The sequence below is a fragment of the Aphelocoma coerulescens genome, chromosome 3, assembly GCF_041296385.1.
Source record: "Aphelocoma coerulescens isolate FSJ_1873_10779 chromosome 3, UR_Acoe_1.0, whole genome shotgun sequence".
In the NCBI taxonomy this organism is placed as follows: domain Eukaryota; kingdom Metazoa; phylum Chordata; class Aves; order Passeriformes; family Corvidae; genus Aphelocoma; species Aphelocoma coerulescens.
In genome coordinates, this window is record NC_091016.1 from 89336369 (window position 1) to 89397486 (window position 61118).

The 61118-nt window shown below is 42.0% G+C and overlaps 1 long non-coding RNA gene across 1 annotated transcript; it reads right to left on the bottom strand.

Moving 5' to 3' along the window:
- Positions 1-29910: 29910 nt before the first annotated feature.
- On the bottom strand, positions 29911-60431 carry LOC138107347 (uncharacterized). The gene is made up of 3 exons (XR_011149428.1): positions 60279-60431; positions 32129-32447; positions 29911-30159 (listed from the first exon to the last, which is right to left on the bottom strand). It is a non-coding gene; the product is annotated as an uncharacterized lncRNA (long non-coding RNA).
- Positions 60432-61118: the final 687 nt, after the last annotated feature.

Genomic DNA, 61118 nt, shown 5'->3' on the forward strand with positions numbered 1-61118 from the left:
GCAGTACTCACAGCCCCTGTGCCTTATGCACCCCTGCTCCCACTCTGGGTGCTGCCCTTGAGGCTGGCAGCACTGGGGTGTGAGTGCACAACTTCTGCAGCCTCCCTCCCAGTGGCTGCAGGGAGAGACAGGGTACAGCCACAACCTGTGGGGCCTCTATGGACACCATGGTATGGGACCAGTCCCAGCAATGGTAGTGGCACCACAGTCTCTGTGAGACGAGAGACAAGTTGGAGATGAAGCATGAAGCATCAGCACTGAGAAGACCCCAAATTATGTGTGTCTCCTAAAGGACAAGATTGGCATGCAGATACAGCGTTTTGTCCATGGGCAGGCTCATCCTCTGGCCTCAGCAGCTGCTGACACTGGCCAGCCTGCCCTTGTCCTCGGGGCTGCAGCATCCTACTGGAGTAAACAGCTGGACTGATGGATGGATAGGGACAGTGCTTTGGTAGGGCCATGCTGTTTGCTTCACTTCAGCTCAGGTAAAACACAGCTCATCCCAAGTCATGATGTGGGTTTGGTGTGGTGCCATTAGGTGAAAGTGTCAGGCTGGCTGGGCAGAAAGAGAGGGAAGGGTCACCCTACTGCTGTTTCTCCCTGCAGCTGATATCTCCTGCAACAGGGGCTGTTTGCAGTTGGGATTTGTGATAGCTGAAGTAATCTGGTAATTCTGAATTTCCAAAGAGAAAGTGTTCAGCTATTTCTGTGTAGTAAGGATTTTACACTAATAAAATGGCATTAGGCAATATGACACAAGTGAAATTATTTTCCCTGTTTCATGTGCTCAGCCCAATTTTAAAACCATAATCAACCAAACAGAAAGACACAGAGGGAAAAAAATGAATTAAAAAATTAATTCAGAGGGAGCACTTACACCCGGATTAGTAATTTAATTCAATGCACGAATTACTGTAGGCATGCATAATTCAGAGTCAACTTTGTACTTCTCCAACTCAGAAAGGAAAAAAAATTCTGATGCTTGCAGTCTGACAAATGGCAAGTGGGATGTTCTTAACTTTTGCACTCAAGTATCAGCATTACTTGGATTTCTTATAAGACTGGGAGCCAAATGAAGGGCAGGATCTGTTATGCTCAAGATTTCAGACGACCTCGCTAGCCACCAGAGTTATGCACCTGGTTTTCATCAGTGACTTCCATAGGTGCAGTGAGTAGCTCACAGAGAGAGCTGGGAATGACATCAGCAGTGCTTTCAATGTGGGCAGCAAGGACTTTGTGTGGTTGTCTGGGAAAGACATTACAGGCTGGCAGCAGTCCACAGCCTCAGCTACTTTAGAAACCACTGATGTAATTTGTGACATAAATAGTGTTTTCCTGCAGCCTTGAAACCTTTCAGAAAATAAGTAACACCTCATTCTATGGATATACCTTACAAGTCTTTCTATCAAGCACATGTATTTGGGTTATACAAGAGAAGGCAGTAATAGCCCTTAAGGGAATCATCACAACATTAAGTGACTTTTGGCACCAAGCAAAGCTTTTATGCCAAAAATAGTAAGTAAATATTCATATTCACACATATTAACACATACATTGATTTTTAACCTATGATATTTACTAGTAGCTGCTAAGAGAGTACCAGCCTAGCTATTATAAGAGAGTACCTAGCCTAGCAACACATACATTGATCTTTAACCTATGATATTTACTAGTAGCTGCTAAGAGAGTACCAGCCTAGCTGTTAGACACAGTGGAGTAAGTGTACGTCAGGGAGGGATGGAAAGTTTTTCTCTAATTACAGTAATCCTTTTTTCCCTGTACTCAGAAGATTCAGTCTTTGGAGAGTTTTGGTACTGAAGTTACCATCAGTCCCAAATGTGACGCTGCTATGTCAGCACTAGAGTTTTAATCCACAGTGCCAGGCTCCCTCTGATTTTGAATCTAGAAATTTTCTTTTCTGTCTGCCCCTGAAACACAAACATAGGGAGAGAATTTTTTAATATCAATTACAAATGAAAATATCATTGTTTAACAGCTTGCCTGAAAATCCTTTGCAAATGCCAAAAGATCTCACAAGATCAGGAGAATTTTTATGTTGTTCAGAATTTTATGTAGAATAAAGTAAAAAGAGGCTCTGAAGGGAAATGCTGCTGATCCACTTAGAACTGCACAGTTTTACTAAATGCAGGACCTTTGGTATTTTCTTCCTCTCTTTCTGTTTAGTTATTGATTTAATTTTTAAAAACTGTGAAAGCAGAGGCTGTAGGAAATGTGAAAACATTTTCTTTCTAAAATAAAAGAAATCAGCTGTTAATATCTAGCTCTGGTGAAGAACTTCAGAGGCACAGACTTAAATTTCATTGCTTCGTTCCCAGAGGAGTCTTACATCCCTCCTTTTTTTGGTTCTCTGACTCTAGTAAGTACAAGGCTGCTCAGTCTTCTTATGGAGCACAGTTAAGGAGAATAACAGTAATGTCCTGGAACCTTACCTGGGAAGTGAGATCACAGTAGTGGTTCAAACACCTATTTCTGCCTACCAAGAAAATGCCCTCAGCACAAGAGACTGGGTGAACACAGGATCTCCTGGACAAGGGCTGTGGGAGTTATGAGCATGTAGGCAAGGACACTCAATGGAGAACCCAGGGCTTTTCATCAATTTCATTTTATGCTATCCTTGAATATAAAAATAGAAGTATTTCAGGATACGAAATTCCACACTTCGGTGCTCCCAAAACTGAATACAACTTGTTGGCAATTTGGTTTTGATCAGTCTTTCTCCTATTTGGCGAACTCCATTTCTCTTACATCCAGTGTCACAGTTTGAAGTAGAGCAGTGACTTTAACTAAAGAAATAGTTATGGTCATGAACCTTCTACCGTTTCTTCACCTGGCCCACAGTGGCAGATGTGATAAAGCCAGGTCAGCTCCATTAACAGCCCCAGAAACACCACCTTGATGAGACGTGGCTGCATTCCTTCTAGCTCAAAATGCTCCTTAGAGGCCAAGGAGCAAGGAGCATGCATGAAGTCCAAGGTGCTCTCCTTGGTCCTCATCCAGCCTCAGGTCTGATGGGGAACTTAATTTCAAGAGGAACCTTTGCACGGCAGAAAAATGTCTCCAGAGTAAAAAGTAACAGCACTTACTTCCACAAATATAAATCCATCAAAACATAGACTGCAAGCTGTTGCTCTAAAATGCAAATACATTTTCCAGGACTTGAAAGCACAAATTCACCTGCTCTTCTTGTCTGTGCTAAATTCTTTGTGGGAAATCTCATGTGAGTCCTTGGATTCTCTCCACATGACACCACACCGGATGTGGGAATACACCCGGCAAACATAAGCCCTAAGGCTTTAGATAACATGCAGGTGCAGTTGGTATTGGTTATATGCTTTGGTGAATCAGGTTTTATGGGTGATTTTCTTGGAAGATGTTGGGAGCCAAATGCCCCCGAGGATGTTTTGACTCACAGTAATCACAATAGGTTTTATTCGGTGAACAAAATCTCTGGGCTGGCTGGTGCAGGTGCTGTTTATGTCCTCTGTAACAAAATTCGTAAGGAAGTCCTTGAGACTTACTTTCATGTCACTTATAGAAATATCATCCTGTAATTGTCCTTTTGGCCTTTCGCCTGGAAAATGGGATTTCTCCTGTTTCTCTTCTCCAAGTCATTGCCTCAAAGGTTTGCCAGTTCCTAGGTTTGTAGGAAGAAAAGCTGCTGAGAAGTGGTCAGGCTGAGGATGAGGTTTCATGCAGAAAGGGAACCCCCAGTCACCACCACAGCAGTAAGGTTTGTGGCCGAGTGAGGGGTATATCCCCTCCTTTTAGTTTTCTCTTGTCAAATGACTTCTCACAAGTAGAAGAGCTATAAATGGCTACTCTGGAATTTTTCAAAAAGGAATTCATAAAAAGGAATATGCAAACCTCAACTTATTTTTAATGCCTTTTTTAATAAGTACTGAAGGTTCTCAGCACTCCATAGGAAGCAGAAGGAGTGGTATATGCAGCCTATTTTTAGACTCTCAAATGTTACTTCCAGTGCATCCAGTAATGTATTGCTGATTTCTGGATAGTAGAACAGCCATCGAACTAATTTAATTTCTCAAAGCCTGTCCAAAATTCATTAAGTGTCTTCAGCCATCTGAATTTTCACCACCCATCATTAGTCTGGCTGTGCTGAACCTTCCCATCACTTGAGCCAACGTGCCACTACCACACCATGCAAATGCCTTGCAACCCACAACGTATAAGGCTCTGATGTGGTGGCAGCTGGGTAAATCATCCTCATTTCCTGGATCCATCATGGAGATAGTAACTGCTCCTCTCACATTCAACCTTTCTGTTTCATAGGAGGAGATTAAAAGGTTACAGGCAATGTTTTCAGAACTGGATTTCAAATGTATGAGTACTGGCAGGTACACATTGTGAAATACGGTCCAGTTGATATTCAGCACAAAATTTCCCATCGTCAGTTCTAAAAGAAATTGGGCTGCCATGAGTAGAAGGGAAGCTCTTTGTCAGGCTAATAGCAAGAAGCCAGAGATTAGCTATTAAAAACCAGGTTTCTGGCAGAGTGCGTGAGGTTCTACACCAGGAACCATTCAATGCATTCTGTATGTACCTACACCGGTCATTTTTGTATGAAAGCGACACAGTTCAGTGTGATGATGGAAAAGGAGTGGCAATGTGTGCTACATGGCCCAAAGAGAATACAAAATAAATCAAAACAGTCTAATCTAAAGCTGTCTGCAAAAATTGTCACCAGAACACTAAATAAGTGGGCAATAAGCTTGCAGGTGAAATTGAGTGCAAATAAAAGCACAGTCAAACTCAAGGAGAAAATTATCTTGACTGCAACATCCCCATCCACTGCCTCTGAAATACCCCTTATGAGCCAGAGAAGAGCTCTTGATATCAATGTAACTAGTTGTCTGGAAATGTCACTCAGTGCTCAGAGAAAGACAAGTAAACTATGAGACGTGGTCAGCAGTATGACTGCTGCAGCAGAGTACAAAATGTTGGTATATTTGGATGTAATACATTTTATTACTCTAGGTAGTGTAAGTAGAAGCAGTAGATGAGTGTTCTGGATGCAGTGTTCAGCCTTTTCTGCATCTCAGAGAGAGAGAAGAAAATGGGAAACACGATTATACCACCTTATAAAAGCATATAAATGCACCTCCAATATTGCTTGCAGTGCCAGTTAAAAATATGACAAATTTGAAAACTACAGAGATAAGGTGTATGGGAAAGCTTATTTTGAGAGCAGAAAAATGTTGTAATGCTAGATTTAGTTTAGCAAGCTGCAGCTTTCCCTGAGAGCTCAGCAGAGCTACTGGGGGCAGTGTGACCATTTTTGCCCTCCTGTAGTCCATTTCGGACGGCTCTGTGGTTTTTGCTCCGGTAGCTATCAGCTCTATAACACAGCAATGGTGAAGGAGGTGAGAAGAGTCTCCCCATGAGGGTTTAAGAAGACTTTTAATCACATCTTGTCCCGGTGACCCTCAGTGGCAGAGAAACCTCGTGATCTGGGTGCAGGGGGGTTTTCTCAGGGGCTATGGGGCGGTACATGGGGGGAGTTGGGGTACAGGAACCCATAGGGAGAGCCCGAGGGAGTGGCCAGGGCTAAGGGCAAGGAACTGGGGCGGGGGAACAGTGTGGGATAGGAAAAGCAATGGGTAAACAGATCACCACAGAAAAATATAGTTTTTGATTCTTCAGCGTTTAGAAAAGAGATTAGACATGGAACTCTGCATAGACAAAAACTGGTGCTACAGTGATAAGGAAAAGTAATAGGGAAAAACAATTGATTTTCCTCACAATATAAGGACTGTGAATATCTAACGTAATTACTGGGCAGTAGGTTTTAAACAAACAAATGAAAGTGCTTTTTTATGCAATATTTAACTGAATTTTGAAACTCTTTGGAACAGTTTAGCACTATTATGTAGGAGAGGGAATCCAGAACACATGAAATTGTACGGATATGGGAAGATCAGAAATGTAGGCGTCACATTTAAAAGTCAGTGGCTAGAAGAGGGAAGAAATGTCAAAATGCCCTTGTGTGCACAGGATATTTAGCAAACTGGTGAAAAAATTTATCCTGTGAAAGCTTGTGGTGAAGACAAAGAAAGGATGTTCTTTCAATTATCTGCATGTCTGCAAAGAGTTAAAACTTGCTCTGATATGATATAGAGCTTAGCAAATCTTCCAAATAAGTTATGCCCTATTTTAAAATCCTGGATTTGCTACATTTTTAAGCTCTTTGCTCTGTGGCAAGCCTGTCAGGAATTGCTAGTTTTACACACAAAACTCCATTATCCGTGGACTAATCATAAACAAGCACACATCCCCAGACACCTTTTGCCTTGTTCCTCTCACTGCTGCAGTTGCATTTCTGCCTCTTCTGATCCATACAGCTTAACAGCCACTGACTTAGCCACAGAATAAGTTATTCCTTGTGATGCTGGCTCTTCATTGGCTCCAGCTCAGGCTTCATTTGCAGAGTTGTGTCTTGCACAAGTTTGTTTTTTCCAACTCTTTTTGCCAGGTGACTAGCAGGTAAGAGTTTGTGACAGACCAAGCACGGTGGCTCAAGGACACCTCAAATACACATTTAAAGAGTTTTGCCCTCAGAATTATGTCAGCCTAAGGATTAAAGAAATTGCACATTCAGCTGACAGAGACATGCCAGGAGATGCCCTTGGAGAGACACAGAAATCTTCTTCATGGCAGTTTGCCAGGAGAGCTTTTGTCATTCCTCTAAACACTATGAACTCCACTGGGAAAACAACTTGCTCACCAGCATGAAATGTGCAAAAGGGCATTTGCCCCTCGAATTTAGTCATTGGGCGGAGGTCTCTTCTGGCTACAGCTCAAGGCAAAGGCTGTATGTGGCAGAGACGAGAGGCCATGGGAGCTAAATAGAGCTCAGCAGGGGCAGAGATCAAAGAGTGGCTGTTACCCAAGCTGATCTGCAAGAGCTGATGCAGAGTGAACGGGTCCTTGGCAGCTCCTCTCCTCCCCAGCAACTTTGGAGCAGCTTTTAACTAAACACAGCACTGGGCAGAGCAGAGCTTGTGCATGGGAGCTCAGCTTGATGCAGTTTTGAAGGGAAATATTGCACTTCACTTCCACTCCTTCACCCCAGCTGCTCTTGCGCTTGATAGTGACAGGCTATTTGTCCAACCTGCAGAGATGCTGTTTCATGCAATACTTGGCAAATTCTTCATTATGACATCCCAGAGAAATTTCCTTTTTCCACATAATTCAAGTCACAGCAGTCCTGGGAGCATCTTTTTCTCAGATCAAAGCTCCAGAGCTCTACAAGGACGACCTTTCAGAGCTGTGCCTGCACCGGCTGCTGGTTGCTCACCCAGGAGGGGCATAAGCTGTTGCAGCACCCCTGAGGTTCCTGGCAGCTGCCTGTCCCCATGTCCCCTGTGCTCCTTGGCAGCCCAGACAGGGGTGGTTGGGTATTTTGCAAATGTCTCAGGAGTTGAGCCATGGAGGGGAAAGCTATACCCTTGCTATACCTTGTTTTCATAAAGGCTGCCTTTGGCCTTAACTTGCCAGTTTCCTCCCCTTCCCAGCACAGCATCACGTATGTCCCCTCCTGCAGGAGCTGTGAGCCGTGAGGCACTGGGTGTTTGGGCTGCTCCTAACACAGGAGGCCCAGATGGAGCAGTAGTTAGTCGGTGGCCATAATTACAGAGCCCTCTAATAGCACCACAGAGGGGTGAGCTTGAGAGCTACTTCGCCATGTAGTTGTTTGTGCCCCCAGGTCCGCAGGCTGACATCCCCTACGGTTCACATTGCAGCTCATGAAACTGTACATCCAGCTTCTCACTGCCTGGGAACATGCATCAGATCCATATCCAAACAGCTGAATTGCTCTTTCAGAAATAGCCTATGGGAGCAAACAAGGAGGCTCCTCTTTATTTTGTATTTTATGACAGTGGCAAGCAGAGGATAACAGAGCTCCACCTGGCTTCCCCATCCAACTCCTGTGTTTCGTTTTACTGTCTCCCTTTACTTTTGCCTTGCTGTCAATGCACTCCCACCTGCTTTATCATGCATCCTTAAATCCTCCTTCTGCCTCCACCTAGCTGCCTGCACCAGCCCCTCCACATGGAGATGTCCCTTGCTGCCAAGGGCAAGGTAGCTGCGAGGGGTGAACACATGGGGAGTTAAGGGGCATGTTGGTGTCTGAAGATCAGAGAAGCATCAGTTCAAATATCTGCCTTTAATTCCTCTAAACAAAGGGCCCCAAACTTCACTACAAAGCAACACTGTCATACTACAGTTTTTCTGTGGCTTTTTTTAACTGCCCACAGGAGGAGTGTGAATCATTCCCAGAACAGGCTGTCTATAAAAATTATTTTTTGTAATGGCTTTTCCTTCCCATGCAGTCTGGATGGAATTTTGAGTATGTTGCACTCAACTTGCAAGTCTGAGGTAAAAGACTAGAAGAAAACCAAAAGGATATGTTGCCTACTAGGACACAAATTCATGGGATTTTAAACATTTTTATCAAAGAATGCACAAGACTAATTCATAGCATTTACCTTTTCCCCACTATAATAGACTTACAGGACAGCAAACACCAAGGAATCCCATGGGGTTTTTCCTGATTGAAACAGTTTGTGAAGAGAAAATATGTGCAAAGGTGAGAGAAGGTTTTCCAGCTTGTAAGTTGGGAATAGAAATATTAAGAGACAAGGGGTCAAAATAAAGTCTGAAAAATAAAGAGGAGGAAAGGAAGAAGGTGTGCCACATCTCTTAGAAACATCAATGCAATGACAGCCAGGAAAAAAGTGAGGACAGGAGAAACAAAAATTATGCTGAGAACTAAGAAAGGCAGCCTCAAATGTAGATAATATGCAGGAGATCCTCATTAGAGTCCACAGTTAAGAGAGAAAAGATATCTGTCCACTGGAAAAAGTTTGATGAGGACATAGCTACAAAATTAAATTGCTTCAGCTGCACCCTATTTGGTTTACTCTTTCACTGGTGGAAATTGTTCCCCATTAAGCCTAGTGCTGGAAACTCCTTTTCTAGAAGGTTAGCTTGAACTCTCCTAGACCTGGGGAGCAGAGATTAAAGAAATCCTTCTGAAAATGAGTTTAATTTGTCTCTTTGCTGTTTTGGACAGACAGGTAAGCTTTTGGAGGAATTTTAAGCTCTTATTCACATCTTAATATCTTCCCTACAGCAATTAATTAAAGGTGGACAGAACTGGCACAGCAGCATCCTCAGGAAACTGGTGGGTCTGGATATAAATGCTGGCATGTGCATGCATGTGAGAGGGTGAGGAGGTGGAAACAATGTGCAGAAGTTAATGGTCCTTAAGACTTCTGACCTCACCTTGGATCCATTAGATAAATTACCTATAGAAAGGGGGATGCTGTGAGATGTTTCCAACACCCTAGAGTACCCTCTATTGTAGCAGGAGTGGATGCCAGGGCAGCATGCGACCAGGCTGCTCTTCAAACCCTTTTGAAGCAAATGGCCTCATCACTGCAAGTAGTGATGGGTTTGATGGTATTTCACTTGGCTTGTGTTGAGAGCTCAATTTTGAGAGCAGAGATTCACACCAGTGATTTATAAAAATAAGGGATAAACCTCAGCAATACAGGTTTAAAAGGAGAAATAGAGACATCAGAGAAGTCACTCAGCAGATGCCCCTGAAGAGGAAGTACAGCTACTTTCTCCACCAAGCTTCACACCCCAGCAGACAGGGGAGAGGCGGCTGCATGACAAAATGCTCTGTTCATAAAATCTTTGCTGTCTGGGAGAGCAGGTAAATAAAACAAAGCATAGTCAAACCTCAGGTCAAATTTATGTGTTTTTGTTATTCAAGGTCATGTTCTGTAGGGCAGAGGTTTTCTAAACATTATAACTCCTTTAAACATGGAATAGAATAAAATAGAATAGAATAGGTTAGTGAAAGGAATCTGCAACAAATCTTCCTCTAATCCAACTTCCTGGCCACTTCAGAGCTGACCAAAAGTTAAAGCATGTTACTAATGGCATTACGCAAATGCATCTTAAACACTGATGGGGTTGGGGCATCAACCACCACACTAAGACACCTGTTCCAGTGTTTGACCACACTCTTGGTAAAGAAATGCTTCCCAGTGTCAAGTCTGAGCATCTGTGATGAAGGTTTGAGCCCACACTCGCCCCTCAAGAGAGTAAATAGCACCTCCCGGTATGGTAATCATCAACGATGTGCTGATGGAGCAGTCAGCCCCTGCATCCAGATCATTGATAAATACATTGAACAGAACTGGCCCTAAAGTTGAGCCCTGAGGAACAGCACTGGTGAGTGTCACCAGTCAGATGAAGCCCCATTCACTACAAGCATTTGAGCCCTGCACTCCACCCAGCTCACTGTGAATCCGCTCATCCCACATCTGGACAACTTGTCCAAAAGGATGCTGTGAGGGACACTATCAAAAGCCTTACTAAAAATCCAGAAAAACTACATCCACTGCCTTCCCTTCATCTGCTAGGTGGGTGACCTTATTGCAGTTATCAAATCAGTAAGACAACTTTCCCTTTGTGAAACCATGGTGACTGTGCCTGATCATTGCATTGTTCTTTCAGTACCTTTCAGCAGCACCCAGTATGACCTTCTCCATATTTTTTCCTGGAACTGAGGTTAGACTAATGGGTCTGCAGTTGCCTAGGTCTTCTCTCCCACTTTTCTTGTAAATTGGAATAACACTGGCTAAGTTCCAGGCAGCAGGGACCTTCCCAGACTCCCAAGACCTTTGGTAGATGGTTGAGAGAAGTCCTGACATAATATTCGTTAAGTCTTTCAGTATCTGGATGAATTCCATCAGGCTGGCTGGACTTGTGAACACTCAGCTGCAACTTATATTTATATACACATACTGAAATTGTAAATATAGATGTGTATATATAAAAATACACATACAAGAAATTGTGGGAGCTAGGGTCCAAGACTAATCCTCATGCCTGTATTACTTAAAGAAAGAATAGTTGAAGCCATTAAAAATTTAAATCCAGAGGTACACAGGTAGGCAGAATGAGCTTCTACCAAGGAGAGCTGTTTCATGAAAGTAAGAATTTGGGATGACCTCTAGCTACATGCCATCCTAATGATGCTGAGGCTGTATATGTGTTATTAATGAAAAGTACCTGCTGTGAAAACTCTGGAGTGAGAGCTTGAGTGTTAAATTATGCAAGTGGAAAGGACCTGGTTAACAATTTTTCTGGCCGAGGAACAGATCCTGATAATGAGGAGAATTTCAGGTAGAAAACTATAGAATCTACCTTGTGACTTACCTTCTCATCTTCTCCAACTGTGTAAGTGAACATGGAAACAGCCTGAGGCTGCAGACAGGTTAAACACAGAAATGAGACCTGAGCAGGTCCAAAGGGGCAGTCTTCTGACCAAGCATGCATGCCTGCAACTGGAATTCTTGTATTTGCTGACTCAAATGTCAGCAGTGAGAAATGGAAATTGGTTTGTTCCAGGCCAATATGCTCCATAGAGCAATGAGTCACCCATATATGCTTCAGTTTCCCCCCATCAGCTGCAAAGGAGGGAGAAAATCAGAGCAGGAATACTAGCTCAGACTTATGTGTCTAGAGGGGAGAGCTTCCAAAAAAGTATCTGTTAAGCACACTTGAGTGTTAACAGAGTGAGTAATTTCCAATGAAACACCTTTCACTAATCTGCTACAATTATGGAGCTCCCTGAGATGTGGGATAAAACACAGAGTTTCAGAGGCACAATTTCTACAGGGAAAATCCCTACGTGGAGTGAATGCTCCATACCAGTCACACACTGTCTTCACACTTGTGTTCACCTGAAGGTACAGGGGTCAAAACTGAAGGAAAAAGTTATAGTCAGCTCCAGATGGAAGATTAGGCATATTCACTTATCCCGCTGGCTTGTAGGATCCCATCACTTGATCTCTGCCCTCTTTCAGGTTTATTTTTAAGCTCTGTTCCCTTTGAATCCCTTTCAGGTTGATTCTCATGGGTAAGCATGGCTAGTTATTTATCCCCAGAAGTACATGGAGACCTGACTGGAGCACCCACCAGCACAAACCCATGGGGTGATCACACCATACTTCCCCACTTCACACATAATTCACTGCAGCCTGCTGCAAATCTGTGCCTCCCTGTTGCTCAGTAGGTGACTTTGGATGCTGAAAAATTCATCTGTTTAGGTTTTAGCTGCTGTGATCACACTTGACAGCTTAGGATCTCTCTGTTTGAGCTTTTGTTCTCAACTAATGACAGCAGTACAAAAGGGATTATGTTAGTGAGGCTGATTTCTGTACATTTACCCCACTGACATCAGTGGAGCTCTATGGATACAGCACGTGTTCAGAGCTCCCACTGAATGTGAAACAGCTCAGGAATACAAGAGTAAATATACTCCCCAACAACCTCCCCAGGCATCTGAGCAAGGAGGGCCAGCAGCAGCAAGTGATGAAAGGCCCCCTCGTGCTGTTCTCAGCCTCTGCATTTTGCTCTGCAGTGCTGCAGCAGCTGTTAAGCTCACAAGCCATATATTTTTTCTTTCCCATATAAACTGGAGAATAATGAACATGAAATATATATGTATTCAACAGGAGTTTCTTCCTTCTAAGGGCTCTCTCTAGATCAGGTTAGTGGAGCTTTTAGCATTACAGCGGCTTTAATTTCTTTCCCTGAAAATTCCCTGAGGTGGGATTTGAAGATTATAGACCTGGCTTGGGTGCACACTTCAACTGATGCAGACAGCTGTTAAAAATCAGCACATATAAGCATATTCTAAGCATGCAAATGAGAAAAGAAAACTTTGATTTCCCCACTCTTTCTTCCTTGATTACAGCTAAAAGTTCATCAGTCTCCATAGTTACCTATTTACTATGGATAGAGCAGACTCATGGGAATATGGCATTGCTCTTGGACACAACCTGAGATTTATTACTGTGACTTTCACACTTCAGGTAAGAGGTGTCGATAGGGTGTTTGTTCACCTGCAATGGATAGTAAAGTAAGTTCATCTTAGACCTGTTGAAACATTTCAAATTCCCATTTCTAGAAGTGTTTTTTTCAGCTTCACCCTGGCAGATTTCTTGCAAGGATATTCTAAAAGAGAAAGAGTTTATGAATGGACGATGAAAAGCACAGCCAAAGCATTTGTTTTATGGGGACAGAAAAGATTATCTTTCCCAACCAATTTGAGTGATAGACACTGCTGAAGACTCTTTAAATCTACTGTGCTAGAGCCATAACATCATTAATTATTCTGCAAATACCAGATCGCGTTTCAAATAAGTAGCAGAAATTATTAACTCTAAAACTTATCATGTCTAATTCACCTCTTCAAAAGCCACCTGCAGGAGTCTCAAATATCAAATGTGGTAAATGCAAAGTCTTCATAGACAGAAGCAATTTTTCCACTAATCTGTCACTACAGAAGCCGGTAGCACAACCTTTTCTGTTTAAATACACCTTGACTCCTGTTCTTGTCTTTCTTACCACAATTCTTTCGATAAATTGTCAAAGAATTACTACTGACTATGTTCATAACTAATAAGGTACCAAGCAGTGGCCAAATACTGCTTATGCGACTCCAGTTGCTGAGGCCACATAAGTGTGAGAGGGGGTGTAAATCAGCCTTTCGCATCTACAGGGGCTGATGGTGTTGCTTTTTTCAGTATAACTGTGCCTTTTCTCATGGCTGTGTGAGAAAAGTCATGAATTTGATTTAGCACTTGCTTCACTTGCAGCTTTGCCATGCTGTGAATGTGCAGGAGAACTTTCAAAGGAATGTTTGTGTTGGGAACAATAAAACGAATCCATTTTTTCTGTGCGTGTTGCAAGGCTCCCACTACCTCCCTGCTGAAGGAAGATCAGTCCTTAGTTATCCATGCCAGAAAGGTGTTTAAAGGGCAGTATTCCTGTCCCCATCAGCTTCAGGGTGCCCTGGCCAGGGTATCCCACACTGTGTCAAGTCCCATCAAGAACGAGATAGTTCTTTGTGGATTCAGTTTCTGTAATATTAAAACATAACTCTCAGCCAGTTTAAGCTGATTATACTCTGGAAGAAGAAGTCAGGATATCAGGCTAAGAATAAGCTGGTGAAAGAGGCCAGGAGCAGCTCTCATTCATCTGTGTGGTAGGTGCCAAAGGGTTACTGACACAGCAGGGCCAAAGTATTTTAAAGCTCAAGCCCATTGACTGTAAGGCTTGTCTTCCTTCACACGTACTGTAATAGATATCACCACTCTCCCACTGGTTAAGAACTCGTATCACTTATTGTCCATCCATGTTTTAATTTGTTCATACTGTTGTATCCATGGCAAGTGTGCTTCTGCAGTCCAGCCATTTATAACATCCCGTTTTCACTGCAGAGGGATCTTCTTCCCTTGCTCAGGCACAGGCAGATGCCTGCATACTCTATTCCATGACTCTCAAGTGCCTCCCACCCGACTGGCTTCTGAAACTGCTTGGTTATGGCTGAGCCTGTCTTTCAAGACTGAGTAGCCACTATTTTTCCTTGGCTTCTCACTGCCTCCCCATCACAGGACAACTGAATGAGAGCTACTCCAAGTGGGTGATGCACCAACTGCAAATGGCTGGGATGCACAGAATGGTGGCCACATTCTTCTCTCCTGAAAATGTGAGCTGCCAGGGAACTGGAAACACTTCATCTTGCCACTGAGGCAACCACCTCCAGTGTTGACTCCCTTCCTGTGTGCTCCCCACTTGCCAACGGAGGTAGAAAGTGACTGGCCAAATAGGCAACTGCTCTAAAGGCATCAGTAGCAGGCAAAGAGGATGTTGTGGGATTTCATGCCAGGATGCTACATCAGACAAGTGCACATAAAAAAAGGCAAGGTGACATGCATAGAAATTATCCCCCATGCTTTATGCTGCACACACTGCTGTCAGTGGGAACTCTTCCATGCTCTGCATGGGGCCAGAAGTGCTGGTGAAAAGAAGGGTCTGTGCCCTTCTTGTCATTTCAATGGGGGCTTCCAAAGAGTAGCTTAGGGAGGCTGCAGGTATCCTTTGCTTCAGTTTGTTGCTCCAGTGCTGTCACACCTCCAGAGTGGTCTCTGCTAACGTGTATGATCTAAAGAATCTCAGCCTGCAGTAAAATAAGATTTGAAAGAGAAAGATTAGACTGATAAGGGAAATGCCTACATACTGATGTATAAGCAAAACAAATTTTCTGGGGAGATGCAGTATACTTACTAAACAGGCTGTGGAAACAGGGAAAAGAATAGGCAAGGTTTCTGAAGTTAGAATTCATGGATGGGCATGAATTCGGGCTAGATCAGATGGGCCTGGAATAACCCATGTTTTATGAATAAAGCAAGGAAGTAAATTCTGAGCTAGAGGATTACCAGGCACAGAGAAAGATCCCCACAGCATGGAAATATTTCTGTTTCCCCCTATGGGATGTGAGATATTCCTTCCTTGAACTCTCATCGTAACCTGGGCTCCCTGTCTTTTACAGCATATAAAGATTTGTGTCTGAGTAACTTGAATTTCACAGAACCAGGGGGACAAATGACCCTGCACTTGGATGAGAGCTGTTTTCCTCAGCTGCCTGTCAAATGCAGAAGGCAGCAAACAGAAGAGGAGATGTGCTGGTTGCTGCAAAGCACAACCCAGCCTCTCTGTGAGCAGTTTCAGTGAGTTCATCTCTCTGGAGTCGTTCCTGTTGAGTTTCATGTTTTGCAGACATTTTCTTTATGGAAGTTCCTGTATTGCCATCCCATCTCCATTCTAGTTTGATGGGACTCATCCACCTTGCTTCATTGAGGCCCTTAGAAAACTGTACTTGCCAGTAACTTCCCACAAAAGCACTGACACTTGAACCAATCTCCCTTGGGGACACACAAGATCCAAAGCCACAGAGGGTTTTAAGTGCCAGACACTCAGTGTCTGCCTGGACCAGTGGTACCTTCTATATATTACTAGGGTCTTTAGTTTCTCTTCTAACTTTGTATGTTCAAGGCACTTGTTACTGGACAAAACTCACAGACTTATAAGATATTCAAACATTTAAACAGATCTATAGTCTCTGGAGTTAAGTCCTACTTCTGTTTTCACCCAGCAGAGCTGCTGAGAGCACACCAAAGCGTGAATGCAAATGAAGACACCATCTGACTCACAACAATTTGTGTGTCTTGACAGGCAAGGACCAAACACATCACAGACATTGCCCCAGATAGTTCCTAGTCTACAAAGGCAAATAAACAAAACCAGCCAGAAACGGCTGGTGGGAGGGAAATGAAAGTTTTGCCATGCATTTTAGAAAAGGTCAAGGCCAGTGAAATTGCCTGCATATCAGCTTAAGCCAACTGTTTCAGTAATGGATCATTCCTGCTCTTATTTGGGATTTTGTTCCCAAAATGTGACAGCTAAGATGAACTTTGAAATCCCAAATGGAAAAACAATACTTTCCTATCTGAAGACCACTCACTGTGAGTCCAAAATGTGCAGTCTGTGGGTCTACCAGCTCCAGATTCCACCTGCCAAGCAGATCCAGCTCCTTCTGCATCTGTTCACAGGCAGCAGTGGTTTGGGCCAGGATCACAAGGTTTCAGTCATGCCAACACAACAGATAGAAGGAAAATGGCTCAGACAACTGGTTTGATCCTCCTTTCATCCAGACAAAGTTTTCCCATGGAAATATTTCTGAAAAGTCAACTGTGACACAAACAGCAACTGCAGATACTAGAGCTACTGAAAACTAATACCCAGAAAAGGTTTCCCACATAAAGATCACTGTTGAATTCAGGCTCTGTATATAAATGAAACACATCTGTTGGCTATGTATATTATGAAAAATGCTGGATTGAAACCCTCTGAAGAATGTTACTGAACTAATCACACAGACTTTCTTCATAGACATTTTAGAGGGGACTGCAAGACCAGACTAAGCAGAGAAAAACGAATAGAAACACGTAAGATAAAGGCAGATCTGTGTGTACGTATGAAATAAAGATGTCACCCTTATAATCAGCTCTGTAGCCAGATGATGCCGCAGGGCAGTCAGAGGAGTCAGTCAGCGTTTCGGACTCAGAGGGTCTCCTTTGCAAGGAAGACCTGGGGAGGCATTTGTTTGCTATAATACTGTTGAATTATGAAGAACAGACATAAAAGCCCCCTATTCCTGCATACCTGGCAGCTCCCATCACCCACTTTTTTTATAAGAGGTACCAAGAGAACTGCTGTGCTGCAGGGAGTGGGTTACTGGAGCAGGAGGAGAAGGCAAAGGCAGCACCAACCCTTCCCAGGGCAATCCAGTGCTGCCTGGGTGCATGACAGGGCCTCTGCATCCCTCCTTCACATTGCTGCAGCCACATCTGGACCTGAAACAGATCCACACACCTCTTTTGGATCTCCAAATGATCCATGTTTGGGGCAGAGGTTCCCATCACTTTGGCTGTCTGTCACTTCCTGCATTTCTGACAGGCGAGGGGCAGCTGGTGTGCAAGGCAGCAGAAGAATGATGGTCAGGCTGAACAATCCATGCAATAGGAACACAGCAAAAATAGGACAATAGCAAGAAATCTAGGGGTTATACCATCAATAAAAATGTCCAGAATAGAAAATTTGGCAATCAAGATGGCAGAACAACCAGCTGAGGTCATGGGCAACATTCCCAGAAGGCACCATCCCAGAAGCCTGAAGGGTCCATGGCTCTCAGTGGATGGGAACTGCCATAGCTCTGCTCAGGCCAAACTGGAGGCTTGCCCACTTGCTTGTTAAATCCTGAACACTTCACACTGATGTTCACCAGACAGCATTTTTAAAACTGAAATCCCAATCTTCTCCATGTCTTTTAGAGAGGAATTGTCAGGCTTCATACCAGTTTGTTAAAAAAGACCAAGCAAAGCTTAAAACCTTACACTTTAAGCTTTAACTTAGTCTGCAGGGTAGGTTTAGATTGGATATTGGGAAAATTTTCTTCACTGAAAGGGTTGCCAAGCACTGGAACAGGCTGCCCAGGGAGATGGTTGAGTCCCCACCCCTGGAGGTATTCAAAGACATGTAGATGTGTCACTTAGGGACATGGTTTAGTGTGGAACTGGCAGTGCTGGGTTAATGGTTGGACTCAATGGTCTTAAACCAAAACAATTCTATAAGCATTGATACAGAAAGGAAATATGAGTTGTTCAAAGGACACTTGTCTTTTTATAGATCAAGTGAATATTTCCATGGTCTTGGTCCTTCATTTTGAACTGTGTTGCTTTCACCCCTTGTAATTTTCTTGAAAGGGAGATAAGAGATTTTAGGTATTGTCTGCAGTTCTCTTCTTCATGCAAATGCTTTTGGTGTTTATTTTCTATTTACTGAAGCAGGATATAATTGCAGTTATTGTTTGTTTAAACAGAATAAATGTATACAATGTACAATTATATGTATGTATATATATTACATATTATTATTATGTATACTATACAATGCAAATTTTTTATTTCCCTAGAAAACACAGGCTTTGTACCTTAACTTCAGTGCCAGGGACTGGTTTCTAGCAGCTTGCTATAACTGTGTAGAGTGAGTGTTCAGCAGGGGGAAGGACCCTGTAAAGGTGGTACTATCCCACTTGTAATCATGGCTCTTATGAGCTGGTGGAGGTTTGACTGATTGAGGTAACTCTGAAGAACTTTAGTGGTTGTGGGACCACTGAAAAGGCATCGCCTTTTCACAAAGACCAGATCTTACCACATATTTGTATTTACAATGCATTAGGTATCACCAAGAGTGCCAACAAACGTAATTCTCACTCCTTCATGCATTTCAAAAAGGAGATAATCTGCACCTTCTTCCTTGAGTCTCAGTGTTGTTTGGGAAGGAGCCATACAATTTAGGAAGAAGCCATAAAAAGTGATGCAAAGCAACACCCACAGCAACTCTGTATGCTGATTCCTATGATGTTATGCAGGTCTAACTATCATTTGTCTTTTAACCTGGCCAAATCCTCTTTGAAAAAGTGAATCCTATCCACAAAGAAATATTGTTGTTGTAGTTATATTGTTATACATGTCAAGAGATAGATCACATTTATTATTGTTTAGGCTTATACATTACTTACTCCATTTCGTGAATAGCTGTGACAGTGTACTCAGGAACAAAAATAAATCCTAATGAACACTATAATGGCAGAAAGCAGTTGTACTAAACTGTGGGACATTGCCCAAGCAATGAAGAATGACAGAGGGAAACCAGGCACAATGGGCAAACGCTTACTAACAGTCCCAGAAATATTCTGTGTGTGGGTGTGGGAAAACCCACCACCACTAGAAATACACTAAAGGAAGGAATTTCAGGGCTCCTTCATGCTCCAGAAGAGCCACATTGGCACTTTGGACTTAGACTGGGACAAACTTACAGTGATTTGTAAGGTCTTGCACTCAGTCAGGGTTGCTCACTAATAAGCAGAAGACACAACAGGGTGCAATTCCCTGCCTCTGTAACACCCAGCATTTCACCACAGGCTCCCCAGAGACAGAATATAGTTTTACATTTAAGAATCCAGTTCAGTAAAACACTTAAGTAGATACTCAATAGCAGACAGGAAAATCAAGCACACGTGGCTCTATAGGAAAGCTAAATCAGCTCCAGACCATGGCACAGGGCATCCTCTTCTCAGCAGCACAAAGCCAACTGTTGAGCCGCTGACTGTCAGTTCTTTCTTCCCCATCCCCAGGTTTCACAAGATATAATGTGGAGTCCAGTGCTAAAGCATGAGCATGAAAGGAATCCCTTTGCAGATGATCCAACCCCCGTCCTTGTCATGCCAGTGATTGCTCCTTCTGGTGTAACTCCATTGTCTTAAAATAGACCATCTCTGAAAGAACAGTCATTAGAGTCAGCAGTTTATTTTGAACAGAGAGGAGTACCAGGCATTTCAGGAGCCTGACAGCTTCTTCTTTTCAGCCCCATGATCAAGACAAATCTCCTGAGCAGGTTTCTGAGCTGAACAACTTTCTGGCTGAAATTATGTTCCCATCATTTTCCTTTCATGTTTCCAGTTAGATGAAAGAATTTTGCATCGGATTTCCTGTGATGACATTTATTGTCATATCTTTATACTTGGGCACATACCTATAAGCTGTGTGTCAGTGACATGAGAGCAAAACTGAGCCTCAATATTACAGGCTCAGATAATTGATGTAGTATGGCAGAGGCTTCCCTCAGAAGTCTTTCCATCTCCTATACACTGTGCCAGGGAGTTTTGTCCACTGTGTCATAATCTTGCTTTTCATGGTGCTTCCCACAGTAAGAAATAGGTGTCCTAAAAATTGATAGGAGTCTTAAGGAGATGAAGTCATTAGTGCCTTTGTTAAGTGAACACAGTATTATTCACACACATAGAGTTATCATGTCCTTAAATGCTTTTAACAAGTGCAGCTGAAGGATAGAGACATCTCACTCAAAAACATCCTGCAATAATTAGAGGTGAAACAACTGCATGCCCCTTCTAGGGCACTGAAATGAATGTGACCTGCTGTCTCATGCCAGTTTTATATGCATATATATGATTTCAGTTCCTGATGTCCACATGTCCTTTTGCAAGGCTCGCATTCACTCCTCAGATTCTTTTGCAATCACTGCTGACGTATTTTGAGAAAAAACAAAGTAAGGCACATTTGCTGAGGCAGAGCATCTTCCCATCCCTAAGATGATTTCCGTTTTTTTCTGTCTACAATTCATACCACTGTATCTCATTTCAAACCAACATTTTGAAAGAAACTCTTCTTGAAAAGCTAACTTTTAAATGCTTTTCTTTTTTAAGGCTGTTTCTTCTCAGGTAATTTTCCTTGCTGCTATGGTGTTGACTCAGAGCAGTACAGGACAGAAGGAGGGAGGGAAGCAAGGATGCCAGGTCAGTACCAGGACTTCTCTGTTATCCAGAGACAAGCCTCTTATATCTTCAAGCAATTTATATCTTCTCTGGGGGAAAGACAGTAAAAGATATAATAATGAAATGTTTCCTTTCAGTTGTGAATATAAAATATCTTTAGCCAAGTGGAATGTTTTTAGGCATCTGTATTACAACAGAGCTGTAAATACAAGCAGAAACGCTTCCACACCTCCAGATGACTTTGCCCACAGTTCAGATCCTCTAAGCAACACAGGAACATAGAGGAGCGATGGTCTCTTTGCTGCGACTCTTTCTGCATGGCAGCATATGAAGATGCAAAAGGTGAATTCACCTGAAACTTAGAAACTACTTAGAAAAGAAACTTCTTGGGAAAGGTTTGTAGATTTTCTGTCTATTTCCATTACAATTACTTCTGATCCTGAGCATTTGCTCAGAATTTTTCTGGTCTACTAACTCCCCAGTTTCCCCTCAGCTACTGTCAGAAGTTTGTGCCAGTGTCATTTGGCAGGTCTGGGCCTTGGAGGGAACTGTTTCTTCTCCTGATGACAGCTGCCATGGCCTCTTCTGCTGCCAAGGCTTTTCAAGATGTGAAGACAAGACTGGCAGCAGTGTTGGACAAGATTTATTCAACAGTTCATTGTCATAGATCCACAGAGGCTTGAAGGGGCCTCCAGAGGACAGCTGCTGTGACCCCTGCTTAAAGGTGGACTAGTGAGAGCAGGTTGCTCAGCAGAGCTTCAAAACCTCTGAGGATGAAAATTCAACAACATCTCTCATCTATTGCAGTCTACTTCTCTGTTTGATCAATCTCACAATGAATGGTTTTTCCCTTGTATCTGATGATAGTTTCTACAGATCCACCTTGTGTTCATTGTGCCTTGGTGTAGCCCTGTCCACTGCCCTTCCAAGAAGCGTTTGGCACCATGTTCTCTATACCATCTCTTCTGATGGTTGGTTGGTTGGCTCACCCCAGCATGTCCATTCTTTCCTGTACTGGGAATCCTGAAATGGAACCCAGTACTCTGGGTGTGTCTCCCAGTGCTGAGCAGAGGGGATGACACACTTGCCTTGACCTACTGGCGACACCTGCCCAGCCCAGCACACTGCTGGTTCATGTCCCACTTGTCCACCAGGACCCCCAAATCCCTTTTTGCAGAGCTTCTGTCCAGCCAGTCAGCTCCCAGTCTACACTGGTGGACGGGGTTATTCCTCCCTATGTGCTGGACTTTTTCCCAGTATTGAATGCCATGGGATTCCAGCCAAACCATTTCTCTAGGCTGTTCAAGTCCCTCTGCACTGCAGGCTGTTCTTAAGCAAATTGAAACTTCTCTCAGTTTGACATAGTCCTCAAAATTGCTGAGAGTTCACTGTCCAATCATCCACAAAACCAGCAACGACATTAAAGCATTGGCCCCAGTGATAGCCCCTCTCACTAGTCAGAATTTGCAGCACCGGTCATGTCCTTTGAGCCTTCATGTCTAGCCACTTTTCTGCTCACCAATACCTGATTTAGTTCATATCTCACCAGATTTGTTGCAATATTATGGTGGATAGGTATGAAAGTCAAGGTAAACAGCATCCCCATCCCCACCAAGATGGTCATCTCATCATAGAAATCAGTCAGGTCAATCAGGCATGATTTGCCCACTCACCTTCTTGACCTTCACAGGATCATAACAGGATCATAAGCTGTTTCCAGGAGAATTTGCTTAATGGTCTTTCCAGGGGCTGAGATGAGTCTTTAGTAGTAAATGTAAGAGGATTCTCAAAACATTTCAGACAGAGAATAAAATATCAACTCCTGGAAAAGAAGTAATAACCCTGTGTCTAGCTACATATGTGTAAAAGTAGACTAAAATCCTCAGGACTTGTTGTATTGCTTTTACAGGAACTGGAGGCTAATGAAAACACCGTGGAGGCGGTGTAAGGGAGCCTCTTCCACTGAAACTTCTAAAAATGAGCCGTCAGCCAGCATTGCCAGAGCACTCCTACCTGCATCCACCTCTGCTCCACACTGGTCTGTATCCCCTGACAGTGAGGTCTTGGTCAGAGCAAAAGCACCAGGTAGCCGGTGATTAATAAAAACTCATCTACTGTTAATGCTCGTGTTAATTTGCAGATCTTAGTGACATAGGATGTAGGATGAAAGGTACAGTATTCAGGGTTAGTGGTGAATTGTTGGATTTCCTTCAGATTCGAGGAAGCCGTTCATCTGTTTAAAATGTTTCCTTGTGAGTATAGTCTATTTATTTTTTTTTCTTTCACAATCTGTTCCTGCTTATTGTGCTTCTGGTAGCCAAAAAACACCACACCAAAAATACGATTCATCTATGCATAAAGATTACTGATGGTATTGCACCACCTCTAATATTTTATCAGAATGCAATTTAGGTGGATCAAAAAGCTCATACAAATAAAGACACTTTAAAAGTTTGTTCTCTTTTGGAACAAGTACCTTCTGCTAAGAGTTATCTTCTTTCTGGTTCTCAACTTATGACATCATATACAGCAGCAAGGGGTCAGGCATGGGACAGTCCAGCACAGGCAGAGGAGTAAAACAACACCCTGTGGAGCTAGGCAGAGACTGACATTTTGATTATCAATGCTAGAGACAAAGTTCTACTTCCCTTTGTATCTGATATACTGCTGCTTTCAGAATTAATGTTGTCAAATCTCCTGGATTAAAGAAAATTTTTAAAAAATGCATGTGGGAGTAACAGATTCAGTAGGTGGCATTTTCTTCCTGTCTTGGTATTAGGGGAAGATCATATCAGGATGGTTTCTTAGCCCTGGTTTCACAAGGAACATGTTCATGTATATAGTTTTGGTACATGTGCCCCTTCAGCCCAGGCCTTCCTTCTAGTACTATTGAGTGGAAAAGTGGCACACATTACAGTTTAAAACAGTTGCAGAAGTGTTTAGGAGTAAAGGAGCACTTCAAAATTGCATGTGACCGTCCACCCCACTGACATTCATCTGGGCAACGGGTCCCTTTCATGAATGAACAGTGACCCATAAAGCCTGATCCAAAGCTCACTGAAGTCAAGGGGAACTTCTCTTTTGGTTTCACTGGACTTGGACTAGCTGCATGACAGGCTAAAGGGGTTTGCACACATCCAGCAAAAGCAGGGAGATAATTGAAAGCTTATCTGCAAAAATGTAGTCTACAAAATCCTGTTCTATGGGACTGCTGCTTGCCCTCCTGAAATAGTCTGCTGCCTGCGTTCCTGCCTGAGCAATGAAATTAACCTGATGGATTAGCTACTATAAAAAGCATAAATACTCTGCATGAAAAAATAAAGCCTGCCATTCCCTGATGCTTTCTGTTGCTGAATTCTCTAATAATTGAGGCTGGTCTGCTAAGAAAAACTTGCAGGCTCCTTGGCAATTTATTGCAGTGTCTGAAAGGCTACACATTACCCACTGGAACCTTTAACACCAGCTTATGGTGATCTCAGAAATTACACAGGGAACAAGCAGAGTTTGTGTGTGTTCATCCTATTAAAATTATTGCTGCAATAGAAGAATCATCTGCCCATTTAATGGGAGAATCTGCTTTAAAATTACCTATCTCTCTTTGCAGACAAGTATGTGTAGTATTTGTTCTTTTCAAGTAAACAAAGAGAAGGGGTTGGGTTCCCTCCCACACACAGAGACTAAGGAGAGCATTTTCTGACATCATTTTGTCCTGTTTTCCTATGGTTTAGCACTGTTAACATCAGTGGCTTTGCTTGGTTCTAATTTAACCTAGTTCCAGAGACCAGACCTGCTGAGGCTCAGTCTGGAGTACATTTAATGATGACTGCATTGAAACGTCCTGGTCATGCCCTAAGGGTATCCCAGATTGACTCACAACGGCTTACAAGCCCAGCTATAGGAATGTTAACATTGTTCAGGCTAATGGAAGAACAGCTGCAACCATGAGCCCACACTCCTCTCAGAAGATGGAGTTTTGAACTTTTCAATCAAGAAAGATTTGGTGAGGATTTTCTGGTGCAGATCCCCTGGATTTAAGCGCAGCAAGACCACATCTTTATTTAAAAGCAGTACAAGTCAGGATCAAATAAAACTAAGGGCAAGTGGCACTTCAAAGTTTGTATACACCAAAGCAGATACCTCTGCTTCCCTGAATCAAGGTGGCCTCATCCAGGGTGCTGGTGGGGAACCAGTGCTACTTTGCACCCTCGCCAGGGCATGTACCAAACCTCTTCTGGATGTGCATGAGTCTCCAGAAAGCAGCCTTCATTACTAAAAGTCTTCTACTACCAAAAGTGTTCTGCAGAAATTACATAAATACTGGCTATTGTTTACATGAATGTGTAGTCTGGGCAAGTCTTTAGGAATGAAAGCTGCTCTGAAAAATATGAAGGGATGTGCAAGATGTTTTCTGCCTCTGTTTATCTTCATTGTGTGCAGAGGTGCTTATTAACATTTGCATATAACTTTAGTTTGCCAAACTATAATTTGTCTGCTTCCCAAATTAAAATGGACAATGAGAATATGGCCATTTTCCCAGCTCACAGTGCAATGCTGGCCATGTGTTAGAGAGTGTAGTCACGTAATAATGCAAATGACTTGGAAGAAAAAATATAATTAGCTCATTAAGAAAACAGAAATCCCTCCTGTCAGGCCAGACCTGATTTAGCAGTTTCATCATTCATGTCCAGCCAGGCAACACAAAGTACAAACTTCCTTTTCACTTGGTTGTAGCCTACCTAAGGCATATGAAAACCTCAGATGCAAAATTAAACAGTATCTACTAGGCCACTATGTCAGAAAGGCTTGGTTCCAGTTATTATGAAGCTCTTCCTTTCAGGCTTATGTCTCTGATCCCAGCCTCAAAGAGGTATCTGGGTTGATGCAAAGGCTTGCTTCTGTCAGGTTGTCCTTATGGCTGCAGCACCCACTCTGTACATCACTGCTCCTTGTCTTCCCCACTCCTGCCCACAGCACTGGCAGTTCAAAGGGATGCAAACTCTCCAGCTCACACTCTCAGGTGGAATAAAGGAAACACAGGAAAAGCTTACAGTAACCCAGGCATAACTGCATGCATAGCCTGGGGAGATGCCAGAATAAACATTCTTGAGAAATACATATTTCTGTGAAACCTGAAAAGTGTTAGGGTTGACTACACTCTTTTTGTAACAGACAAAGGTGAAAAGAGTGGAAAACCCACATTTCAGTTGAGAGCCACGTTTACTTTTCTACAAAACATCCAGTTTTGATGCTTTTATCTGGTCAAAATTCCGAATTTTCATAGGGAGAAATTCCAAATTTTCTATGCTGTCTGGCTGTGCAGGAAAAAGAACACTGCCAGTGGTAGCTCAGGGCCCCTCTCATTAATATTTGGAAGGATTAGCTGTGCTTGGTCAAAAGAAAATCATCCAGTCTTAGTGAAGCAGCATCATCTGACAAACCAGGATTCAAGGGAATGCTGGATGGAAATGGGGCTGTGGTAAAACTGTCAAAAAAAATCCTTTTGCTAATATCAGATGAAAAGCTCTAACATCAGGAGGTCATGGTAGAAGACAAGAAAACTGTTTCCCACCATCCAGGGGTAGCAGATGAGTCAGCAGATACTGGAGCAACAACTGTGGGAGCGTGGTACTTGATGTAGGGAAAGGGCACACCCAGGTGGGAAGGAAAAACAGCGAGTGAGCCTCCTGTCACAAGGTTCAGCAACGTCTGCAGACCCTGACAGACGTGGTGCTAAGGCATCTTTCCCCATGTGAACCCCCAGCTTTGAAACCTTACCTTCACATCTTGTCTCCTCATGGTCTTCTAAGAGCAATTGGACTGTTCATATACTTGAATCAAATTTCAAGAATCACTATGTGAAAATCAGGATCTGAAGCACAAATATGGCAGCGTCCTTGGAAAAAAAGGAAAAGAATGACCCAAAGGGATTCCTTTTGGACTGTGCAGCTCACGGTCTTGCACACTCCAGGCAGATCATTTCTTGAACCAAAAATGAGAGCGAACAGTGACTGAGTAGAAAAAAAGCACCAAGACTTCCAGAGAAGATTGCCAGCTCGAAGTCGTGATCCAAACCCCTCAAAAGCAGAGGTAATCCTTAAAAATTTTTCAAAGTAAAAAATGTTTGATTATTTTTCTCTCTCTTCTTTGCCTGCACAGCACATGTAAGCAAGCAGTTGTCTGCAATCCATTGCATGCCACATAACTCCTCTCAGTCATACCTTGGAGGAGGAGAAGTTAATTGTGTGACCACAATTTGACTGCATAATCGTAAGATTGGGTGAACTGAGACCTTGGAAGAAACACTGCATGCCATTCAAGCTTCATGATAACGTAAGGAGAGCTGGGAACACTGCTGTGTTATCTCTGGGCAGCAGAGCACTTGGGCAGGAATAACTCTGCACATCCACGGCAGATGATGGTGTCAGCAATTTGTTTAAGATTGATTTTTGTGTTAAAGAGGACCATGTCAGACAACTTTTTGAACCATCCTTAAACATCAGCTCTTATTATATCCTGTTCTGAGTGCTGAGATCCTAAGGTCCATGCCAAGCACTGAACCCTGTCCCATGGACATACACAGAGTAGAGCTACTTCTGAGGGCGTCTTTTCTAGCCCTCACACAAGAGTTACCCTCCAAGGCCATGCCAGCATCTGCTGTTTCTGCTGAGAGCATCTCTGTGAAAATCTACCCTGTTCAGTAACATCAGCTCATCTTCCTTCTGTCCCTGCTTGCTGAAGAATTTTTTATGAGACAGAATTTATTTTTTTATGCGAAGAATTTTTTTTGAGACAGCTCCAGGAGAGGTAATTCCAGCAGCAGGCAAAAACATCCTCCTCAGGCTCTTTTCAGGGAGCTCCTATCCTACCTTTCATCAGCATCATTATCTAGAAATGCTGAAATGTCATGGTCTGTTGCGAAGAACGAGGTCACCTCCTGGTAATTCCTCTCTGTTGACAGCAGTACAGGTGAATACAGAGCAGTGCTTCACACCTGACTGCTGCCCATAGGGGTATGAAAGCCTAAAGTTCAGAGGGGCTTTTCTAAAAGCCATCCACCCAATTTGAGGAGCAGATTATCTCTGTGGCCCACAATGTTTTGAAATAATAGTGTACAAGCCCATAAAACCAACAGGATTACATTTGCTGTCAGATCACAGCTAAGCAGAAAACACAGTAGGGAAAGAACTCCCTGCTGAGCCCTAAAGCCACATCTCGTATTTGCAGTGAGTTTACCAAATCAAATCACAGGGTAATTTAGTGAAACTGAAAACTATGTAATGTCTTGCAGGCAATACCTACTTTCAGATGTAGTGAAGCATCTCATGTTCAGCTCCAAGTGAGGAAGGGGTGTATATGTATATGATGGCACTGCAGGCAAGGCTCCAAAGAGCAGTGCAAAGCAGGTAATAAAAGTGCACCACAGCACCAGGGGAGACATGAGTTGATAAATAGACCCCATTTACAAGATACAGATAAGTTTGGGAATGCAATTGCAGGTAAAATAGTCAAATAAAGAAACAAATAGGCTCCTGCTTGAGAGATTTGCAAATCACATACTCCATCTGCAGCATGCTCAGCAAGTTAAATTGGATTCAGACTTACTGAGAAATCTTCAGAGAAATTCTGTTTTCTTTTATTTCCCTATGAATATATATTTTCACTGCTCTACCTCCCACCATGTAGCAATAGGACAGATAAGAATGATTGTCAATGAGTGTAATGTTGTGAGTAACACAGGAAAAGGGAGCTGCTGCTGCTGCAACAGTTAGGCTGATTTGTGCCTGTGAATTCCCATCACAGATTTAAGGCATTTCACATAATATTCCAAATTGGAAGGAACCCACAAGGATCGTCGAGTCCAACTCTTAAGTGAATGGCCCATACTGGGATGGAACCTGTGACCTTGGTGTCATTAGCACCATGCTCTAACCAACCTTTAGACGATACACTTTTGCATCCAAACTGATTGTGTACAAAGACTTAGAACTGAAATTTTCAAATCGGACTCTGATACAAGGCAAGTTCAGTTGCTCACTTTTGATAAAGATTGTTACATCTCACTGATGCTATATCTTCCTAAGTAAAGGACTGCTTTGTTTTTCAATGAAAGGTTCTGGACAGTGAAAGACCTCAATTCAGGTTGCATTTTGACCACATTCTGCACATGCCAAAAACCAGAAACACCCAAATGGGAAAAGATTAGGGAACATTTGTTAAGTTACTTTGTTTTCCAGCCACTGATTCTGAAATAAAAATAGCAAAACAAACTACATGGTAATGTTCCTTGACAAGTCTTGCTACTACCAGCAACAAGGAGATATTACTTATTGACGGTAGCCCAGATGAATAAAGCTGCTTTTAAGTGGCTCTGCTTTTTTCTTGCTGATATAATAATAATACTTACAACTGTAGATGGCTGCTAAAACCTCCCTAAGGCTGCCAGAAAGAAAGAAAGAAAGAAAGACTATGTTGTATCACCTTTTTGTGCAAGACCACATAGGGAAATGACAAGAAGATCTGTAACATTGTGTTACTGGAGGTCAGGGACTTTGTTTCAAGCTGAGTTTTCCTTTATGTACTCACTACAGTCAGCCAGAATTAAAATGGTTTGAGGAAGAGGTTGGACTGCTGAAACACAAGAGTGGCAGATGCCTATTTGCTCTTTTATATTATCACTCACTCCAGGGAAAGGCCTGGATTTTCAATCCAGGGAAAGGCTTGGATTTTAAAAAATGTTTGCTTAAGCTCCATTAAAATCCACACAAATTGATATTGTCCGTCTGAAGTTGCAGACTCCTTTGGAAGATGTACTTTAACACTAACTTCCAACAAGTACTCCTTAACTTTTTCTGCAATTAAATGTGGACTGATTTAGAGACAAATTTGTCTATGTTTGCTTATCATTATATTGTATTTTTATTACTAATTTATCTAGAATCATTCTGCAAATGCAAACGAAACTAAGATAGATTCTTGTAAACAGAAATTTCATGGTCAAGTTACTGTGACAAGAAACTGAAGGCAGAGCCACTTTCTACCTAGATCAAACATCTTATTGCTGAGCAAGATGAAACATTGCACAGTGCTGAACATTCAAAGAGAGCTTTTTATTGAACAATCAGTCTCCTCTTGCTTGTGCAGTTCCTGACTCACAAGGCTGCATTTTACCCATGTATGCCAAGAAGGTTGTAGGAAGAGTCCAGTAACAGCCTTTGCTCAACAGGGCAAAACAACTCTTCCTGCTTGCCTCTCACTGCCAGGGCTCAGAGACATCCCCTGCACGCCAGGATGACAGCAGCATATCCTTCTTGGATGTTCTGTTGGCTGTGAAATCCCTGCAGGCAATATGGGAATCATTTGGTGTGAACTTATGCCTGAGATGGAACTCCTTAGGTATCTCCTTGCTCCTCTTCATTTCTATCCTCTATTTCCCTCTGGTTTTTTCCCTTTCAGCTTTTACTGCTTCTTCCTCTGTATTTTTATATTATGGGTCTTTTAATCTTTACATAATAATTTTCCTGGAAATATCATGACAGCTTTGGCATTTTAGTCAGCAGAAATCTGTGAAGCAATAATCTTGTCTACTATAAACAAGAAAGCATGAAGGAGCCAGATAACTTCATTTGCACATTTCTCCATTTTTCCCAATACTGTAATAACAGGGTTCAATTGAAAGTAAATATTTTGTGCTTTCGAACCTACTGGTGCGTGTTAAAAAATTTATTGAGTTACACTGCATCAATTTTTTGGGGGGAGAGTGTAAAAATAGTATTTGTCTCATTTCCAAATAATTTCTGAGAGAAAAGTATGGTGATAGATTAACTGTGTTATGACTCATGACATCTACTCATTTAATGTCTTTTGCTCTACAAATGTACACTGTGTAGTTGAAGATAGGCAAATATAAAAACATGGTAAAAGACATTTTCCTTCAAATATACCCAATGTGAGAAGAGATAACAGCTCATTGCAGTTAGACATAGCAGCTGTAAAAAGAAATAATGAAGGCGAAGTCTGTGTCCAATATTAACTGTGAACCTGAATGTCTGGCAGGTCCAGGCATCCTGAGGACACTTGAAATTTAATATACTTCCCCTGAGAAAGTCTAAACGATCCAGCTGTCTTCCAGCAACTTCAAATGTGGGATGTCACCTACTACAGGATTGCCTCTCACCTGCCATGGGCACGGCATGGCATCTGCAGGGGAAAGCCTTTACAAACACACAGCATAACTCTGGGACAGTCAACAGGTTTGGGAGAGGGATACCCCATCAGCATAGATAATTACCCTCAAAGCTTACCTTGCTGGGGTAGTGATGAATTGTCCAGCCACAAAGAAATTCTGGGACTAGTTTTCATCAGATATACCCAGTTCCATTGGGTCCCAGATTACTGGAATTTTTAAAGTGTGGTCAAACTTTCAATGTATACCAGACCGTGGCTCAGATGATGTTTTTGTGTTAGGTGATGGAAAATCCTCTACAATCCATGCCATAGAAGACACTAACATGGAGCATAAGCAATAGGATTTATAGATTAAATACAAAGCCTGGATCTACTTCCTTAATTCCAATGCAGTGTTTGGTGTTAGGAGTGATTTTCCATTTAAATGAAACACCATTTTCTTTACAAGGATTAAAGCAAGACTGACCAGCCAGAACAAGACAGGTGGGTAGTATTTCCATTGGGAAAACAATGGCCTAGGAGATTTTTTGATAATAATTTCACACTGGCACCACCTAGAAACTTCACTTTCTCTCCAATGAAGTGGAACTCCTATTCCCTAATAGGAAGGATTTAGGGGAGTTTCTGAGTGAAATTATTCTTCAAGGCTCAGGTCACTGTAATTAATGATTTTGGAGGCATTTAGAGTGCTTCTGAAAAAACAAAATAATACATGAGCTCTAGGATATGCTGAGAAGTGATAAGGAATAAAAAAGTGAGATATTCTGTGAAAAGATGGAGGTAGAGAGAGAAAACCTTAGTGTTCTTAACTGTGGGAGTAGACTAAGATTTCTCTATTTGTTTGATGGTGAATTCCAAAACAGCAGCATACTCTCAGCTCTCATTGTCAGCTTTGAAAGCTCAAAGATAGAAAAGCATTAGACACAAATCACATGGCATACACTCAATCCCACCAAAATTTCTGTCTTTATGGGACTCTACTGATTTAAATGGAAAAAATCTGCTTTCATTTTGCACATGGAGGAATCACTGCCTAAAAATGGCTTTGTTGGAGAGTGTTGGCAAGCAATTGAAGGCCACTTAGAGAATGAGCTCAAAGCACAAAGAGAAGAAACTCACCTATACCTCCTTCAGGTGTTCTTAGCAGAAAGCTGGGTGAGGCTTTCACATCGCCTGGTTTTGGGGTATGTAGGATACACTAAGAGAGGGCAACAAACTAACTGTATGAAAATAGAAGTGAATCACACATTTCCCAAGCATGTTACTTAATATAATACCACTATAATACTACAAAAGCTTTCTTGTCCTTTTACAGGAACTCTTTGTCCTTCCTTGATCCATTGAACAACTTTGTATGGGAGGAATTATTCTAGACATTTCTTCCACTCTTCCTTCACTCTTCATGTGCTTTCAATTGATTCATGCTCCATGGCAGTTCCTGCAAATTAAAATATGAAGGAGAAAAATAGGTGTCAGACTAAAAATAACAGCTGATGAAATGCAGTTTAATATCCATAGATTAATATCCCAGTTGCTGTAGCCAGAACTGTGAGTCCCCATGGATAAGTCTGCATTTTTACATATGTTTTAAGGACAGGGTTCTGTCCACATAACTCCAGCTGCCTCAGGTCCTGCAATAGCTATTTTGATATCTAATGGGGATAAACAGATACCAGGAAATATGAATGCAACCCACCTTAAAACTGTGAGCCAAGGGAGGTTACGTGAATCACCCTCTGAAAGTGTTCCCTTATCCACTGAGTGCAGAACGAGGCTTAGGGGCAAGCTCAGTCCTGATACTTGGATTTAAGTAAAGTATTAGACAAGAAGAACCACAGCTCTCAAGAGTGACATATTTGTGGCTACCATGACAGAGGTGCTAAACAGCTGTATTAGTACTTTGGGCACCTTAACTCTCCTTCAACCCATTACACACCTGCCCAAATCACCATCCATGTACATTTGTGTCATTTTCACTGCATCTGGGAACCTCTTCTCTTCCACAGCTCTATGCCATTTTTATCCTCTGCTTTAAAACATGCTGCTGCTGCCATTTCCTCACTTGCAAGCAATCTCATCTGTCCCCTCTGCTACCCAATGGAGGATGATGCAAGGCTGATGGTTCATCTTTTCCACTGCCTCCAGAAACATTTTAAACTTTGCAAAAGGAGCTGAATAAAGCTTTCCCCCTCTCAACTTTCATTCCTGAGATCTCTTGGTTCCAGCTGCAAAGAACCAAGCAGAGGGCGACTCCAGTGTGTTGTCTGTGAATGCATGTGTATTTTATCTGTTGTGTATATCTGAGTATGGACAGATACACACAGAGATATGCTTTAATATGAACATTAAAATAAAAACTTAACAAGATCCTCCTGCTGTAGACATCCCCATATGAGATGATCTACAACTGTATCGGTCCAGGTGCAAAGGTCTGGATCACACTCAGCCTGTGCAGCTGTGATCCTCTTGAGATCTCACTGAATCTCCTTCCTTCAGAGGCAGCAATGTCTGGAGCTTTCAGCCAGTCTGACTTTCTTATATGCACCCCACCCAAGAGGAGTGAGGTGACCATTTCAACCTAGGAGCCATGGCAGGCATGATAATGTGACTTTGAAATTCAGAAAATGGCAACTGTTGATGAGGCTTAAAAAATCCCAACAAGCAGATATGACTGTGTTGAGATCTTGAAGTTGAAAGACAAGCATGCTCTATATTAAAATCAAACTCCAGAATTGCTTTCACGCTCTTGACCTTGAGAAGGAGGCTACAGAAAATGTGAGAAAGTAGAGGGCTTCTTTGGGATTTTTGCTATCAGTGGTAAAAACCAATGCATTGGAGAAGCAGCAGATGAGTTTTTGATGCTCTTGAAATTCCCAGAACTTCAGCATCTGATTTTTCTGAAGAGACCTGACCATGAAGTGCTAGCAGGAATCATTGCAAATATATCAGGCAAGCAGACAGTTAGTTATTTACAAAACCTTAAAGAATGAAACATTGCAAATATTGTGATTTTTGAGAACTGGGAAACTCTACCAGCAAGTATCATATTGTGTCTTTGAAGAGCTCAGCAGGCAGTTCTTCCTGTGGCAAATGGTTTTACCATAGTGTTACTAAAATGCTGCAGATAATGTAAATGAAAATGTATTATAAAAGTGGAATATAGATAAATAAGGGAAGAAAGAAAAAACCTATGTCCAAAAGTTAACCAAAATATTGTCTTTTACCAAAAAGATGTAAAGAAAAGTTTGAAAAAGCAGTGAACTCCCTGTGAGCAACCTTCAGAAATAGAGCAGGAGCAAGCTTTAAACACAGGGGTGTTTTGTGGACTGGTAGGGAGGTATTGGCATTTCATCCTTTACTGTTTTAAGCATAAAAGCATTCATAACTCATTCCTTTTAAACCTCCAGCACTTAGAATTTCAAGCTGGTCATAATCCAGCTCCATTACTCAAAATGTGCATGAGTAAATTTGCTCTCTGAGTAAAGAGACCAGTGCCAACTAAAGAGCAGGGGAGTAAAACTTATTCAGCCGTGGTCAATGCAAAACAGCGCCACAAGTCACAATGGAAAGGAAAGAATAAACTGGTCAATGCTCTTTCACAATTTCCATAGCATTTAGATTTGGTTTTTTACGTGAAAATAGCCAGCCTCTAGGACAAAAAAATATAAAAGAAAACAATCCAGAACGGAATATTTTGTTAAGAATTCTCAGAATTCCTACTCTTAAAATAAATTTTTGGGAACAGTCCTTAAATACCGAGGCAAGCCTGACCACCTGTATTGAAAACACCTACAAAAAAAAAAGAGTCATGGTATCCTGTACCACAACAAAGTAAACTTTCCCCAGTGTAAATTAAAACCTTGCAAATCTAATGTGCAAGGTACAAGTGATGGTACAGAAAGATGCTGTACTAAAATGAAATGCTAAGTACAGGCTTCTGAAGACACTTCCATACAACACTTTAAGAAATGTTTCCTTGTATACATATAACCTGATTCAAATCATATAAGACTCCCACGTTACTGCATCATGATGAAATGTCATTATTGTTGTTCCTTAGCTGTTGCTATTATTTTTAAAACCATGTGTTGCCAATGGCTGTAATGTACAAACTCATTGAAATCTGTGTCAAAATTCACCATCCACAAAAATCAATGTTGAAAGCAGTTTGAGTCTAAAGGAGTCAATATTTGGCAAAGAAGCAGGATTGAAAGAAATTTTGGAAGTGCCAGTCCCTCAAAAGCGGAATTTGAATGAACAGGGAGAATAACTGGCAAATACTGAAAATGACAACAGATGGCAATTTTCAAGTTGCATTTTATTTAACTGAAATATAGATGATTTTTAAAAAGTTGCCCCTTTCCAGAAAGCAGCAGGTGTGGGAACTGTACCTTACATCTTTTTTTCCCATTAGGTATTAAACCTGTACTAATAATGAAGGGATATTTTCTAGTGCAATTTTGGTATTTACTGAATTTGGCATTGAATAAAATTGTCAAAACCATGTGTAAGGCAATTTTTCTTTCAGTCTACGAAATAAGATACACAAACAAAAACACCCAGTTATCCAAGAGTCGCTCTCTTTGTTCTTAACTTTGATCTCAATCCCTTTGTCTCCACCTGCCCACTTTGGGTGTTTGTGCCCTTGAGGTCTTTGACTCATTGGACTTTGAAAGCACAGCCCTTTTAGCAAAACCAAGCACAGCCTCGAATAGAAAGTACTTTGTGCTAATGCTCCATCTGTGAATTGGCTTGGCTATTCACAAAATTTAAATATGTCCACTATCCACAAGCCATCTTCAGCTGGCTCCCATTTGAGGAAGAGGTAACTCAATGTTAATCCACACATTATCCTCCAGGACCACTTAAAGCCACGGTAGGAATCAGTCTTCAGAGCATCTTTTGGCCAGTGTTTCTACCTGATCCTCTGTATCTCATTCTCCTCCCTAAAATTTTTCTGTAACAACAGGAAGCTCCCTGGTAATAGAGAGCTCACAGTGAGACATCAGATGCATCTTTTCACTCACTGCCACTGTGCTCACACTGTTAATATTGTAATAGCTAGTACACAGCATGCCAACATCAGACAACAAGGAGAATTAATTATCACAGGCTTTGTAGCTTTGAATCACTTACTATCTACTAACGTTTTGTTACCAAATGCTTGATAGAAGTCTCAAGCATATCGTTAAATCCCAAGGAGACATTTTGAGGGCAATGTTTCAGCAGTAAGTAGAAAGGTAACTTCTTTGATAAGGCAGTTAAAAGAAAAAGAAAGGAAGATCCATCCAGGAATGTTCCCTATTCAGCAAACACCCCTGGAGCGCACAGCAAAACAACCTCACGTACGGGCTCAAAATGAAGTGATTTCACAGCCATGGTGTGACACTTTTCCAGCCGATAGCGTACTGACACCTGCTGATGAACACACACATTGCAGACACTTGGGAGATGAAGGGCTGGTTCACATCTGCGTTAAGCCTATTTTTTCTCCTGTCTCTGATCCCACACGCTGCTTACAGTACTACAGTTCTACCGAAAGCACATTGCCCAGAGCACTGCAGACCCCCAGCCATTCCCCTCGGCGTGTGCTTGGCTACACCCCTGGCTGGCCACGACAAGCTCCCTTGCTCTCCAAATTTAATGCCAATCCTTTTGTTATGGGACGAAAAAAATAATGATCTGAAAAAGGTTGGATCATGACTGTGTGAGGGAGGATATGGTATTCTTTTGGACATAATGTTCAGTGATAAAGTGAGCAAAGGGCTTTTCTCACTGCAGTTCAAGTCTTTGGCTTGTTCTCCAATTAATCTCTAGTTGAAACAACACCTGGGGAATGATGTATCTCAAGAAAGGAGCAGGATTCCGAAATAAGATTGGAGGGTTCTAAATACTGATTCAAACCTGAAAGCAGAGATTCATTCAACCCCACTCTTTCACATACTCTCATGATTTTCCACCAGCTGTATATCTACGCCCTTAACCCTGTTCTCAGTCTACAATTCTACATTACCCTTCATCCGTGCAATGGTGGAGGAAAGGCAGGTAGTGACTTCAGTTACTACTAGGCAAGGTAAATTTATATGCAGCTTTAATTACCTTCAGGCCCTGAAGATCTGGATCTGTTTTCTGGTTCTAAAACTGATCCTTGCAATGACCTTTCTCAAGGCACTCCTCTGTTAGATCAACTGTGCTGTTGTCTCATTCAGTCATGTGTGTTACCTTCTCAGTGATAAACTTTCTTTGGGTCTATGCTACAAGGCCTCAAGGCTTTTCCAAATTCTACCCACCACAAAGAATAGCCCCAGATAGACTGAAAAAAATAAGACTTCTTAACAGGCAAGGGATCAGTTTAACACTGACAGAATAATGAGGTAATACCCAATTTTGTAAGAGGACATGTTATACACATTTGTTAATTGGCATTTATATATAAACAGGATGAATTACTGTGGTGGTAAATCTCCTTGTGCCTCAAAATCTGATCAGCAAAGCCTTCTCTTCCTGGCTCTTCTACCCACTCTTCAAGAAGCCTCCACGATCATAGCAAAGCTCAGCAAGCAACAGGTACCAGTTCTGCTGTGGCCAACTTCAGTAAGTTCGTATGTATCAAGGTTCATTCAACTGGTATAAACAGCACGATGGTCTATAAGAAACTTGTACTGAATTCCTTGCCAAAGGAGGTGTTATCTGAACAGCTGTACCTGCCCTCCCAGCTGATTTCCCAAAGTGTCTCCAATGATGTTTAAACTGTCTTAATTATTATCTTTGGCAGTTGTGCAAGGAAAATAATTATTACAGTATTTATCTTTATTGCTTAAATGCTGATAGGGAGAGGCAAGATGCCTTTTCTTAATTCTTTGACAATCATTAAAATTAATGCACAGTTTCCTATCAATTTAGATTTTTGTACCTCTAAAGGCCTCATCTTTTCTGCCTCATACAGCAGCTGGAAGGGAATACACAGTAATAAAAATATGGGGGAAATTACCATTTTTCTGACTGAAATTAGAGTGGAAAAGAAAAAGATCACATCCAGTATTCATTAGAAATCATTTTACCAGTTAAACTGTTATTATTATCAGAATCAAGCTGTCAGGAGCAGTAGATAACTATGTGCATTCAGCTCTGCCTACTCACAACCTTTGGAGTGGGATCTGGGTGATCCAGACAGGACAGATAGAACCAGGTGTGCAGAAATCTAGGAGAGCTGCCCATTCTCCTGGCTACCAGCCCATTCCCAGAGCACTTTTAATGTTGTCACACTAGCATTTTACACTGGAAGACATTTCCCACCCAGTATTTCTGCCCAGCATGAGGGCTGGATGCTATGTGAGCTTTAGTCCTCACAGTCTTCACTCACTGTCTAGTTCCCTCCCCTCCCTCTGTAAGTTAACAGCTGTGTCTGACCTTCCTGCTGCTGAGGGTGTTGTGTGGGGGCATTAGGAAGCGATGCTCTCTGCAAAGATAATTATGGTGTGTGGTAGTGCACAGCCGTGACAGCAAAAGCAACATCACATTTCCGACAGCAGACCTCTCCAGGGAGTTGTATGCAAATGTATTTCAACTAACATGAAATCCTGCATTTGTTGCCTCCCTGAGGGCATCATGCAAGCCGCTCACTTACAATCATTTCTAAATACGTATATCGGATTTGCAAAGGTCTCATCCTTCATTGAGACCACAGGAAAAGTCGCACTGGATCCAAAAGGACTAGGCTCAAGCTGGCCACTAGCCCTGAGCAGACAACTTTGCTGGCTCTGTTGAGCAGGGTGGGCATGGGCAGCAGCATCTGACCATCTCTCTGCTTGCAGAGAAGGGCAACATGCTGCAGCTCAGAATATTGACTTGTTTGTATTCCCCTAACATTCAGAGTCACTGCCTTCCACGTTTGTTGGGGCAGTGGTGATTTTTCATGTATATTACGCCCCTTCATTTGAGATACTTGTAGAAGCTGTTGCATTGTTGCAGTGCAGAGATATTTCACACCTATTCAGGCATGTCAGTGCAGTTTGGGGCAATTTTTCACATACCTCATGATGCCATTTGCATCATGCTGAAAACAGCCAAAGGCGCTGTCTGACCTGTCACGTTACAAAGTCACACTGAGTCCAGAGTCAGCTTGAGAGTCCAAACCCTGCCCAGGTCCATGGAGGGCAGTGGACACCGGGCACTCTGCCATACCTCTGGCCCTTGCTTCTCAGTCCATCATTACCACCAGAACTGTGACAAGAAGGCAAATAACTCCAGACAGAAGCAGTGAAAACTCACCTTGTCCAAGGCGTCCTGCTGGTACTTTCCCTGACTGGAGAGACTGGGGAGACTGGGATTTGCAGTGATTATTTTCCCCTCTCACACAAAACTTCATCACAAAATGCTGCACTTTCTGCTCCTGCTTTTTTCTCTTTTGTCTTTGGGAAATTACTTTAGAGGGAAATGTTAATTTTAACAGCGGCCATTTATCCAGAATTTGTAGATGAAGCAACTCTGCTCTCTTCCTGAGAAAGGAAGCTGGTGGGGGAAGAGTCTCTGGGGCCAGGCAGGAGCTGCCCCTAGACTACCTTACAGAACATTTTGTTGAGCACTTGGTGCACCTGCAAAAGGGGCTGTGCTATTTGAAGGGCTTTGAGCATGCGTGTGCATGTGTGTGAGCAATTGCAGCTAGACAGGGTTTAGGAGTAAGCACTAAAGGCAGAAAAAAAAGCAAGGTCAACTCAAAAAAAGTGAACTCTCAGAGAAAGCTGAAGGAATATGAAATGGGGGCACAGTGCTGGCTGGAAATAGAGCTTTGAAAAAGTGGAGGAAGGAGATGAACAGCCTCCACGCATTCATAGTGACTGTGTTCAGCAAGGCACAAGTTTACACACTTTGCAGACTAAAGGGCAGCACCAAGGACCAAGGACCTGATTCCATCCCCAAGACCTTTCCCCTGAGGTGGGAGGGCACTCCTTCTCCTAAAGGGTTTCTTCAACCTCAGGCCTCACCCCAGGGCCACCCTACCTCCCTCTGGGACTGTAAGGGCAGGGGAGTGCCCACCTTCAGCAGCTGGTAGGCCACACTGTGATCCAGTGCGGGGAGCAGTCTGAGACCAGCAGTGACTACCCAGCTGTGAGACTGCCTTGCCCTGCTTCTCAGCCTCCTCCTCCCCTCCTTCTTCTCCATTAGCAGTACTGTGATTTTAACCACTTTAATAAATGTCAAGGTAGATCTGGCCTGTGGGTACCTTTAAAAAGGTTTTGTCCTGGTTTATATATGCCTAATTTGCAAGAGAAGCTGCAAATCAGACCAATTTAATTCTAATGAAGCAGATTTGTCCTATTTTATCCAACTTAGACTTTTTAAAATGGTATGACTTAAATAAGTGTACTAGTTGTGAGCAGACTACCCCAGCCAAGTCAAGGAATCAGGAGCTCCTGGTAGTGCAGGGCACCAGATTTCTCAGCACAGAATACAAATAATATAACCAACAGAGTTATTTTTCACACTAAATATAGTCCTAATTAGTTTCGATAATTGTTTTTGTTTGTTTGTTTGTTTTTAATTTACCACTTCTATGTCTGTATTAACGCCCACATTAAAAGGAAAAAAAAGAAAAAAAAGCTTGTACACAGTGTCAGTTGGAAAACTGCTGTTGACTGAAAATCCTATTTGCACATTCCCTGTTACAAGGAAATCCTCATCGTTTAGGGTCCTAGTAATGCTGAATGGAAATCTCTTTTTATGAGTCTAATAATCATTATGTCATTGTGCTTCCTGATATCAGGGCACATCCTACCAGTAAGATGCCATCCCATCTATTATCTACAAAACCACAATTAGATCGTACTGTGCTTCCTCCTACTGATTGAGATTGCTTTTTATCAAAGTATCACTGACAGCCGTAACAAATCCTCCCACTGCTGGATTAGTATCATCAAAGAGTGAACTGTGATGGGCAGAAGATGAACTGATTAACTTCAGACAGTTCCTGCAAAAAAAAAGGGGGAAGGATCCTGGGGGAGTATGGCACACTTCAGTACCTGTGCCAGCAGGGAGAACAGGGAAAGACTGGGAAGGCCAGTCAGGGGCCAAGGCCTGGAGAGTGGTCAAGTGCTCTGTGGTCAGCCCAGCACTGACACCACATCAGGGCACAGGCAGCTCTGGGAAGCAAAAAGGGAGTGGTATCCCATCCCACCACCCCACTTCCACCCAGCTTTCCAGTTGTGGGGCCATGCTCCCCTCTGACTGGCAGAGCAGTCTGACCTGGAGGAAGAAGCAAACATTCCCAGATGGATAATAACTGTCTCCTTAGAGATGTCTGGCACACCTGGCTTTCCCCCCAGGGAAGTTTGTTGTGCTGTGTTTTGGATTTCCCTTCGACTGTGTCTCGTGCTCATAAAAGTCAGTAACAGAACACATTTTGGCATGAATTTAGAGCATTTGAAGCCTATTTTGCCAGGAATTTAAATGTGTCAGGAGGGATCACACCTTTTTTTACTCTAATTTATTAACAGAAATTCCATTAATCAAGTTGAGGACTTCCACTTTGCTAGAATGCTTACCAGAGGCAGATTTAAGTCCCCTCAATGCATCAGAGCACATGCCTTGGCCACCAGCAGAGCATTTTGGAAGGCAGAGGCAGAGAGGGTGTCTGACAGCACGGCCACCACTTGCTCTCACACCCAGCTGCCACTCACCTCCTCTGTGCTAGAGAATTCAAAGATCCAAGCTCACAAACCAGAGTGACTGATGTTAAAAAACACCTTTCCCAGATGAGGGACCAAATCTGATAGGAGCACAAAGGAGTGGAAGGCTGGCCACCACCTTTTCCAGTTGCACAGTGAATTTAGGGAAACACCAACAAACAGAGAAGCAACAGGTTCTGTGCGTGCCAGGGGCTGAAAATATTAGAGGCAGGAGGTGAAAAGAGAATGAAAAAGACTTCATGGATGCTTTTGCAAACAGAGACTGTGGTGTAAAGGAATATATTAACTGCAGGCTCAGCAGCCCAGCATGGCCACTGATACCAGCCAACTGCACGACTTTTCAAGGCTGTGTGCAGCAAAACCTGGAAATCATGGATATAAACCACAAACTGTTCCTGTGGATTTCAGCACTAAGATAGATTTTTTTCCAATGTATGAACATTAATGCTGCTTTAAAGGAATGTGATGAAATTTCAAGAGAGGCTGAGAGAATGTGGTATTTGCAAGGTCTGTGCCTGATAGCTTGTACATAATGGAAAGAAGAGACAGAACAAATGTGATGCAGACACTTATATCCCAAGTGATTTGAAAAGTGTCTGTGCCAAGTCACTTGGAAAATCTCATGAAATTAAATAATTCAATGTAGAAGAATGTTCTTTTACAAAGCAAATAGGTATGGGGTGGGAACAAGCTTTATAGACAAGATGGAAATGTGGATTAAGTGTCAAAATAGATTGAAATAAGTAAACAACTACTGTCAAATCATTCTACATTTTTGTTTAAACACAGAACAGGTTAATGTAACACTGTAGGTTTATCTGACAAATATATCTGTAAAACACAGCACACCCCTAAGAAGGGAGAGAAGGAAAAACCTGTCTCAGAGATGGAGAGATTTGCTTTGCAGTAACTGAGGTCAAGGCTGACCACAACCAGTGGAAATCTGTCCCCTGGTTTAGGTGCCTTTTCTGCCACATTGCAGATCCTTGCAGGGGAAGCTTCAGATCTAAGCTTCTGAAAGTTAATCAAAGGTACCAAAACACACAGAGAATAACTACAAACTGACATGGAAAGCTGTGATCACACAGAAATTTTTGAGCTGAACCCAAACTTCCACACAAACAGCAGGAAAACTGCTGCTGACTTTGGTAGGATCAGTTGTGAATTTTGAGAAGCAGGTAACTAATGATTTCCTGGGCTGGGATTTGAACCATCAGTGAGCAGGGTAGTACAAGGATATTTACTGAAAAGGACAGAGCAGTTACATGAGGAAGGGGTTGTATGGGACCAGCAGCGGGTGAATATAGCAGGAAAATGGATATGAGACACAAAGGAAGATGTTAACTGGTGGGACTTGTGAAAAAGTCTCCCAAGGTCATACAGCTCCTTATCTGTGTCCATGTAACTTGTGCACAGGTGTCACGAATCCCAATTTAGGATCCTGATGACTACACTAAATTGTCACAAATGAGCGGAATAAGTTGCTTAAAGAATCACCATCAAATGTACTGTCAAAAGCAGGTTTTAATATAAATTTGTGGAAAATGCAACAAAGTTTTGCAGCAAGATTTCACTCTATTACTTAGCACATAGATGAATCACACAAAGGAAAAGAGTCTACGAATCACTTTAGAATTATCTGCGCAGAGCCTGGGGATGCAAAGGATAGGGGCGCAAAGGGAAAGGGTGCAAAGGGTAAGGGAAACTCTCATGCTGAGACATGAGGTTCATGAGAAGACCCCTTGCTTCAGAGAGGACCCCTTGCTTTTTAAACCCTTGACAGGGTCTAGGTGTGGCTGAGTCCAATCTTACCAGTCCCAGACCTGGTCAACAGTTTATGTCTACAGGGTTTAGCAGCACTTAATCATTGGCTAATTTAACATTTATAAAGTGATTCTGTAGAATTTACTACACTTACAACAGAGACTTAGTTACAGATCTGAGAAGGCAAGATTTATTCTATACTTGCCATAGGGTGTTTAAATCAATTCACACATGCAGGCACAGAGACACAGAGAGGTATATATACGTATCTGTACGTACAAACATGCCTGTTAAAAATTCCCCCTGTGTGTCAGTGAAATGTGTCAAATGCCTTGACATTTCTCAAAGGGCAAGGCTTGAGCCTCAGGGGGTTGGGGGTATCAGCAGAGACCCCATCCTCAGCTTTCAGCAACAGTCCTCCAAGTATCGCACATGTGGAAGTTCACGAGCTCCAGGAGAGTCCCTCTCAGAGAAAAGTGCTGGTTCAACCCACTGCCACCCAGGAGAGCTCAAAGGACCTCACTCTTTGTAGGGTTGTGAGATGATTTGCTTTAGTCAACAATAAGTTTCCATGCTGGCCACAACCCAGGTCAGTAATTACTGGAGTTTCCAAAACTCCACCAACAATGGTACTGTTTCACTCAGGCTATGATTGAGGTAGGAAATGTTCTAAGGCTGTCAGGGGTGAATGAACATCCCCACTCCCATCCTTCACCTTAGTCAGGCACCAGGAGTTCCTGGTATGGTCAGAGCTGCTTTCACTTTAGCCATGTGAAAGTTCCCAGTCTGGTCAAGGGATGCTTCACTGCCCAACTCACGACACAAATGCCAAATTCCTAACAGCAATTCCAGCAATCAAAAAGCAGTCCTGTGGGCAGGGGAAGATGCACCACCACAACTGAGGAGCTCAGAAGTGGGCACTGTTCTCCAAGTGTAGCATCACCCATGCTGAGCAGAGAGTCAGGAATGTTCCCGCAGTGTTCTGTCAGTGTTCTGTATGAGAACAGTCTGAACAGAACTCATCATCATCACAGAGGAGCTCCATACTGTCTTCCCCCATACTCCTTCTGGAGAACATGGCATTTCCTCCATGAGTGTGACAGAGGCTTGACCATAAACAGAACTGAAAGAGCTGTGAAAGCCAACTGGGTCATAAAAATTGTGAATATCCTAGGCTTCCTGGGCAGAAAAGCAGACAAGGCAAGATTTGTGATCTTATTCCCTTGAATCTGTTTCATATTTCACTTTTATTTCCTAGGAAGGAGAGATACAGACCGAACACATTCATCTCTGTCAGGAGCAAGTCCAGCCCTCACTAACATAACAGGAGAGGGCCAAGCCAGAACAAGCACTTTTCAGTGTAATTGCTTTGCCTCAGCGATTTCGTTTTATCACAGCTGATGTAAGTGAAGGCGAGTGAAAGGGACCTGAGAGCACAGCTAAAAAACGACATAGCACACAAAAGGCTTCCGCTTTCTCAAAGACAGATCGAGTCTGTCATCTTTATCTGGCACTAATTGGGAGCTTTTTCATTATCACTGCCAAATTCTGCCCTTGGCTACTTGCCCATAAATCTTTCTGACATTTTCCAGTGGGAACTGGAGGCAGATAATCTGAGGGCAGAATCTGATAGGGAACTGGTGGAAGGACACGGGGGGGCCCCAAAGTCTTCCCCTGGAATTTTTCCCTTGCCCTGACTCAGGTGCATCTGATACCTGCAATGGCACCAGCTCATCCTTTTCCCTGGATCTGGGGTGAAAGACAGTGCATGAGATTTGCTAGTTTTGAGAGAGATGGGATTCAGCTTTAATTTAATTTTCTTTATTTGCTTGGCAACTTCTGGAGGTGAGCTGGAGAGAGGTTGCTCACTGTAACACCACTTTTTGCACTGGGATTGCAATGGAGTATGAAACTGCTTACACTTTTGGAGAGCTTTACAACTACTTTCAAATACCTCATTTGAATCACACACTTGGGAAGGGACAGAGTGTAGTGATCCTGACCAAGAGGCCACTGTACATCAAGCAGCTGGTGGTCCACACAGCAGGTAACCCAGATGGGTGCCTATACAAGCTGAAGCCAAAACCCTCTTTAAAAAGCAAACATATCTGAAACAAACAGCATCATGTGATGGAAAAGGCTCATCAACTCAGGCAAAAAATGTGGATGCATGGACCAGAAAGGGAATTTAAAAGTTATTTTGAGCACAGGATGAGGTTTAGCCTAATTTTAGCACTTCTTTCTCTTGTAAAGATGCAAATGAATTCACAACCCTTAATTTCCACAGCACAGCTAAAATGTTGCAACATGCAAAGAGGCATTTTTAAAGTACCAGAAATCCAGTAAGTATAATTAAATAAGAGCACTGTGCAAATGGGCTGGCCATATGTCCATCTTGTTTGGTTTCTGAGTGTCCACACAGTTATTCACAGGTTTGCTTTAAAAATTAAGTGTCTAATTTGAAGCCTGCTAACTGGAGGAACAAATAGCAGTTTGGAGAAGAAGGAGGCTCCTTTGTCTACCTACCTTTACCTTTTGCTATGCCTCATGGATTGATTTGCATACCTACAAGTGTGAGTACTGACAATGGAAGGATAAGCATCATGCTGGAAAGATGGGTAGCTTTGATACAATGGACAACATGCTGGTTGCTATTGTTTGTTCATCTCTAGCCATTCTTCTAATCTCAAATTTGTGTAGAATACTTGACTTCACACATTGGTTTATATATTACAATGGGAATCAGAGGAACAATCATTACACTGCTTGCATTACTTTGCTGTAACACAAAGTTATGTTACTTTTTACAGAGCAAGCTGGAAGGCAGAACCAGGTAAGGATATTACTACATCTATGTGACTGTACTTCACAGGAAGCCCAAAGATGAATCAGTGCCCTCTGGCAGGTTTTGTGTGAACACAGACTGAAAAGATGATCCCTGCCTTCAAGTGCAATTTAGCTTCAAGGGTATTTTCACCTGAGCTCAGCCTGGAGCAGCAGTGATAGAAGGTTCTTGCCAGGTGATGGAACTGGAGAGGTCTCAGTTCACATCCTGGCTCATCAGTACAGAAATTATCATGACACTTTTTCTGATTCCCACAGTGAGTTTTGCATCCTATGTGAGACACTCAGAGGCCTGGAGAGATGTCCTCTGTCAAGGACACAGCAGACTCTGTAAAGCCAGCATCACTAATCCCTTGGAAAAAAAACTCACATGCTGTACAGCCACCAGGGACATCTAAGAATCTCTGGGACTGTAACAGGGTGAGGGGTAAAGGGGAAAACGTGGAAACCTTTCACAAGAAGATGAGGTTCTTGCTGCTGTCCAGGCTATCAATCCCTGACAGTGCCCTTTAGTAATTTTTTTTATCCTTGGTCCATCCCATTACACGTCTCAAAGGAATTAAATTACTGTAACTTTTGTATCAGCTCTTCCACAGAGGCAGGGTGACTTCAGCCATCCCCTCTTCTGCCTGGCAGCAGCAGAAGTGTAGGTCAGAAAATCACCATCCACATCAGTTCACGTCATTTACAGTCTGTGCTGCCAGCTCCTTGATTTTCAGGTCAAAAGATGAGTAAAAAGCAGGGAGTGAGGAAAAACAGTGTATTGCAGTGAAAGTGGAAGCTGGGAAGAAGCTAAAAATACTGTGGCAGATCTATGAAAAAAAGGGAAGAATTGCAGAGGTGCTGTGGACTTGGGGGAGGCTTGTCCAGGGGTAGGGGTCCAGGATTCCACAGTGTGGATAATAGTGAACAAGGAGGAAACAATAACAACATGGTCCTGAGATGATTGTGGTAGAAGCACAGGGAAAACCAGGTCTCATATGACTATATTTTTTTAATTAGTTCAAAGCCATTTTCTGTTGTACTAAATACAGAATATTAATGGAGTAATACCTGTTGCCATTCACCCAGGCTCATTAAGCACAGCTTCCTTTTGAGGGTGACTTTTGTCATCTAATCATTTGTGGCACATGATTAGATTGGGGCTTATGAGATAAAATATGACCTTTTTTTCTGCATTCCAGGCCCCATACTACAGTTTATAATTGAGAAAAACTGAAGATGCACTTGGTAAAGAAAATAGTCCAGACCAGACTCCAGAAAAAAACATTTTTTCCCGATCCCTTCAGTGTTTCTAACTCAATCTTTTAATTTTTGAATCTTTCAGATCTAATTATATACTAATGCTACTAACTTTAAGTTACAAATCTAAATCACCAGCACTACAAGGATGACTGACAAATGTGTTCTGGAATGAGTTTCATGCTTTTCCTTCCTCAAACTCACACTCACTTGTCAGTGGGAGACAGAAGGTGAAAAAAACAAGCCAAAGTACACTGTGTCACTGAGTATTGTCTTTTATGGAGACAAGACCTACTCACAGTCAGAGTAAGATTTAGTGATACATATATTTATATAGAAATAGCTAATAATAGCTGTTGGTTTCGGTTTTAATGAAAGGCATTGATTTTAAACTTTCGTTACTAACATTAATAAAAATTAGCCCCAGTGAAGTGTTGTTGCTGCTCTGGAAATCAGTTGCTCAAAATCTCCTTCTGTTCCACTTCAGGCTCAAACCCATTGTACATCAGTGTGTAAGAGCTCACTGGAAAGTCATGGCTAAAGGTATGGATGGCACATGAAATATTGCAGATCAGATTATTTGTCCTAACCTCAGTTACATGCTATGAAAGCGATGTCCATTTCTTCTGGTGTAAATTTCCAGTACTTGTTTCAAAATTAATTAAGGATGTGACCATCATCTGGTGTAAAAGGCTCAGATGCCTTTTAAGATTCCCTAAAAACAGACTAATTTCTCATCCCTATGGACTTCTGCAAGTGGGGACTCTCAATTTCTAGTTGCAGGGGTCCCTAATTCATTCCTCAGCACTAGCCAAGCCCAGTTTTTCCCTCTTTGTCTTTTCTCTCTTAACAACCCATTTTAATACATATTTTTGAAATACAATCATCTTATTTTGGATTTTGAGAGCAGTGAGGTTTGACTCTTTTGTATTCAGGTATGTACTATTTTTGTATTGTTCAGTTTAGCACTGAGTAGTGAGTTGTAATTTTATGTCATCTTGCCAGAAATGACTTGTTCATGAACAGCAGCTCTGCAATCTGAAAACAGCAGTACACAGCATGTGGCTGTTTAAAACACTTACCAGGTACTCAGTCCAAGCTGTTTAAACCAAACAAAACTTTGGTTTAAACCAAACAAATCCATGCCAAAATTTACAATGTGGGAGATGAAGAGTCTTACTTTATTTTGACAATTCTTTGGCATTCTATTTTTTCTGCTGACTGCAGTTTGTACACAGATGTTCTGGGGGGAAAAAAAACACAGAGAAAAGGTACATAGGCAGTGACAATTCACTGTCTCTTCTGATACAAGAATCAGGAAGCAGCAGATGAAAATAGCAGGTGGTAAATAGCAGACCCAGAATGAATATAAACCCTCTTTAAATTTGGATGAAGCTGACTGACATAATCACAAGTTTGGAGGGAAGACTGACAGACAGACTGCATAAAAATAAATATGAAAAAGGGACACAGTTTTCCCTTGAGAAACAAAGCATGCATTTAAAAGAAAACAGCAGTTTCCTTAGCCCAGGCAGGGCATGCCTGTCTGGCAGGGAGAATTCATGCACAACCATTGCCCCCTGAGGATGCCAAGGACGCTTAGACCAGCAAAGAAGATGAGTCCCATCCAAAACCTTCACTGCCTCTGCCTGTGGACTCTCTGGGGGCAGAGACCTGGCTGGGGTAATGTCCCTGAGCCAGTTTAATATTTGCAGAGGGTGTGCTTGGAGCTGGGCTGAAGCAAAGAGCAGTGTGAGAGCACCCAGGTGCAGCTGGAAAATCAGATGCCGTGGCTTTTCCACCGGGAGTCCATGTGACTGATGTACTGACACCAACATGTTTTGTGTGACAGAAAGATATGAAGAGGCTCACACTTGGTTTAGGAAAAAGAGGGGATGTCTGCGCATTTTTTGTGCTCTCAAAGTTGCTAATAAGCAGGCAAGCACTTATTGTGTCTCACCATAGCTTAGCAGGGTGCACTCGTCAAGAAAATTAGAGGCCTTGACATTACCCTTCCCAGGTCTACACACCCACAGGCTGCTAATTACTGACAGGCTGCAAAGGGGTTGGCATAGAGAACATCTTCAAATTGCAGACAGGCACTTCCCACTACTGCCAGCACAGAACTCATCAGCAATCAGGCTGCCCTGTGTTGTAAAGTTTTTCTGAAAGTTCATGCTGAATTTGTTCAACTTTTCCTGAATTTACAGCACTAACTCTCAGATGGTTTAGGACAATTTGTTATACATGGCTCAGTTGCTCTGTTGCTCTGTGGACAATTTTTAAAAGATGCTGGAAACCTTTTGATGCTTGTTGGAAACGACACTGATGGGGAACTTTACAGTTTCAACAGAAAGCTTTGCAAACATGTCTTCTACAGCAGTTTGTTGTGGTACAATAAATAGTAAAGAATCTAAAAATATCAAAAGGGAAATAAAAAATATGAGCAGCCAGCAGCTCAAGTGTTGCCAGGCTAATACTTCTAAATTCTAAATAAATAAAACAATGGTTCTCATTTTAGCTAATCACTGAGCTAGTGATGCCCAATTAGTCTAATAAATTGCCAGCAAAACAACTGAAAGTACCCAAGCAATGATGCCTTTGTCTCTCCCCCCCAGGCTTTTCACTTGCACAAATTTATTAAATCAAGACATAAAGCATGCATAATAATCCTTGAAAACCAACTGCTAATTTGCATATAAAATCAAACAAATAAATATATTTTGTATGTGATGCAGGATTAAGAAAGGGCTGCAGTGTGGTATGGGATTGGATAGGTTGTATAATACAAAATTAAAGGCAGAATGGATTGAAGGAGCTGAATGGACAACTGAGTCTATGAGCTAGGCTCAAGCCTGGCTCAATGGGGCTGTAAGGCCAGCTGAAGTATCAGGACTATGCCACAGGACTGATTTCTGCAAATACATGTGGGGTTTTATGAGCCTAGAAAACCCAAGGTAACAGAAGTTAAAGAGCACTGTTGAAGTTGGGAAGCCAAGCAAAGAGAATTTAGGATCTGCCAAGGCTAAGCTCATTGATATAGTTCTTATTTATAATATATCCCATGGCAGTCCCTCAGGATGTGTTCATATACCAGTTTCCTGTAGGACCCTTATCAGACAGACCATTTTAGTACTGAACAGGAGTCACAGACCCAGACAGAGCAACCCTTCAGCCCTTGCTCTGTTACAGGAGGAGGATGAAGGACACCACTGTGGCCAGAGCATGCTGGATGCTGACCGGAGATGTGTCCTTATCCCATCCTTCCTGCTGTTGCCCAGAAGTGCCAAGTGAGTCAGACAACCTCACTTCTGCACGGCTGTCACCAGCTGAGTGCTCCTCAGCTCGTGGTGCCTGGGCTCTGATTTACAGACGTACCGAGCACTTTGGAAGACATGTTAAATCAGGCAGAGCTGCACCAGATGAACCAAGGGCAATTCTGCTGTTGATTTCAGCAGGACTAAACTCAGATCAACTCCTGCATTTCCTTCCAGACCTGCATTTGAGCAGGAACCACAGAGGAATAAGGGAGGAATGAAAAGATGGGCACTGAAAAATACAGCATGTGCAATCCTCTCTCTTCATACAAAGCCATCCTACCTAGCTGGGAGGTGGAAGCATCCAAGAATGTCTCAGTAGAAAGCCATGAGCAAGCTAATAGGATTCATCTGCCTTAACTTAGGTGTTTAAAAGACTGATGCCTGAGACACTTAATAGTGGAGAGAATAATGCTCTGATATTCTAAGACAAGTGTTGTCTAAGATAGACCTGTTGCCTGACTTGTCTGCTGTTGTTCCTCTCTGTTGATTATAGTGGGACACTAAGGCCATTTTCGGTTTGGCATCTGCTTTGACACAACAGAAGAGGGAAGCAGATGGTGCTGAAGTCCCAATGTCCACTCCATATCCATATGGGGTTTGGTTTGGACTTGATTTAGTCTGGCTGCCCTCGATCAGCTATCCTACCTAGGGCAACTATTCCTCCACAGGCACATTTCAAAATTCCTTGAAGGATTCGTTTAGATCACTGTGCCTTTCTAGAGATAGAAGGGCATTTGATGCACACCTGGACCAGAGGTTTTGGTTAAGTTTCCTCTAAAAGGAATTCAGCTAAGCAGAACAACTGCCCAAAGAACTGAGCTGACAACAGACACAAGGATGAGATTTGCTTTAGAACTGCATCATTGCACAGATCCTAAATACTGTTGTATATGCATCATATCAACTCAGACTCAGATATTTAATTTTCAGATAAGTGAATGCTGGGCTTAGTGACACAGATAACAAAACCCAATCATATTATTTTAACAAAATCAATCAAAACTATTTACATAGCTGCAATTACCACAAATCCTTTTGAAATGCTGTTTGTTCAACAGATCATAAAATTTGCAGCTAAAAAATGGAAACATAGAAATAGTATTTTTCATTAGAAATTAATCAACTTCAGGGGATTGCTAGTCAAACTACAGGTTATCATTATAGAGTAACTTTTCCTACAAATGTAAAAAATCCTAATTCAGAGAGTTATAAATAACAGCATCTTAAGCAGGATTGGAAGGAAAGGCTCTTGAGTGAATCCAGAGAACATTCAAATAGAGATTCAATGCAAATTCTATTTTCTTAGATGTAGTGGGAATGTGCACAAATTAGTGTGACAATGAAGTCTATTTCTTTATATTCACTGCAATTTCCCTGGGTAAATTCTGGCTCTGATCACAAAAGAGCCTTTCATCATACTCAGCAGGGCCTAGATTTGTTCCTAAGTTTCCCTTTCTAAGAATTAATGTCTTTGGAACAGATTCCTTAAAACATTGCTGGACCAGCATCGTTTGAGCAGAAATAACTACAAATTCCCTGCTTAAGCTTTTTGAAATGTCTGTTAGTACAAAATATTTAACATCTTACATGGTTGCTCTTGCTTATGACAGCATCAGTGAGGACATGCAGAGCTTTTCCATTCTCATCAGAGATATCAAAAAACACATGACTTCTCAGATGCTTGATCTGGTCACTTGGGTTATGTGTTCCTGTGCTGAAGCTTGTAGGGGAGGTGAATAGTATATTGTAAAGGCAGAGTAAGGGAAAAATACAAGTATTTATGAGTGAAATTTATACCCAAGAAAATACAAATATTTTCCTGAAAATTTTGTTTTATCTTTATTTACAATTAGTCCAAGTGATAATAAATTATGAATAAAATGATAGACCACTGCATGGAGACAAGCAGGACTTTTTTCTCCAACCTCCAAATCATCCATGTAAGCAAAAATGAAAATAATTTTAAATTGCCCCCTAATGTAATGTCGAACAATTGCAGATAAAATAGACTTCTCAGATGCTTGGCCCAGTCACTTCAGTCACACTTATGTGTTCCTGGGCTAAAGCTTGTAGGGAAGATGATTGTAAAGCCAGACTAAGTGGAAAAGACATCTATTTATGAGTGAGAAGAAGGGAAACCCAAGTAGTGGACTACTTGGGCTAAAGGGCTCTAAGTAGCACTGTAAAAGGCAGCTAAGCCTCCAGTGGAAGCAGGAGTGCTCTGGCCAAGCTGGGAAAGGCAGTGGCTGGGGGTTCAGTGACTTATGACCATTTGGTTTGCTTTGAAAATGGACTCTTGGTCAGATGTGTCTCATGATCATCACTGCCATTGCATCTGAGTAGATTACTGGCCATTAATAGCTGGCCATGGCCAGTGTTGCCTAGCAGGCCTCAGAAGATACCCTTGCTCTGTCTGTGTAAGAAGTCTCTGTCCTAGAAACCTGCTTCCCAACAAAGTGGTGCTTAGCCTATCAAGGCAGGCAATCGAAGGTAACTTGGAAGAACCAGGGTGAGTCATGCTGTTCAAGGAATCTGATTAATTTAATAGCCTCGACAGAAGTTCATGCATTGAATAGGCCCCAACTGTCACATTTTATCACCTATTTATGCTCTCAAACAATGGTATTATTCCAACTCAGTTGCAAAGAGTAAATGTAAAGCCTGAAGTGCTGAACTCGTCTTTGTGCCTTATGGAGACTGTCTAGTGTTTTCCTATTGCATTTTATTTTTTTGTTTTCCTTTAGTTTTTTGTCCTTGGAACTTCAAAATGTCTGTGAGCATTCTCCTAACAACAATCTCTAAGCAAGCCCTGAGGATTATTTCTGTCTGTCTTCCCAGCCATGCAGGCAGTAGACATCATCACTCTAAAACCCCGAGCACTTGAAGATTCTCCAATGCTTCCACTGGGATGTATGACATGGCACGCTGGCATTGTCCACCCACTGTGGTTAACAGAGGCTCAGGTTCCTGGAGTATTTTGACATTTCATTTTTGCATACAGCGTTTTACATGAGCCATCAGATGGTATAAGACTTCTTGGAATGAGAAGTAGAAGAGAAATTTTGTAAATCCTGATGAATTCCATGTTTTTGTTTAGAGTGTGATTCAATAAAAAGCTCCAAACAGGAGTGGAGAAGTGAAATACAGCACAGTGGGAAGAAATCAGGTGTAATATGAAGAAGCCCAGGAAAACCTCAAGATTTCATTGGCCAACATGCCAGTGAAGCTAGAGACCTTAGCACAACTTCCCTAAATTTCCAGCTAGATCAGTTGGTCTATGAAAAGGTGATTACCTCTCCCTCCAAATAATTCTGTGGTTATTTGGAAAATAATAGTTCTAGTCCTTATTAAAATATCTCTTACAGTCTTTGAAAATCATGTTAAAATAAGAATGATGAAGATTAACCTCTTCTGTGACATAAAAGATCTTTTGGAACCATTTTATTTTAAGATAATATGGATGTGTTCTGCCACCTCCAAAGCTTTTCACAAGCCTTTTTTTCAGAGCATAAAACAATTCAGACCCATATTGCACTTTTAACTGTGAGCAGTTAAATCTGACCCTTTTCCCTCCTGCTCCCCCAGTGGTGACTGCTTCCCTCCACCACACTAACACAGGGATGCTGCTGATCCCAGAATAACTGTGCAAAGCAGGACTGCACAGTGTTTATTGAGATGGTCCCTTTAGGATATGGCTTGCTTTTAAAGGCAGGAGCTGAGCTATCATGGATCCATACCACCACTTTCCTAGCCTGAATAACCCAAAATTAGCCAGAAGAATTAAACTGCTGTTTGAAAAATCAACATCCATTTATATATTTCTTGCTGCTCTTTGCTTAAGGCATCTTGAATGCTTAAGATAACTCATACCTTATCCATACCACAAAGGTTTAGCTCACTGACTACTAATACACATTTGGAGGACATCTTATATTTGAGGAATTATATATGCTTCTGAAAATCAGACAAGACTGGAGTCCAGCTACCATTTTCAGACAAGATAATGAGTACAGGAAGGTGCAGCAGTGGGGCAGAACAGAGGGATGACAGCTTGGAGCAGACTGGGATGTGTACCTGAAGTCACAAGAGACAAAGGTGAAACAGGGAAACCTCAAAGTGGAAGTGCTCATTTACAGCAACAAACCCAGGTTGTCATGAGCCAAATTCTTAATTGCATTAGAACCATCTGCCATGGCTCAATCCCACTCAGCAGCCAAGCCCCAGCCACTCATTCACTCCCCTACCGGCAGGATCAGGGAGAGAATCAGAAGGGTAAAAGGTAAAAAACTCACAAGCTGAGATAAAGACAGTGCCATAGGGAAAGCAAAAGGCACTCACTCAAAGTAAATGAATGAAATCAATGAATGAAAAAAGGAATTAATTTAGTGCTTCCCCTGGGCAGGCAGGTGTTCAGCCATCTCCAAGAGAGCAGGGCCCCCCCATCACACGTAACGGTGACTTGGAAAGACAAATACCATCACTCCAAATGCCCACTTACTCCTCCTTCCCCCCACTTTATGCATTGAGCATGATGTTCTATGGTCTGGAACGTCCCTTTGGTCAGTTTAGGTCCCCTGTCCTGGCTGTGTCTCCTCCCAAGCATCCCCAGCGCCCTCCCCAGTGTGGCAGCACAAAAATCAGAAAAGGCCTTGGCTCTGTGTAAGCCCTGCTCAGCAATAACAAAAGCATCCCTATATCATCCACCCTGTGTTCAGCACAATTCCAAAACACAGCCTCCCATCAGCCACTGTGAAGAAAACTAACTCCACCCCAGCCAAAACCAGCACACGATGCAGCTGAGGTCTCTGCACTCTTGACAAAATAATCGTTGCTCAATGTGGCCCAGCATCTCATGGCTGTGAGGAACCAGAGCCTATCTTTTGAGAATTTTTCTCTTTTGCAGAAATCACCACACTTACTGATGCAAATGCTCAGGAGCCAAGTCAAACAAAGCACAGAAGCATGTGAAATGTTATTTATGCATCAGGATTTCGTTTAAGCAGAGGTCTTGCATTTATGCATGATTACCAGATGATTTCTTTGTCACCTTGGAGAGGTGAGGTTTGTGCTTTATATTTGTGCTTCAGCTCTCTGCACATTATTCTTCCGAAAACATTTAAATTCACCATAAATCCACAAGAAATCTTTTCTTTATTTTTCCCTGTCAGTAGACCTCTTTTCTTAGTTGCCGCTTATCCTCCCTCTGTGCAATCATTTACTCAGGTTTCAAATTCCTTTCCAGTGTTCTCAGACTTGATTTGAAACTATTGCAGGAGACAGCAAAAATTAGTTTAGAGAAATAATTTTTTCTGCCAGCTGTCATTCCAGTATTTCCTCCCATCAATTCTCTAGCCTACCTTATATTCCCCTTCTTCCTAATAGAATTTTCTGCATTATGATCCCTAAATTGTTCATATTCCTGTTTAGGCTTTAGTGTTCCACTTGCAATCAACAACAGTTTATGTTTTCTGCTTCAGGCATTTCTTAGAGATTAATCACTGTGCAAATGCAGAGAGTAACTCCGTAGAAGTCAGTGAGACTCTGCTAATTCTTGGCAGCAGCCCCTTTGACCTGGTATTTCTAACACTTCATTGACACTAAATCTATTTTTATATAACTCACATTTTAAATTATATACAATTTTCTTATTTATGACAACTATTTAAAACCCTGGGTTCTTCTATTTGGACAGCAACAATAAGCAATTTCACAGCCCAGAGAAATTAATAACACTCATCACTGAGTTCTGTTGTCAGGCCAGAGACCTCCTGATCTCAATGGATTGCTTGGCACAGTCTCTGTATCCATTATTTAACTGGAAATAATATTTTTTTTGCTCAGTATGATGGAATTCTCTGAAATAATTCAACAGGAAGGGAAGTTACCTTGTCAGAAAGTCATCATCTTAACAGTTGTAAAGCAAATTTGTGAGATAAGAAGTATTGGATAGGAAGAAAGAGTGTTTGAAGAAGTAATATTTCTTTGGAATAAGTCCAAGACTTGGACTCTAATATGAAGTGGAAGATTATCAGCTGTGCTTGTCCCAGGACGGATTGGTAGGTAAATTGTACTGACTTTCATTGGGGCTCAAAACATGATCACACAGCTGTTTCCAGGACAATGAGAAAAATTTAGCCTCATCCACTCTGCTTCCAAGGAGTGTTTAAATTTTTGTTTAGCCATATCTATGCAAATAAGTGTTTTAATAAACATCAGGAGACAGAAATGTTTTATTACTGATTGCATTACATGTATATTACCTCTGTAAAACCTTTTGTACACACCAATTAATCTTCCAATTTTTTCTTCCTGTCCTAAGAAAATGCCTGCTTTGCTGCAAAACAAAATTAGTGACCCAAATGGAGCATAAATCACCTTTATTTCACTGATAATGGATATTATTTAGCAGGAGATTCTTTCAAGTATTCACTAATGTCATTCTATAATGTCATATATAGTATGGTCCTTCACATAACTTACAAAATTAAGCACAACAGTTCTATACTCACTAGCTAAGAGATCAAAATTTAGTATTTATATAAGCCTGATACTGAAATCTGTCAGCTCAACCAACTCTGCAGAAAAAAGTGAGCCACTCACAACCAATGTCAGCTCATCATGTAACACTGGCACTGACACTGCAGTATTATCTGCTCAAGAATGGATGGTTGCTCTAATATTTGCATCCAGAAACTATTACAGTACCTACAGAGATGCAGTATGACTTTTTTAAAAGCCAAGCACCAACATTTTAATAGAATTCATTTATTGTAAGAAAGACTGAATACATAAGTTCAGAAGCTAAGAAGTTCAGCATATCTTGCTTTACATGTCCAGCTCCAAGAATGGACATTTGCCTGGCACAGGAGGGAAGACTTCCCACCTGGATGGATGGCAGTACTTTTGCAGCAGAACAGGTATACACAATCCACTCAACTTCCCTTTCTCTGGTGAGAACCACCTGCAGACCATGAGTACTGAGATAAGTGTAAAATTTAAGATAGTCTTGCTGGGACAAGCTTCAGCCTTTTTTGGGATTTATTTTGGATTTATTAGTCTTTTCAATAAACTGGAGGATATGATCACACCCAGAATAGAAAGACTCTCAAATGCTATTCCTTACTTACCACTGGCTCATGAGTCAGGCTTGATAAATACTATAAATTATCTAATACACAGAATATTCTTTTGAAGAGCAGTACTTCTATTGTTTTTCAGTGTCTCAGGGTTTGATATCCACTGATGTCTCATATTAATGCCTCTGTTTGTCAACTTGGTGGTCCAATGTTTTGCTGGTGGAAACCAGACAGCAGTTTCCAGACTGGTCTTCACAAATTACATGAAAGCAGCAGTAAAAATGGCAGCTCATAAAGCCAGTCACAGAGGACACTGATGACTGACCTCCAGCCTGTCTCCTCCCTCTCCCTTGAAGATGGTAACAGCTCCTCAAAGGCAAAGTTTTCAAGTCAGACACAACCCCAGCACAGCTGGACCCCCCAGGCCAGCAGCATGCACAACTCCCACAAGGAAGTAGTGACAGGTTAATCGTGGTATTGAATTGAAGCTTTCAGCTTGTTGGCTACTGAGGAACAATCCTAATCAGCTGCCAAAGAGATAATGCCTCAGTACAAGACGAGGGAGGAAGGGCAGGACAAGCAAATGCTTTTCATCTTTCATAGCCAAAGACAGAAAACGAAATGCTAATTATTATGTTCTGACAGATGCTCATTTGCAAGAGTGAAACGACTACTTCCAAGGTACTCCTTCCTCCAGAAAAACACCTGAAGATTTGGAGCAGTTTAACATCTACAAAAACATTTGTTTGTGCAATATAAACAGTTTGCAACTACTTACTACTTTTTAAAACATTAGTCATCTTGCCCAACACAATGACTGATTTCACATTTGACTTCTTTGATATGAAAGACCTACCTGAAATTCACTCTTTTTTGAAGAAAGACAACACAAAAATGTAAAAACACTTGGGGCCAGTTTCTGCTCTGAGTCAACATTGCTAGCTCACTGGCAAGAGACAGCATTGCTCGGGACTGAGCCCAGTGCTTATAGCAAAAAATAGAATTCAAATGAAATGTGTTCCCACCTTTAACAAATATGTATCTACAGCTATGCTGAACTTTGCCAAGAGCTTCCCTTGGTGAAATATGGATTTTTTTCTATCTTCCAGTAGCAGCAGGGATCTCTAAACCCCACTGTGCTATGAGAACAAGACTTCTGGAGTTAGTGCCACAATATCACCTCCTTGCAATATGGTAATTTACTCAGGGAAAGAACTTTCTTCTTTCCTTTCTTGATGTTTTCCAATCTGTTTTTTTTACTTTGTTGAAATCAACAGTTTTTAATCACTCGTGAATGCAGAGCTTAGAACAACATTATTATTTATATATATTGATAATAATATTATCTATACTTACACGCCGGGGAGCCCTTTGCTTAAAAAATATTTCAAAAAGATGCCACTCTTCATAAACCTGTGCAGATTTTATTATTTAGGCGAGTGTGTCCAAACATGACTTAATATTGGGTTTTTCTGCATGGTTCTTCGCAAGGCCAGTTCTGTTGGGCTGAAATCTTTGTCCTTCTGCAGTTCTTTCAGCAACTACTTTTATTCCCTGTTTTCTCGATCTAAAACCAAGTAAAATATGATGAGACTGCTCAGCAGCAAGCTGAGAGCCCATGAAAGATCATGCTGCTTCACGTAGGCGAATATCCTAAGCGTGAAAGACAACACTGGAGCTGAAAACTGAACCCAGTCTTCTGGGCCCCTTCTTGGACTTCCTAAGCCCTCAGTTACATTCCTGGGATGAACAGGTTTCTGTCAGAGGAAAGCTCCAGTCCTGAACAGCAATCCTGCCACAAGGACCCAATAAAAGGGGAGAACTATGAGGTGCTGGGGAGAAAACCAACAACAGCAGTGGGAGAAGACATAGGAGGGATAAAAGGACAGGGGGAGGAGAGAGGCAGGACCACATTGCAAAAGTGTCAAAAAAAGACAGAAAGGAGAGTTATTTCCAAGAAAAGTGAGCAAGCACAAAATAAAACCACAGCAAAAAACAAAGGGAAAACACAGAGGGTAGGTGAAAAGAAAACTACAGTGTAAGAGACACCTCTGAATCAAAAGGCTTCAAAGTCAAAGGCAGCAGAAAGCCTTGGGGCAGAGGGAAACCACTTCAAGGCAAACCTCTCTCACTCCTGGGTCAGCATAATCCACAAATGTTAAAGTTATTTTCCTAATTACCAATGCTTTTTGCCTTGGAGGTTTTCTTTTTTCCTAGAATTAAAAGATTACTGCCATGGCAATTTTATTTTGGTATGGATCCTACTTAATGAGATACACACACGTAAAACCATGGAACAGCAAAAGAAAAAAAAAAATAACCTAATTTATTCACTTACCCATGGGGGGAAAAAATTACATTTTTAATCCTTTTTCTTGGAGGTAGTGAGAAAGAGCCTGACTCCCATGCCTTCCTCCTTGGGGATGTCCTATTGGCTGTCAAGATTTTCTGGACTCAAAAGGAGTTGGTGGAGCAGACTGAACTGCATGCCATGGTGTTTGTGGATTACTGCACACAGTAACCAAGCCTCGCCTCTGAAATCTACTGGGAATTTCCAGCTTGGTTATCTGCACATGTGCAGATAAACCAGGGGAAAAAAAAAACTAAATTAAGAATCAGGCAGGGATTGCAGGGATTGTTAATAGGGAGTATACTTTCACAAAGTGCAAAGCCATTTAATGTGACTGTCAGTCTAAGAATACCTCCAGAGACACTGTTCAACATAAAACACGTAACATCTTTTTGAAGCCAAATTAATGAACACAGTTCCCTGCCTAGAAGAATTTACAAGCTGAACCAACCACACACAGTGTGAATGAAGAATTAGATACAAAATGACACAAATTAATGACAGTATGACCTTGCTCCAGATTTCCCCCCATGTCTGAGGGACTTGGAATGCCTGAAGGTCAGATATATCAGTAAAGATCTAGGTGAAGGCTGCACTTGGTACTTTGGCTTTTTCCATGTTCTTTGTCACCAGATTCCCTGCACTATTTCACATTTTCCCTACTCTTCCTTTTGCTGCCTAAGTACCTATAGAAGCCCCTCGATGCCCTTTACATGCCTCAGCAGATTCAACTACCGGTGGACTTTGGTTTTTCCAAGCCCAACCCTTCATTTTGCATGCCTCCTGGCTCCCCCATCCCTGGTTCCACCTCCTATATGCTTCCTTTTT